Here is a 72,089-nt window from a genome sequence, read left to right on the forward strand (position 1 = left end):
TGCTCCGCGGTTTCTGCAAATGTCTGATTCTTGTCTCTATTCTGTCAGTGCGCTCACACCCATCCTCTGAACGGGGTCTGCGTCGGGGGCTTTTGATCTTTGACCACTGTGCCCAGGTGTGGGGGGGGTGCAGAGGGCAACAAGGGGCGAGGGTGCGGGCAGGTCTGCTGTGAAGATTAATGTGGCAGAGGCTTGACATGTATGATGTGTGACATGTTTTAATAGTGAACATTTCACTGTGACTGCTTTCCATTTACTCTAGCGACAGATAGTGACCCCCCCCCCCCCCCCCCACCCCCGTACCCACTCAGTATTCCTCACTCTTCTTGATCTTCCATGGTTTACTGCTACGTCTAGGTGTGTTCCCTGGATGCACATTAGAGATGGAGGCAGCCATGCCCTGTGGTTTTTGATGCCCTTAGCGGGCATCCTCTCGAGGGCCTGGAGCCAGGGGCCCTGGCCGACCTACCGGTGTCACTGGCGTCGCCGTGCAACCCTGTTTTGCCCACTGGCCTTGAGATGCACCAGTGTCAGGAGGGGGGGATTCTGAAGAAATGGAGACCGCTGTAGTTTCTTTGGTGGCAGGACCCGGGTTGACCCCCAGCACTTCCCACTCCATGGCGGCGTCCGTAGAGCCCTGGGGGAATCCATGGGTCGGAGAAGCAGCCACAGTGAGATCCAGAGGCCTCTGAGTCACCTGGCAAGCGCGGTCTATAGCAGGTGGCAAGTCCTGGAGACTCCCTATTGTCTGCACCATGATGTTTATGCTCTCAGCAATGCTCCTCAGTGACTGGGCCATGTCTGGAGTGCCTTGGCAATGTCCACCTGCAACTGGGACACATCCTTCAGCAACTGGGCCCTCAGTCATGGTAGTCACCGACTGAGCAATACCTTTGACACCAGCACTCAGGATATTGTGCTTCAGGTTTTCCACTGCGGTCGCCACCCTCGCAGTGTCGGCCTCGGTGCCAAGCATTGTTGGCATCATCTCCTGTGCCAGCAGCCTTTGGGACTCCTTCAATCGGCCTTGCAGTCACTGGAATATCACTGATACCCCCTCCTGAATCTTTCGGCTATGTCCTCTGGATCAGCTCTGGGAGACCCTTGTCCAGAGGCTTGGCATCTGGCTGGGACCCAGCTGTGTCCTGGGATTCAGCGGACCTCTGACTGCCGTCTCCCTTGGATGTTCTTTCTTCCACCTGATGGGCATTAATTACTGTATGGTGCTCACCAGATTCTGTCCACTAATGTCGCTCAGTGATGTGTGTCTCTCTGCTCTGGTGGAAGGTGGAAGCTGTGAGGCCTCTCCAGTGGTCTCCACGGAGCTCTCCACTGAGATGTTTCCTTGGGTGAGGGGGGGATGTGTACCGACTCCGTCATCAGATGGCAATCCTGCGAGACAATGTTCATGTGGTCAGTGAGAGGGAAGGATATTTTTGTCTGACATGAATAATTCACTTGAGATAGCTCATCTGGGTGAAGGGGCAGTGGATCCTCATCTCTCTGGCGTAGGCCAACCTCGCTGTTGGTGACTGCTTTCTCCCTGGTTGACTCCGGGATCTCCAGGGCCTGGGGGTGAGGACTCGAATCTCCAGGATTCCTCCCTCCATCTTGGCCCTTTCACATGTATTATGGGCTATCTTTTCCGGAAGGAACAAAGAGGGCATTGCGAGGCCCACGCTTGATGGGGCAGTGAGGTCTATAGCAGGTGGCATATGTGGGCATTGCACCTGTACATGAAGAGGTTGTACTGGTGGGTGCCAGGGGGTTCTGGGGAACAAGCATGAAGTTTGGATATGGGGTGGATGCGAGGTGTCAGACAGCCGATTATGGGAGGGGGGGCAGGAGGGAGGGTTTGGGAATTTGAGGGGTGCCAGGTGGAAGTTATGCCAGGTGAGTGGTCGTAATTTACCCTTACAGCCTGTTGGATGTCATTGGTCTTCTTCCGGCATTAGACGGCGGTCCTCTTCCTGCCCGTACTGACAGCCGCTGTCACTGCTTCCCAGGTGGCATTGCTAAACCTGCTGCTGGCCCTCCAACCCCCTCGAGGGAACAGGGTGCCCCGTCTCTCATCCACAGTGTCGAGGAGCAGGTCTGCTCCCTGCAATGCTTGTGTGCTGACTGGGAGTGAGTGGTGAGGGACCGCTAAAAAGCAGATTTCCCTCGTTAATGGTGAGCTGCTCAGGCACGTGTCAGGTGAATCAGCCGGCGAGGGAGCCAGTAATGCCAGGCATCACATGGGGGCTCATTTCTGGCACCAAATACCATTGAATCTGGGCCACGACCTCGCCATGAGATTTAACCTTTTGCAACTACCATGTGGTACCTTGTCAAAGGCCTTGCTAAAGTCCTTGTGGACAACGTCGACCGCATTGCCCTCATCTACCTTCTTGGTTACCCCTTCAAAAATACAATCCAATTCATGAGACATGACTTTCCCCTTACAAAGCCATGCTGACTTTCCCTAATTAGCCTTTGCCTGTCTAAATGCCTGTAGATCCTGTCCTTCAGAATACCTTCTAACAACTTACCCACTACAGACGTAAGGCTAACCGGTCTGTAGTTCCCTGGCTTATCCCTACAGCCCTTCTGAAACAAGAGCACAACATTTGCTGTTCTCCAATCTTCAGGCACCTCTCCTGTCGCTGTCGATGATTCAGATATCTCAGCTAGGGGGCCCGGCAATTTTCTCCCTAGCCTCCCACAACGTCCTGGGATTCATTTCATCAGATCCCGGGGCTGGTTTAGCTCACAAGGCTAAATCGCTGGCTTTTAAAGCAGACCAAGCAGGCCAGCAGCACGGTTCGATTCCTGTACCAGCCTCCCCGGACAGGCGCCGGAATGTGGCGACTAGGGGCTTTTCACAATAACTTCATTGAAGCCTACTCGTGACAATAAGCATTTTTCATTTCATTTATCTATCTTGATCCACTTTAATACCTTGGGCACCCCCCACTCTGTAATATGTACACTTCTCAAAATATCACTTTTTATTTCCCCAATTTCCCTAACATTTATGCCTTTCTCAACAGTAAATACCGACGAGGAATGTTTATTTCAGACCTCTCCCATCTCTTGTGGACCGTACATAGATGACATAAGAGGCCCTACCCTCTCCCTAGTCATGTTTTTCCCATTATGCATCTGTAAAAGCTCTTTGGATTTTCCTTTGCCTTATCTGCCAGGTTCAATCTCATGTCCCCTTTTTGCCTTCCTGATTTCTTTCTTAATCTACACCAACAAACCTGATATTCTTCAAGGGATCCACTTGATCCCAGTTGTCTATTAATGTCATATGCCTCGTTCTTCCTCTTGACCATGGCCTCAATATCCCCAGTCAACCAGGAGGTGTGTGAGTGGGTGAGGGCTGCCATGCAGGGCTACATGGAGTTAAATGGCACGGGGGAGGTCACAGCCACCATGCTGCAGGAGGTGCTCAAGTCGGTGGTTAGGGGGAAGTTTATTTCAATTTGGGTGCACAGGGAAAAGGCAGAGCATGTCGAGATGGCATGGCTGTTGGGAGAGATTTTGGGGGTGGATAGGCAGTATTAGGAGGTCCTGAAGGCAGGGCTGTTGAAGGAGAGGCAGAGGCTCTGGATGGAGTTTGGGTTAGTGTCTACGGGGAAGGCAGTGGGGCAGTTATGGAGGGCCAGGGAGGCAGCATATAAGTACGGGGAGAAGGCGAGCAGGATGTTGGCCCATCAGTTGAGGAAGCAAGAGGTGGCAAGGGAGATTGGCAGAGTGAGGGATGATAAGGGCAAGGTGGTGATGGACCTGGCGGGGCTGAATGGCTTGTTTGCGCCGTTTTATAGAAGGCTATATGGGTCTGAGCCGTTGGCTGGGAAGGACAGAATGCAGCACTTTTTGGATGGGCTGTAGTTTCCCACAGCAAATAAGGAGTTGGTTCAGGGACTGGGGGTCCCAATTGGGTTGAGGGAGGTGTTGAACAGTATGGGGGTGATGCACGCAGGGAAGATCCTGTGGCCGGACGGGTTCCATATGGATTTTTACCAAATGTTTGGGGCGGACCTGGGGACACTGCTCGTGTGGGCGTATAATGAGGTAACTCCCCCCTACATTGGCGCAGGCTTCCATCATCTTGATATTAAAGAAGGATAATGACCCGGAGCAGTGTGGGTCGTACTGCCCAACATTATTACTGAATGTAGATGCCAAGCTGTGCCAAAGGTTGTTGGCCTCGCGAATCGAGGACTGCATCCCGGGGATGATAGGCGAGGATCAAACGGGTTTTGTGAAGGGGAGGCAGTTGACGGCGAACGTGAGGAGGCTGCTTAATGTAACCATGATGCCTTCGGAGGGGCAGGAGGTGAAGGTAATGGAGGTGGCGTTGGACACAGAGAAGGCATTCGACTGGGTGGAGTGGGATTACCTGCTGGAGGTGCTGGAACGGTTCGGGTTCGGGCAGGGGTTTGTAAATTGGGCCCTGTTGATATATAAGGCAAGAGAGTTAGGGGTACTTTGGGCTGCTTTGGGAGATGATACAGGGGTTCCCCCCCCCATTGCTTTTCACCTTGGTGATAGAGCCACTGGCAATGGCATTTAGAGCGTCGATACTGGAGAGGGTCTGAGCGGGTTGGTGGTGGGGGGGGGGGGGGGGGGGGGGGGGGCGCATCTTGCACAGGGTCTCATTGTACGCTGGTGGCCTGTTGCTGTATATTTCAGATCCGTTGGGCAGTATCCAAGGCATCATGGAGATTTTTAAGGAATTGGTCTGGTTTTCAGGGTACAACTTCAATATGGGAAAGAGTGAGGTGTTCCAAATTGAGGCTAGGAGGCAGGAGAGGAGGTTAGGAGAATTGCCATTTAGAGTGGTGGGGGCGAGCTTTAGATGTTTGGGTATCCAGGTGACCTAGTGCTGGGCGCAGCTGCACAAGTTGAACCTGGCCCGGCTAGTGGAACAGATGAAAGTGGATTTCAAGAGGTGGGATGTGCTGTTGCTGTCGCTGACAGGGCGTGTGCAGACAGTAAAAATGACAGTGCTGCTAAGGTTTCTGTTTGTGTTTCAGAAACTCCCAATCTTCTTTCCAAAATCATTTTTTAAGATCAATGCACTGATTCTGGCTTTCTTGGGTGTGGAAGACCCAGTGGGTTAGGAGGGCTTTCTTGGAGTGGGGGCAAGGGGATGCGGGGGGGAGGGGGGTTTGCTGGTGCTTCCGAACATGACGACTTACTACTGGGCGGCGAATATTGCCATGGTTCGCAATTGGGTTCTGGGAGAGGTGTCGGCATGGGGTCAGAAGGAGGCGGCATCGTGTAGGGAAACATGCTTGAGGACTCTGTTGGCAGCACCTCTGCCATTCTCACAGCCAGGTACTCCGTGAGCCCAGTGGTGGTGCCGGCCAAAAAGGTGTGGGGGCAGGGGAGGCAGCATTTGGGACTGAAGGGTGTCTCTGTGTCGGAACCGGCCTGGGATAATGATAGGTTTGCGCCAACTGGGATGGATAAGTGGTTTTGACGGTGGCGGCAGGCAGCGATTGAGCAATTTTCCAATCTCTTCATAGGGGCAAAAGTTTGAGGTTGGAGGACCTGGAGAAAGAGTACAAGTTGCCCAGGTGGAGTGGTTTTAGGTACCTGCAGGTCCGAGACTTCGTAAGGAGAGTGCTGCCGTCCTTTCCTGGGCTGCCGCCCCGGGGGATGCAAGACAAGGTGCTGTCGAGGGATGAGATAGGCGAGGTGTCCGATGGTCGATGTCTGTAAGGAGCTGATGGATTGGGAGGGGGCCATGGTGGGGGACATAAAGCGTGAGTGGTAAGAGGAGCTGGGAGGGAGGAGGGAGTAAGACATGGCAGAGGCCTTGCGGAGGGTGAATGCATCCTCATCATGTGTGAGGCTAAGCCTCATCCAGTCTACAGTGATGCATAGGGCACATATGACGGTAGCAAGTTGAGTTGGTTCTTTGAGTGGGTAGAGGATAGTTGTGGGTGATGTGCGGGAAGGCCTGTGAATCACATCCACATGTTCTGGGCATGTCCAAGGTTGATGGGGATCTGGCAGGATTCGTCGACCTGGGGGGGCGATTCTCCAATATGGAGCCCAAGTTTTCGGGCCGTCGCGTTCCACGATGGCGTGAACCAGGCCCGGGTACAACCGATTCTGGCCCCCATAGGGGACCAGCATGGCGCTGGAGCGGTTCTTGCCGCTCCAGCCTCCTTTTGCCGCGCCAAATGGGCGCCGCGCCGCATGCGCAGGGGACTTCTTTAGCACACTGGTCCTGCTCAACATGGCGTGGTGCTCAGGGACCGGCCGCGCCAGAAAGTAGGCCCGGGGGGGGGGGAGGCCCGCCTGCCAATTAGTGGGCCCCAATCGTGGGCCAGACCTCATCGGAGGCCCCACCGATCAAGGTGCCCTCCTTCCCCACCCACAGGCCGCCCCCCCAAACGTTTGCGCAGAGTTCCCGCCGGCAGCGACCAGGGGTGAACGGCGCCGACGGGACTCTGTCGTATCAGCATGGCCGCTTGGCCCATCCCGGCCGGAGAATCAGTAACCCCGCCGATTCCAGCGGCTCGCGGCCCGTGCCGCGCCAAACGTGCTGGCGTAAATGGCGCCGATTTTCCGCACCTCGTAGAATCGCGCGCAAGCGACGGGGCGTCGTGGCGCGGTTACGCCGATTCTCCGGCCCGGCACGGGGCTCAGAGAATCGCCTCCCTAATATCCAAGGTTTTGGGGGTGGAGGTGGTTCCGAGTCCAGAGGTGGCGATATTCGGGTTGTAGGAAGACCCAGGCGTCCAGGGGGTGAGAGAATCCGATGTCTTGACCTTTGCCTCCCTGATAGCCTGGAGACGGATTCTGCTCGGGTGGTGGGATTCAGAACCGCCAAAAGCAGGGATATGGGCAAGCGACCTGGCAGAATTCCTGAGGCTGGAGAAGGTCAAGTTTGTCTAGAGGGGGGGTCAGTGGATGGGTTCAACCGGAGGTGGAAGCCGTTTATTGATGTCTGGAAGGGGGTTTGAGGGGTCAGCGGGGGGGAATGAGGGAGTAAGGGGGTTAAAATGAGATGGTGGGAGATGAGGAGGGGTGGTATCAGGGGAGCAGAGAGGGGAGTGGGGGTGGATTATTTAGAATATTGTTTGGTTGTTCTTCTGCTTTTGTTTGTTTACATGAAAATACCTCGAATAAAATATTTTAAAAAAAGAATCACGTTTGTACAAAGCTCTTAAATTTTAAAAGTCCCACTGTTTAATTTATCCATATTTTCTTCATTAAAATAATAAAGCACAGTTATTTGCATCCTACTTTCAATTGATCTCAGTGCCTGAGGTTTAGTTTAACAGCAGCAACAACGACATGTTTTTGTACAACACCTTTAACATACAGAATGTCCAAAGGTTTTCACAGAAGTATAAGCCAAGCCAAAGAAGAAGATATTATGTGGGTAACTAAAAGCTTGGTCAGAGAGATAGCTTTTAAGGACCTCTAGGTTTTGAGGTTGGATTCTCCTGTTAGAGGTGCGCGACCCATCAGACCACGTTTTGAGTTCAACTCAGGCCTCAGCAAAACAACGTAACATTTCGGAAAGAAAATACAAGCAAGAAGGCCAAAGCTTGAGGACAGGATAGCAAATATTTCTATTGCAACTAAATATTTTCCTTTAGTACTGAAGTAAGCTGGTAGGAAGGAGATCCACACTGCAAAAAAGATCAGCAGGCTAAAAGTGATAAATTTAGCTTCGTTGAAATTGTTGGGCAATTTTCGGGCCAGGAATGCCAAAACAAAGCAGAGAAGAGCTAAGAGCCCAACATATCCCAAATTACCGAATAAAGCATGTTCAGATCCGTTGCTGCATTCTAGAATAATTTTTCCAACCACAGCCATTGTGTTTTTTTCCACAGAAAGTGATGATGACAGCAAAAGTCCAACACAGATGCTTATTTGAATGAGGGTTATGGCTGCAACAATCAAACGGTGATGCATGGGCCGAAAGCGTTTTAACACATTCTGGTGGGGTGTTGTCATTGTAAAAGCCAATACTACCACTATTGTTTTTACAAGGATGCATGAGAGGGACAAGGAAAAGCTGGTGCCAAATCCTATTTGACGGAGGACACAAAATTTGACTGAAGGCTTACCAATAAATATAAGAGCCGTCAAAAAACACAACGTTAAAGAAAATAGCAGGAGAAAACTCAGCTCATAGTTATTAGCTCTGACAATGGGTGTATTCATGAACTTGATAAATATCACAATAATAGCTACAGAGATAATAATCCCTAATATTGAAAAAAATAGTAAAACACCCCCCAATGGTTCATGAAAAGATAGGAATTCCACCTCCTTCGGTACACACTTATCCTTCTTTTTATTCGACCAGTAATCTTCAGGACACTGAAAACATTCTGCAAAACAAAGATAAGAATTTGAATTTTTAAAGATAAATTGAAAGTTATCAGTCATTCTGGCAGTAGCTTTTAAAAGGAACAACTTAATTGACATCATATGGCATTAAAATACTTTCGATAGGATTAGGAAATGGGTAAACTCCATTGAATGGGAAGAGGCGCACTGGCCTGGAATCTCCTTGTTATATTTTGCATTTATTCTGTTTATAATGTCGCTATGCCAAAATAACAAAAATTTCTGTTTAATACCACTTTAACATTTGGACAGCACAGACATTTTGATTAGGATTTAATGGCCATTCCTGAGCAGATTTGGATGTCGTGGGCCTTTAATCAGGCAGGGGAATGTCAGGTGGGGGTCTTCCTGCCTTCCGACCTCTGCCGCAATGAGGCCTCTCGCAAGTTGAATGCAGCGGCCTCCCAGTTTTCTCCCACCCCCTCATCAGGAAGTCACCTGGGCGCAAATCACTATTAGTCCTTAAAAATGGTGACCAGGCGCTATGGCTTCCGAGAGGGTGAAAGGAGGTGAGTATCCCTCTCCACTTACTTCCAAGGAGCACAAGGACACCGCAGTCACTCGCCAGATGCTGTGGGTGGAATCCTTCAAGGGAGTTGAGATGTGGGAAGCTTGGCCTGGCTTGGAGGGGGCCAGGTCCCATGGAATAAGGGTTGCATTGTGTCTGTGAAGCCTTTAAACCGGCTTTCTTTCATGGTTAGCACCTCACAACAGGGCAAAGCTACAGCCTCTCTGCCCTAAAATCCTCTCACAGGACAGAGCCATTCTGCAGCTTGTTTCTTGGGGAAGCGTTTCACTCCCCCTGAAGTTTCAATAGGCTCTGTGGTTTCAATATTTAAGATGCCTTCTTTTACCCCTCTGTACTGGGTTGTTTATATGCCATTCTATTCCCTTTGAACTTTCTTTTTTTTTAAACACATTTTATTCAAACTTGTATCAAAGTAGGTTACAGCTAATAAACACCCCGGGAAACATTCTTCCCAACAATCAACTATACAGTTTGTACAAATTTGTGGTAGTATGACTAGGACTATTACGGTACCTGGGAGTGTGAGCTGCCATTGGTGCAGAGGACTGGCTGCCCATTGGCCCAGGTATCATGTGCCTCTTAGCCCGATTGGCTAATAGGAAGGTAGCTCCGCCTACAAGGCGGGCTATAAGAACCCGTGTTCCCCGGCAGCCAGCCATTCTCCTGTACGTCTGCTGCCAGATTCACTTCTTGCTAATTAAAGCCTTTCATTCGGATTTCATATACGTTTCGTGTCCATTGATTGTGCATCAACATTTTTCTCCAAGACATCGGCCTTCCTCCTCTCCATGAGCTCCGGCTTTTCTGAAACAGCAAATATGGCCACCAAAGGGTCCGGGTCCACTCCGTCCTACACTATCCTGGCTAAGACAGCGAACTCTCCCGCCCAGAATCTTCCCAATTTTTCACAACCCCAAAACATGTGTACATGATTCGCTGGCCCCGCCCACACCTCTCACACACATCTGCTACCCCCTGAAAGAACCCACTCATTCTCGCCCGAGTCATATGCACCCTGTGCATCACCTTAAACTATATCAGGCTCATCCTTGTACACGAGGAGGTCCTGTTTACCCTTCGCAGTGCCTCACTCCATACTCCCCAATTGATCTCCATTCCCAACTCCACTTCCCATTTCTCCTTGATCTTCACCACCCGCTCGCCTCCCTGCTCCCCCAGCCACTTATATATATCCCCAATTCTTCCCTCCCCTTCCACATCCAGAGCAGCAGTTGCTCCAACAGAGTGTATCCCGGCAATCTAGGGAACCCCTTCCAGACCTTTCGTGCAAAGTCCCTAACCTGTAGATACCTGAACTCACTGCCCTTCGGCAGTTTTACCCTCTCCCTTAGCTCCTCCAGACTGGCGAACCCTTCCTCCAAATACAAATCTCTCAGCTTAACCAGTTCCACTTCCCTCCACCTCCTGTATACACTATCCATCCCCCCCGGCTCAAACCCATGATTCTCGCACAGCGGCGTTAGCACCGACATCCCTTCCACCCTAAAATATCTTCTCAGCTGATTCCATATCTTCACCGTGGACTGCACCACTGGGCTCCTTGAATACCTACTCGGAGCCATTCACCATAGCCCTCAAACTAGACCCCTTACAAGATTTCTCCTCCATCCTAACCCACTCTACTCCTTCTCCTTCACACCATTCACCGCCCAATAATAATGAAGCAAGTTTGGCAACTGTGGTAGTCACCACTGTTGTATATATATCACACGCGAGGTGTAATACGGTAAGGCTCCTGTACTACAGGTACCGGGGTAGATCCCTGCCTACTGGCTCCGCCCAGTAGGCGGAGTATAAATGTGTGGCCTATCCGAGCTGCAGCCATTTCGCAGCAACTGTGGGAGGCTACACATCTCTGCGTAATAAAGCCTCGATTGCACTCTACTCTCATCTCATCGTAATTGATAGTGCATCAATTTATTGCGCAAAGATTTTACAACGATGGATCTCCGCATCAAGCCTGATTGTCTGCAGCTGCACCCTCAAGTAGACAACGCTAAGTCGGCCTTCGCACATTGGCTAGCTTGCTTTGAAGCACACATCAGATCTGCAACAGAACCACCCTCAGGAGGTACAGAAGCTCCAGATCCTGTATACGCGGCTGAGCTCCGATATCTTTCCCCTCTTCCTGGACGCGCCTACCTACGCTGAGGCCATGGCGCTACTGAAAGAGAACTACACTCAGCAGTCCAACAAAATCTACGGCAGGCACCTCCTGTCCACGCGGCATCAACTCCCCGGTGAGTCTGTGGAAGATTTATGGCGTGCCCTGCACGCCCTGGCGAGGGACTGCGCGATTGCCAGGCCATTTCGGCCATTGAACATTCTGAACTCCTAATTATGGATGCTTTCGTTACGGGCATAGTGTCGGCGTACATCCGCCAGCGCCTCTTTGAAGGGGCTACCCTCGACCTTGCGGCGACCAAGAAAGTCGCAATCTCACTCACAGTCGCCTCCCGCAATGTACAGGCGTGCGCCCCTGACCGCACAGCGCCCCCCTCCTGGACATCATTGACACCGCCAGCGAACACCCCCATCGTGGACCCCACCAGCGACCGCCCCCAGCCAACCCCAAGCCTACGCCACGCGGCAGCAACCCAACCCCGTGGGACCCAAGTGCTACTTCTGCAGACAGACAAAGCACCCCCGGCAGCGCTGCCCGGCGCGGAGCGCGCTCTGAAAGGCCTGCTAGAAGAAAGGACATTTCGCTGCTGTGTGCCAGGCTCGCTCGATCGCCGCTGTAACCAGACCCATTGTCCCGGCACCCCCCCACGTGTGATCCGTGGGCGCCGCCATCTTCCTCGCCTCAAACCCCGTGCGGCCCGTGGGCGTCACCATCTTCCTCACCTCAGACCTCGTGCGGCCCGTGGGCGTCACCATTTTCCTCGCCTCAGACCACATGCGGCCCGTGGGCGCCACCATCTTCCTCGGCTCAGAACACGTGCGGACCGTGGACACCGCCATCTTGCTCGCCTCAGAACACGTGCGGCCCATGGACGCCGCCATCTTTAATGCCGCCCGCCAAGTGCGCCCCATTGGCGCCGCCATCTTCCCCGCCTCAGGACCCCTGCTCATCGGGCCGCTCATCGCCTGCAACCGCCACCGACCTGCCAGGGGCCTTCCAACCCCAGCCGCGTCTCGCCTCCATCACGATCGACCAGTCCCGACCGCACAGCCTTGCGACCGCGTCGACGACAGTGAAAGTCGATGGGCACAGACGTCATGCCTTCTGGACTCCGGGAGCACTGTATCCACCCCGATACAGTAAGGTGCTGCTCCCTCACGGTACATCCCATTAACCAGAAAATCTCCCTGGCCTCCGGATCCCACTCCGTGGCGTGCCGGGGTACTGCACCACCACCCTCACCATCCAGGGCGTAGAGTTCAGTGGCTTCCGGCTCTACATCCTCCCCAACCTCTGCGCTGCCTTGCTACTCGGCCTGGACTTCCAGTGCAACATCCAGAGTCTAACCCTGAAATTTGGTGGGCCCCTACCACCCCTTATTGTATGCGGTCTCACGACCCTTAAGGTCGACTCGCCTTCTCTGTTTGCAAACCTCACCCCGGATTGCAAACCCGTCGCCACCAGGAGCAGATGGTACAGCGCCCAGGATAGGACCTTCATCAGGTCTGAGGTCCAGCGGCTGATACGGGAAGGTATTATCTAGGCCAGCAACAGCCCCTGGAGAGCCCAAGTGGTAGTTGTGAAAACTGGGGAGAAAAACAGGATGGTCGTTGGCTACAGTCAGACCATCAATCGGTACACGCAGCTCGATGTGTACCCCCTCCCACGCATATTTGATATGGTCCATCAGATTGTACAGTACCCGGTCTTCTCGACAGTGGACCTGAAATCTGCCTACCACCAGCTCCCCATTCGCAAGGCGGACCGCCCGTACACCATGTTTGAAGCGGACGGCCACCTTTACCACTTCCTTAGGGTTCCCTTCGGAGTCACTAACTTAGTCTTCCAACGGGAGATGGACCAAATGGTTGACCGGTACGGACTGAGGGTCACCTTCCCGTACCTGGATAATGTAAACCATCTGCAGCCACGACCAGCTCGTTTCCACCGCGACTAATGAAACCCCCATGAACGTCTCTTTGCCTTCCCCAGGAAGTCCACTCCCGGAGTTTCACTCCCAACATGGCTGGCAGCTCCAGGTCCCGTTCTCCTCAGAAAGCACGTGCGGCTCCACAAGGCGGAAGCGATCGTTGAGAGGGTACAGCTACTCCATGCAAACCCGCAATATGCCTACGTGGCGTACACCGACGGCCGCCAAGACACAGTCTCCCTCATGGACCTGGAGCCAGCTGGGTCCCCACATACCCCCACTTACCTCTGCCCTGGCGCCAGGTCCCTGAGCGACTGAATGGAGTGAACGGCGTCGGGGATGACCTCTTGCCAACGGGAGGCCGGGAGAGTCCTGGACCGTAGGGCCAGCTGGATGGCCGTCCAGACCGTCCTATTCTCCCGCTCCACCTGCCCATTTCCCCGGGGGTTGTAAGTGGTCGTCCTGCTCGAGGCAATGCCCTTGCTGAGCAGGTACTGGCACAGCTCATCGCTCATAAATGAGGATCCCCGGTCGCTGTGGATGTAGGCGGGGAAACTGAACAGAGCGAAGATGGTGTTGAGGGCTTTGATGACGGTGGCAGATGTCATATCGGGGCATGGGACGACGAAGGGGAATCTGGAGTATTCGTCGACCACGTTAAGAAAGTACATGTTTCGGTTGGTGGAGGGGACGGGCCCTTTGAAATCCACACTGAGGCGTTCAAAGGGGCAGGAGGTCTTCACTAGGTGCGCTCGGTCTGGCCGGTAGAAGCGCGGTTTGCACTCCGCGCAGACCTGGCAGTCTCTGGTGAGAGCCCAGACCTCCTCGATGGAGTAGGGCAGATTGCGGGCCTTTATGAAGTGAAAAAAATGGGTGACCCTGCGTCACAGAGATCCCAAGCATTGTCCACTCAGTTCTCCCCCAGTTTATGCTCCTTCATGAAGTCTTCGGCCACTTCTGGGGTCTCGAAATAATACTCCCGGCCTCTGAACGTCACCCACAATTTCTCCGGGTAGAGCACCCCAAACCTGATCTGCCGCCAGCACAGCACCACCTTGGTTTTGTTGAAACCTGCCCATCGTTTTGCCAACTCGGCTCCAATGTCCTTATAAATCCCTCCCATTCGCAGCTACGCTTCTCCCTGGCCCACCGTAGAATTTTCTCTTTCTCCACGAATTTATGGAGTCTCGTGATCACCACCTGCAGCAGCTCCCCAGCTCTAGGCTTTTGCCTGAGACCTATGCGCTCGGTCCACTTCAGGTGCCTTATCTAGCATCCCTTCTGCCACCAGTCCCGCCAGCATCCTCGAGACGTACCTCGTGGCACTCACACCTTCCACTCCTTCAGGCAGGCCCACTATTCGCAGGTTCTGCCTTCTCGAGGCATTCGCCTGCTCCTCCACCTTTGCCCTCAGCGTTTTACAGACGTCTCCTTGGAGCCCCACCTCCGCCTCCAGAGCCACCATGCGATCGCTGTGGTCAGAGATCACCCCTTCAATCTCCCGAATATGTGACCCCTGCACCTCCAAACACCTCTCCATCCGCTCCAAAGTACTCTTCAGGGATGCCGCAGCTTCTGAAACGGCCTTTGCATGATCCTCATGCATTTCTTTCCTCTGTTTATCGAATTCTTCCTTGATAAAAGTCATCAGTTCCTGTATCTGGGGCCTTACAGCTTGCCCCTCCCCAGCCTGCATGCTGGAAGAAACTGTCTGTGAAGCACAAGACTGTTCCAACTTTCCAGCCTAACCTCTCACTGTTTTCTGCCGGATCCGGTGATCAGAGGACACACCATTCCAGGGGTAAACCACTCCTCTGACATTCACCTATGCCATTTCATCAAAATTCCACCCGGATCTGGATAAAAAGAGCCCTTTTCTGTGACTTTGAACAGGAACAGCCCTTTATGTGACCAACCACGCCATGGTCACAAGCGGAAGTAATTCCCTTTGAACTTTCAATAGGCTCTACGGTTTCACTGTTGCAGTATGCCTGCTTTCATCCCTTTGTAATTAGTTGTTTACATTTCACATCCCATCGACTATTAGAACATAGAACATAGAACAGTACAGCACAGAACAGGCCCTTCGGCCCTCGATGTTGTGCCGAACAATGATCACCCTACCCAAACCCACAAGCCAACAACCCCCCCCCCCCCCCTAACCTTACTTTTTAGGACACTACGGGCAATTTAGCATGGCCAATCCACCTAACCCGCACATCTTTGGACTGGGAGGAAACCGGAGCACCCGGAGGAAACCCACGCAGACACGGGGAGGACGTGCAGACTCCGCACAGACAGTGACCCAGCCGGGAATCGAACCTGGGACCCTGGAGCTGTAAAGCATTTATGCTAACCACCATGCTACCATGCTGCCCTGGGGAGAATGTATTATAAGTCTCTTGATTGACAGCTGAAGGCTATCTCAAAGGAGGGATTGGTTTGTTTGTTTTAATAGCACTTCATGGTCCATTAACTCTGAAATACTTCCTCTTTTGAGCAGACGTCCTGCCTGACTGCATTTTTCTATAGTAGATTCTACTCTGAAATGCTTCCTAGAAAGAGCAAGTGCTCTGTCTGACAGCAATTGTTTTTTAGACTGCGTCTTTTTAAACCTCTGATGCCCTAATAGCATGCCTGCAATGGAGGCATTTTTGCACTATAGAAGTAGCCAGAACCACTCAAATATTAAGTGCAAGGATTCCTCAATGAGGACCTTCTCACAGTCATGGTTGAATTTTCTGGATAGATGTGATGACCATGCTACAGGATTCAAAGGCCTTTGTAGCCCCGGAGTGGCCAGCAATTCTAACCACTGCACTACCGTGCCACCCATATGTAATAATAATCTTTATTATCACAAGTCGGCTTAAATTAACTCTACAATGAAGTTACTGTGAAAAGGCCCGAGTCGCCACAATCCGGCACCTGTTCGGGTACACATAGGGAGAATTCAGAATGCCCAACTTACCCAACAGCACATCTTTCGGGATTTGTGGTAGGAAACCGGAGCGCCCAGAGGAAACCCATGCAGACACAGGAAGAACGTACAGATTCCACACAGACAGTGGCCCAAGCGGGAATCGAGCCTGGGACCCTGGAGCTGTGAAGCAACAATGCTACCCACTGTGCTACCGTGCTGCCCTTGTGGTTACTGTTGTGGGATGTTGGTTTCATCCCAGTAGGTTTGATGACGTCTTTGTAATCTTTAAAAGGTTAACAAATGCTTTTTTTTCTAGAGTACCCAATTATTTTTTCCAATTAAGGGGAAATTTAGTGTGGCCAATCCATCTACCCTACATATCTTTTGGGTTGTGGGGTGGGGGGTGAGACCCACACAGGCCCGGGGAGAATGTGCAAACTCCAGGGGCTGTTTAGCACACTGGGCTAAATCACTGGCTTTGAAAGCAGACCAAGGCAGGCCAGCAGCACGGTTCGATTCCTGTAACAGCCTCCCCGAACAGGCGCCGGAATGTGGTGACTAGGGACTTTTCACAGTAACTTGATTGAAGCCTACTCCTGACAATAAGCGATTTTCATTTCATTTAGGGGCTGGTTTAGCTCACACAGCTAAATCGCTGGCTTTTAAAGCAGGCCAGCAGCACGGTTCAATTCCCGTACCAGTCTCCCCGGACAGGCGCCGGAATGTGGCGACTAGGGGATTTTCACAGTAACTTCATTGAAGCCTACTCGTGACAATAAGCGATTTTCATTTTTTCATTTCACACGGACAGTGACCTGGCATCAAACCCAGATCTTTGGCACCATGAGGTAGCAGTATTAACCATTGCACCACCGAATCGCACAAACAAAGTCTTTATTAACTACTGGAACTATTTACAAATATACAATAAAGGGTACAAGCTAGGTTCTGTCTCCAAACGGCTCTGCACACGGCTCTATCCAACAGATTATCTGCTCCCTTACATCACTTTGTGGATGGTACTGTACCCAGTCCTGCATAAAGCTTATATGTGCTAGATCCTTATACTACACTACCCCAGAATCTTTATGCAATGTATCTGGAGTTGTACTGGTTTACTTCATGTCTTATGTTGTTATTACTACATTTTCACTATTACTACATTATCACTACACAATCACCCTCTCCCCCTTTGGGTCCTTGTTGCTAAAATGATGTGGATATGTCAGCGTTGGACCGGGGTGGGCACAGTAAGAAGTCTTACAATACCGGGTTAAAGTCCAACAGGTTTCTTTCGAATCACTAGCTTTCGGAGTGCATGGGTAGCACAGTAGCATTGTGGATAGCACAATGGCTTCACCGCTCCAGGGTCCCAGGTTCGATTCCTGCTTGGGTCACTGTCTGTGCGGAGTCTGCACATCCTCCCCGTGTGTGCGTGGGTTTCCTCCGGGTGCTCCGGTTTCCTCCCACAGTCCAAAGATGTGCAGGTTAGGTGGATTGGCCATGCTAAATTGCCCTTAGTGTCCAAAATTGCCCTTAGTATTGGGTGGGGTTACTGGGTTCTTGGGATAGGGGGAGGTGCTGATCTTGGGTAGGGAGCTCTTTCCAAGAGCCGGTGCAGACTCGATGGGCTGAATGGCCTCCTTCTGCACTGTAAATTCTATGAAATTCTATGAAATCTCCTCCCTCAGGTGAATGAAGAGGTGGGTTCCACAAACATGTATATAGACAAATTCAATAATGCAAGATGATACTTTGAATAAGAGTCTTTACGGGTAATTAAGTCTTTACAGGTCCCGACGGTGCAACTGAATAGAGGGATAAGAAAGGATAATCACAGGTTATCACCTCTGATGTTCATCCTGGGGGCACACTTAGGCGCAGTGGTAGAGCATGGAAGGCTACACAGGTTGAGGATCACTGAGAGGACACTGGGGGATGGGGAGAGGATAAGGGGAGGTGCTTTGAGTGTGGGGAGGGGTTGGGAGAGTGGGATGGTTTGGGGATTGGAGCAGTGGGGGACACATGTGTATAGCATTAAAATAAGTTGACTGCGACCAATATCACGCGTCTGGCACCAATACTCTGCCCAACTCCCTGGACTTGGATGTCCTCGATGCCTCTGCTCCCCCCCCCATCCCTTACCCCGGCACACCATGTGCAGGTGATGAGTCTGAGTTAGCACTCAGCTGACAGGCAGGGGTCAGACTGTGGTGTAGATTGAGGAGCACCAGCTAGGCAATAACTCCCACAAGCTGCATGACCCACTGACCCACGGGAATCCATTTGGGAGGTGGGAAGTGCTCATTTAACTACGATTGCCGATTCTCAATTAGCCTCCAGCCGCGCGGTCAGTGGCCCCCGTGGTCAGTCGGAGTTTTGGGTGGTCGGCCAGGCAGGCGGGTTGGGGCTGGAGTTGCCCCGGAACGGAATCACATGGTCCGGGGGGGGCATGTCGGACGCATGGGTGCTGAGACACCCATCTCACCCCCAGCTGAGGCCATGGGTGACACCTCCCCCAATGGCAGCCCACCCCAACCGTAGCTGACCCTCCTCTGAGCACCGGGGCAGCAACCCCGGGCTCATTGCCCGGGAGGGAAGGTGGCTACTCACCTCCCCGGGTCCCCAGCAACAGCCCTCCCGCCAGCCTCACAGTTTTAAAAAGGAGTATTCATTCACGCCCCGCATGACCACTTGCTCGGGAGGCCGTTAGATCATGGGAGGCCGTTAGACAAGGGGTTGCTCCTGTTAATTGTATGGCGATTGGGCTTAAAAGGTAATTCATGGTTTCTCGGCACACTATGGTGGGATCCAGATTTCGTCAAAGTGAACGGGTCCAGCGAGTTTCTCGTTTTTGGTTTCTCACGCGATTTAACGGCTCATCGTGCTAACACTTAGGTGCAGCACGGCCATTAAATCACGCCCCAAATTTCTTTAATGATTTTGCAGGACCCTGCAGTTTGGAATTTTTAAAGATTTACCTCACTCTTGTAAGCTCTGCCAACTCCGCACTCTGAAGTTAAACTTCCAAAGGAGATTCAATGGAATCCGCTATGGTATTGAATTTTGAATATTTGCCTTCAGCTTCCAAGCCTTTCTTTGCAGCTTTTCCTCATGGTTTTTCCTCTGCGCATCTGCTTCTGGAACTTCTTCTCGTGTCAAGATGCTTTGTTGAATTTTTCTTAGTCTTCCAGCATTTTGGTTTGTCTCTGCAATTTAGTGAGGTTGTAAGGATTTTATTCCACTGTTTTCAGCATGTTGTGGGGTATTTGTCAAACCTTGGTAAGTTTGATGAACTCTTTGTAGTCTTTAGCAGATTACTGTTCCCTTTACAATTGGTATTCCTGCGAGTATCATGCTGGGTGCAAGATGAAAACCTTTGACAATATGCTTCTTTTTCCGAAATAAAGATAGAAAGAGGCCACAGCTGCAAGACCATCTATGCCAAGGTGACCCTTTCCATCTACGGCTGCATCTGTGACCATTGTGGTATGATGGCTTTCGGGAGGACGGGGTGCAGGATGTGGCATTTAAAAAACCCACCATGTTTTTTAAAATGTGGCATTTAAAGAACATCTACCTGCCCAGTTGGTCCTTCTCTTAGATCAGCATTTGAAGATCAGAGACCTGTGGAAATAGTTTTAGTCTACGCCTCACTTCCATTCCATTGTCTGTGTTCTTTAGGGACATGCAAAGTCTATCTGCTCACCAAACCCTCTTTAAAGTGGATATCATCAAAGTGCATTTTCATTATATATAGGTTACCTGTGCCATTTGAGATCTCTCCATCAGCACAAGGAATGCAATCAAAGCAGCAGATTGGTTGTCCTTGTTGAACTCTTTTCCGAGTTCCTGGGAGGCAGTCTTCACTGCACACAGAACGAGGAACCTTGGTAAGCAAATCAAAAAACAAGGTCAAACAAAGAAATTATGCTGAATAATGAGTTGGGCAAGATGAATCTTGTTTTCTACATTATTGGCGTACATAGTTTTATCGAGGACCTTATTTTATTTAATCTGTGTAGAATCCGGCAAAAGAGATGGAGGAACGCACAGTAGGAAAAAATGAATACTGGTTTATTTAGGTTTACACAATCTACACTACTAACAACTCCTCTCCCCAAGGATCCCCCTCTCTGACCTGTACCCAGGTTGGGGTTTTAAGACATAGAGGTTCCCCTTCTTAAGAGGACCCCCCGCCCCTAATTACCGGGGGCATTCATACTGGGAATTACCGGGAACTGGATGGAGCATAGTCCATGGTCACCCAGTGGGTCGTAACAGCGCTTTCCACCCCCCTTCCCCCGTATGTTCGGAGAGATGTTCATTTCCATAGGATGAGGTGGAGGCCCTCTTCTCCATTTGGAGAGTGGACAACGTTCCGGAGTTGACGGATCAGAAGCACAGCGTGTATATCTCACCGGCGATTGGCGGGTCAGCGATGCGGGAGTGCTGTGCCCAGCCTTAGACGACAATGGTGGGCGGGCAAATGTCCATGTTGGAGCCCGTGTCCGAGTCTCCCGAGGTGGCGTAAGGAATCTCAGCCTCCTGGACCTCGGCCGGCGGAGGTGGCGACGATCTAGGTGGCAGTCTATGCGGCAACGGAGACCGTGGGGATCCAGGACCGGTGGGTCCTGACTGCGGCTATGTATGTGGTCCAACTGGTGGCTGTCTTCCTTCCCCTGCACCCAGACTGAATATGAGGTCGGCCTGAGCACCACGCCTGGGATCCATGTGGCCCTGGCACTGAAATTTCAGATGAAGACAGCGTCCCTGGACTTGAACCAGCGCAGCGACATGCGTCAACCAGCATCTGTCACTGAGTGGTCCTGTCTGCTGCGATCCGTGCACCGATGTCTGACATAGCTAGGCTGAGACCAAAGAAAAAATTCTGGAAAATCTCAGCAGGTCTGGCAGCATCTGTAGGGAGAGAAAAAAGCTGATATCGTGAGTCCAGATTACCCTTTGTCAAAGCTTGGCTACGCTAAATTGCCCCTTAATGGGAAAAAAAGAATTGGAAACCCTAAATCTATTTTTAAAAAACAACTAGAGTCAAAGGGAATCAGGGGAAAACTCTCCACTGGTTGTGGTCATGCCTGGCACAAAGGAAGATGGTTGTGGCTGTTGAAGGTCAATCATCTCAGTTCCAGGACATCACTGTAGGAGTTCCTCAGGGTAGTGTCCTAGGCTCAACTATCTTCAGCTGCTTCATAAATGACTCTCTTCCATGTAATGTCAGAAATGGGATCTTCACTGATGATTGCAGCATGTTCAGCACCATTCGTGACTTCTCAGATACTAAAACAGTCTGTGTCCATATGCAACAAGACCAGGACAATATTCAGACTTGGGATGACAAGTGGCAAATAATATTTGTGTCACATAAATGCCAGGCAATGACGATCTCAAACAAGAGAAAACTTAACCATCATCCCTTGACATTCAATGTCATTACCTCGCTGATACCCCGCAATCAACATCCTGGGGGTTACCATGAACCAGAAACTGAACTGGGATAGCCATATAAATACTTCGGCTACAAGACCAGGTCAGAGGCAAGGAACCTTATGGTGTGTAACTCACCTGCTGATTCCCCGAAGCCTGTCACCACCTACAAGGCACAAGCCAGGAATGTGATGGAATATTCCCGACTTTCCTGGATGAGTGCAGCTCCATAGAACATAGAACATAGAACAGTACAGCACAGAACAGGCCCTTCGGCCCTCGATGTTGTGCCGAGCAATGATCACCCTACTTAAACCCACGTAACCCGTATACCCGCAACCCAACAATCCCCCCATTAACCTTACACTACGGGCAATTTAGCATGGCCAATCCACCTAACCCGCACATCTTTGGACACATCCAACAACACTCAAGAAGCTCAACACCCCTTCCACAAACATTCATTCCCTCCTCCACTGACGGACAGTGGCAGCCATGTTTGCACATGCAGGAACTCACCAAGGCTCCTTTGGCACCACCTCCCAAACCCACGACCACTCCCACCTAGAAGTACATGGGCATCAGATGTATGGGAGCGCCATAGCCTGGATATTCCACTCCAAGTATCTCACCATGCTGATTTGGAACTACGTATATCACTGTTCATAGAATTAACAGTGCAGAAGGAGGCCATTTGGCCCATTGAGTCTGCACCAGCTCCTGGAAAGAGCACCCTACCCAAGGTCAACACCTCCACCCTATCCCATAACCCAATAACCCCACCCAACAGTAAGAGCAATTTTGGACACTAAGGGCAATTTATCATGGCCATTCCACCTAACCTGCACATCTTTGGACTGTGGGAGGAAACCGGAGCACCCGGAGGAAACCCACGCACACACGGGGAGGATGTGCAGACTCCGCACAGACAGTGACCCAGCGGGGAATTGAACCTGGGACCCTGGCGCTGTGAAGCAATTGTGCTATCCACAATGCTACCCTGCTGTTCCTTCAATGTCACTGGCTCAAAATCCTGGAACTCCTTCCGTAATAGCACAGTGGGAGTCCCTGAACCATGTGGGTTGCAGTTGTTCACGAAGACAGCTTACCACCACCTTCTCAGGGGCAATTAGAAATGTGCAATAAATATTGGCCTAGCCAGCAATGCTTAAATCCCATGAGCGAATAAAAAAGGCCAAGTTCATATCATTTAAATCATTTTTATTTGATTGCAATCCAGGCATTCTTCAACTGTGAACCATGTGGAAAAGCATAAAATGAGTGACAGAAACTTCTGGATTTCTGTGATTAACTGCACATGTGTGGGTTCTAGAAGTTGCTGTCAGTTCTAGATGAGTAATGTTGGAAAATGCTAATAGTTTCATCATGATAACCCGATTCCAAAACCCGAGCCCTTGCAAATAAACATACCTCTGATTCACCAGCATTCCAGATGAGATCCTGTTCTCTAATGGTGAGTTCATGTCCTGGAGGTGCTCTAGCATCATAACGTCCTACTTTCACAAATTTAATTATGCCATCAGCAGTTACTTGCCAGTTTATTATGTCATATGTGGCTGAAACATCACCGTTTTCATCAAAATATCTTTCATTTCCTGATTGGTCGATGAACCGGACTTTTTTCATATAATGTAGAAGCTAAAGTGCAAACGTATATTGAATGGCATTTTTAAACCCAATCGCAGCACATAAAACTTGAATTTTAAGCAACATGACACAGAATTTTAAACAATGTGACACTATTTGCCAAATAAAGTAACAATTGGCTCTGCTCCAAGCGGATAATCTTTTCGAAAACAATCACTGATGTGATCTATTAAAAGGGTATAGTTTTGAGCTCAGCAATGTGGAGCTGATTTAGATTTTTTTTAAACCTTATATGTAGTTATTCTCCTCATAAGCTGTTCTGTGGAGCATCAGTGTTTCTTTTCAAATACATTTATTTAGAAGTCACAAAGGTATTTTTTTCCCTAACTGATTTCCCATAAAATCTTGGGGAGAAAACCAACTAAGAACGAGGCTTGAAAGCTGTTTGAAAGCTGAAGTTTCCCATTCATTTAGCATTCATGCAAATTTCTGTAGGTATTTTCTGTCATCAGTGATATCTGCCGTTTTGAGAGTTTGTACATATTCATTTGTCCCATAATGTTGTAGCATCCTGTCCATGATTACCCAGTGTTTCTGCCAGGATATTCCACAGGGAAACCCATGGGCGGGGATGCGCTGCCGGCGGCAAAAGTGAATCGTAACAGCCGGAGAATTCTGCCCACTATTTCACTAATCATCTGCCATGCTTTTGACAAAAGTATCCTGCCTAAAGACTGCAAGGATATCTTAGACCCAATTGGTTAACTTTCTTTCCCTTTTAGGTGTTGAGGTTTTGTGGTGAATGTGTAACCACTATTAATTCACACTGTACATTACTGTGTCCCTGTGGGCTCCATCTGTGAGCCTTTGCGCGGCTCTGCCCACAGGGGGATATGAGGAGCATGCACAGGGCTCCGCCCCCTGCAGGAATTATATGTGCTGCGGTCCTACGAGTCCGCCTTCAGTTCAGTATAGTCGCAGGCAGGCTCAGTTGTAAGCCGATTAAAGCCACAGTTTACTTCAACTCGTGTCTCTGAATGAATTGATGGTCGAGCACGTACAGGCGGTCGAGTATCGCGAGGGCCTCAGTATAAGAGGCCTGTGGATCGAGTTCCAGTCGGTCAGGTTTGAGGGCTGATTCCATAGTAGTTTTTAAGTTGATTAAATTGATGCGACCATCAATTCATTCAGAGACACGAGTTGAAGTAAACTGTGGCTTTAATCGGCTTACAACTGAGCCTGCCTGTGACTATACTGAACTGAGGGCTGACTCGTAGGACCGCAGCACTTATACTTCCTGCAGGGGGCAGAGCCAAGGGCGGAGCCCTGTACATGCCCCTCATCTCACCCTGTGGGCAGAGCCGCGCAACGGCTCACAGATGGAGCCCACAGGGGCACAGTAATGCACAGTGTGAATTTATAGTGGTTGCACATTCACCACAGGTTTATTGGTAAATAGTCATATTTCTGACTAAACCTTACTACTAGCACCACAATGGGTCCCCCCCCCCCCCCCCCAGGAAAATCCCTGAAAATTGTGCTTTCTCAAATCAACTAACGGACTACCAGGAAAGTGCGAAGCAGGTCAGGCCTCATCAGAGGAATTGTGGAGACATCTGCCACTGCCCTTGGATCAATGTTCATAGACTAATGATATATAGCTAAACTGGATAGAGGAACACTGCTTTCACAGATTGAAATTCTATAAATTGGCAAGCTGTAGACGGCAATCTCAGAATTGGTCAATTCTTTAGATCCTGGGATGGAGGTAATATGGGAAGGGCCTGAACTGGGTTGGCTTAGCCCACAGTACTGCTGAGGGCACTCCTGTTTCTCCTAGCTCCACATAAATGTACGTATCTAAAAAAATATAGCCTTTTGTTGGCAGGTTCCTACGATCCCTTTAAATACTATGATAAAGAATAAAAAACAAAATACGGAGATACTGGAAATCTGAAATAAAAATAGAAAACGCTGGAACAACTCAGCAGGTCTGGCACCATCTGTAGAGAGAGAAACAGAGTTAGCGTTTCAAGTCCGTCTGACTCTTCTTTGGAGTTAGAGAAATGTGATGGATGTTATACCAGAAGGGGCTGTTTAGCACACTGGGCTAAATCGCTGGCTTTGAAAACAGACCAAGCAGGCCAGCAGCACGGTTCGATTCCCGTAACAGCCTCCCCGAACAGGCGCCGGAATGTGGCGACTAGGGGCTTTTCACAGTAACTTCATTGAAGTCTACTCGTGACAATAAGCAATTTTCATTTCATTTCATTTCAGAGAGGGGGGAGGAAAGTAGAAGGTCAGGGATAGGTGGCAGCTCAGGGAGATTTAAGTAGAAATTTAAGTTAATACTTGGAAGACCAAAGACTTCAGTTCCCACCACAAAGTCTGCTCCTTCACCTATGACTCCGCTCCTCTCGCTGGCAGCTATCTGAACCAAACTGTTTACAATCACAGTGTCGTATTTGATCTCAAAATCAACTTTCAACCCCATATCTTGTGATTAATACCACATATCTCCACCTCTTCAATACCACCTGACTTCAGCCAGCACCTCAGCTCTTTTGCTGCTGGAACCTTCATCCATGTCTTTGTTATTCCAGGTTTGACTATTTCAAGCCAGCATTCCTGGCCAGCCTCCCATATTCCACTCTCCGTAAATTTGAGGATAGCCAAACTTTGCTGCCCGTTTCCTAACTTATATCAAATCCCATTCATCCATCACCTCTGTTCTCGCTTATCTCCATCGGTTCCCAGTTAAGCAACACCTTGATTTTAATATTCTCATTTCTGCGTTCAAATCCCTCTGTGGTGTCACCCCCTCCCTACCCCTCCAATCTCCTCCAGCCCTACAACCCTTTGAGATATCTGTGCTCCTCTAATTCTGGCCTTTTGATCATGGCAATAGACCCGGCAAAGTGAGCAGAGCAAACTCTGCTGAGTTTGGGAGTGGGGCCCGAAAACAAGCACTGGGCCCTGATTACCAAATCCAACAAGTGAAGCAGCCGTTCAGGTGGGAACCATGGACTCTCAGGAAATGAAGCTAAATCACACCTGGGAGGGGTCAGATAGAAGCTGCTCCCCCCCAACCCCATCCCAAAATTTATTTTTACAAATTCCCATTTCCGCTCACAGGATGGGCGTGATGCTGACCAATTTCTCAACTGCAAAGTTAAAGAATCTGGCAAGACTTTAAAACTGTAACTGAAGAAATTACACATCAAAGTGCCGTAAGAAACTAACACAGAGCCACACCTGAACTGACCTGCCAAGGTTCAAAATCATGGATATTTGCACAGGTTCCATTTTGAAAAGGTCCTTTCCCATTTTCACAGGCCTGCAAATCATGCAGGGCGTAAGCGACAGCATATACCGCATTGTTCACATTGCATGAGACTCGGAAGTTACTGTCATCCGTGTAGGAGTGATCAGCTGCCCTCATATCTTCCATCCCGGTGCAGATTTCCTTCAGAGCAGACTGACTCATGTTTGATGGCAGTTTATTTTCTTTCTGTATTGCAATTGACCAGGAGCAGCTAAACACTTCTTCCCAGAGTTCAGGCATAAAAATGTCATGAACAGCTTTAAGTGGATGCTTTTGATAGAGAAATTCCTGGAGTCCTTCAATGTCACATAATGGGAGTGTAAGCCCCATTGTTCCAGTCCAGAATTTAGTGTGTTCTTTCTTTATAATAAACAGTGGACCCGATGTGCTCCAACCTTCACTTGCTAACCACGTTCTGTTTGTTATATTTTGCCTGACAATCTCTTCCAGCAAAGGAACTATATTAGTGTCACAGGAAAAAGCAACTATAATCTTTGCAGATGACATTCTTATAATATCGACAACTTGAAGATACTTTTCTCTAGATTTGCCAATTGGAATTGTCTCAGAAAAGGCAACGCACACTCCAAGACTTTCTACTTCTTCTCTGAAAATCTGAGCTGCTTGTATTCCATAGTCAATATCATCTGCAAGTATTCCCACCCACTTCCAGCCAAAATGTTTCACCAGAAGGACAAAGACCTTGGACTGAAACATATCAGTTGGCATCGTGCGAAAGAAGGATGGGAATTCTCCTTTGTCACTGAGACGTGGGATAGATGAGAAGTAACTAATCTGTGAAAAAACAAAAAAAAAGATAATCAATGATGTACCATCAATTGTACGCGAGGCGAGTGATTTACCAAAGTCAGGCTTTAATTGACTAGAACACAGCTCTGCGATCGTCTACAGTGGAAAGGGATGATCGTCAGGCGTCTGAGCATTTATACCTCGTTAATAGAGGCGTGGTTAACTCAGCCTCTCGGCCAATCGGTCGAGAGGCACATGACCGACCAGGGCCAATGGTAAGCCAACGTTCTGGCCCAATGGCAGACGAGTATGCAGATCATATCACCACAATCAATAATTGAATTCTTAAAAGAATATAGGTCTTACTTTTAACATGACACAGCTCACAATTTTTGGAATTCGAATGTGGCATAAACCACATCGAGGGCATTAGGTAGCACAGTGGTTAGCACAGTTGCTTCACAGCTACCAGGTCCCCGGTTTGATTCCCGGCTTGGGTCACAGTTTGTGTGGAGTTTGCGCTTTCTCCCCATGTCTGCATGGGTTTCCTCTGGGTGCTCCGGCTTCCTCCCACAGTCCAAAGATGTGCAGGTCAGGTGGATTGGCCATGCTAAATTGCCATTAGTGTCCAAAAATGTTGGGTGGGGTTAGTGGGTTATGGGGATAGGGTGGAGGTGTGGGTATAGGTAGGGTGCTCTTTCCAAGGGCCGGTGCAGACTCGATGGGCCAAATGGCCTCCTTCTGCACTGTAAATTCTATGATTCTATAAACTGGCTTAATTTATTCAGTGACTCCAGACAATCTGCATTTCAACTTAAAACTCACACGAGTCCCCCAAAAATCTGTGTTGTGGAAAGATATATTGTCATTGCTGCTGAGAATACGAATTTGGCAGCGCGTCATATTTTTTTATTAGGCAACCAACAGTACAGTATTGGATACCCAAAAGTATTCCTTTTTAAATTAAAAAGTATATATATTTTCCAATTAAGGGGCAATTTAGCATGACCAATCCCCTACCCTGCACATCTTTGGGTTGTGGGGGTGAGACTCACGCAGACACGGGGAGCATGTGCAAACTCCACACGGGCAGTATCCTGAGCCCCAAAAGTATTCCGACTAACAGTTAATGCACTCACTATTTTATTGCCTTATTTTGGAGTGAAGGAATTTACTCTACTTGCTCTATTGAAAACTTACTAATCAACCTACTTTTTTGTGAAATAAATTATGAATCGCTCATAATGTTCGTCATTCAGCAACATAACTCATTCAGACAGGGTGGGAGATAAAGGATGGATGTCCGAGGTAGGTTCTTTACACAGAGAGTGGTTAGGGTGTGGAATGGACTGCCTGCTGTGATAGTGGAGTCAGACACTTTAGGAACTTTCAGCGGTTATTGAATAGGCACATGGAGCACACCAGAATGACAGGGATTGGGATAGCTTGATCTTGGTTTCGGACAATGCTCGGCACAACATCGAGGGCCGAAGGGCCTATTCTGTGCAGTACTGTTCGATGTTCTATCTTCTAGATCAGGGGTGGGCAAACTACGGCCCGCGGGCCGCATGTGGCCCGACAAAGGTTTTTATGTGGCCCGCCAATGAGGTGCCCGGAATCATAACCGGCATTTTTGAAAAGCCGCTGGGGAAAAGCCGCTGAAGTAAATGCGCTTATTCAATAAGCGCATTTACTTCAGCAGCTTTTCCCCGGCGGTTTTTCAAAAATGCAGGTTATGATTCCGGGCACCTCATTGGCGGGCCGCATAAAACGCGCGTAGTGGGGTGGATGAGTGGGACTGTCTCATTGGTCGGTTTAGTTGGGTGTGCGACCAATAGGAGTCCAGGTTACAAACAATAAGCCTTATTATTGTTTGTAACCTGGACTCCTATTGGTCGCACACCCAACTAAACCGACCAATAAGGCAGCCCCACTCATCCACCCCACTACGCGCGTTTTTATCGTTGACTCGGCCAGGCTCTGCTTCTGTCAGTGTTAAGGATCAGCACAAGCAACTTGACACCTGATTTCAACAAACTGGTAAATGACTGCAGTCAGATGCATCATTCTCATTGACATTGTTCTGTTACTTACTGAGTTACTTTGTTTTTCAAATAAATGTGCTTTTTTTTCTTTAAAGACCTTTTATTTTGGCTATTTAAAATATTAATTATTTTACTTAATATACTATGCGGCCCTTTAAAATTGTGAATTTCTGAATGTGGCCCTTGCACGGAAAAGTTTGCCCACCCCTGTTCTAAATGTATCATTCTAACAATAAACTATTAATGGTGATGGTTAATTGGGATTTTTGCTGACTAGACTTTTAGGATGAAATTTCAATGTTCAAGAACAAACTTGATAATACAAGTCAGTACAGTTCTATCCCTAAATTATAAAAGGCCATACTGTACTTATATAATTTAGTAAATGTTAACACAATAACAGTTTTATATTGGTTGAGAATGAACAACGCAGTGAGATAGTGGAGTTTCACATGCCCATTTTACTAGCTTAAATTGGACACAAATTCGGCACTCGCTCCCCCAATTCATTTGAAATTTCAGAGACCATGGAGGTACACTCACACAGACCACTAGGAAGTGAATGTCCCAGCTAAAACACAGGCATTAAAATAAATTAATTCTGAAAATAAAAAACATATTAAATATGTATTCTGCTATTAATCATAAGGAACATCTTTCTTCTAACACACCAGCTGTACAGTTAGAATAATACCAAAGGAGCTTTCCTTTGTTTCTATTTAATAGTTGACTTTTGAATCTGCAGTCTGAATTCAGATATTTTTATCTACTTCATTTACAGAAGCACTTGTTAAAGTCTCTGTGCTGCTCACATTTTCCAACTGGAATAAGAATAAAACATTAATCGACAGTTTGGAGGTTCAGAAGTGGAAGGAGTTTTGATTCCAGCTTTTTTAGTTATGTCTGAACAACAATACATCTGCTGCCTATGCATTGTGACATCATAAATGTGATCATGCAAAAACTGTTATATTTCCTGTGAATGTTTAAGCATGCTAGGAAGAATTTTAACCCATCCTGCCTGGGTAGGAGGCAGCCCAGAGTTCTAATTTATGCAAATTGTGATTCCCATGACATCAGTAGGGCTCCGATTGGATTTTAACTTGGATCTGAACGAAGAAACAATTGTGGCTTTCCTGTCAGAAGAAGGTAGGTTGACAGTGGGTTCCAGGCCCCACAAAGCTCCCTCTGTCTTAAACTTGCCCTAGTCTCTTTTTCCTTCTAAAAAAAACATTCCTATGCTGTTGGGTGGGAACATTTGAACCACACATTGCTACTTGGGTAGCTGCAGCTTTCCGCCCATTTTGGAAGAAAGCTGACTGGTGCAGACAGATGAGGCCCAGGAAATAAACCACCAGGGTCTGAAATGGTGAGCCTGTGAGAGGTTTTGCATTTTCATTGCCACCCCTACTTACATATGAATTAGGAGCAGGAGTAGGCCACTCTCTGCCCCTTGAGCATGCTCCATCATTCCATGGGATCTAATTGTAGCCCCCCCTCTCCCCATTATATTTCACTCCCTTGCTTATCAATAATCCATCTACTTCTGCCTTAAAAATATTCCACTTAAAATTCACTGGAAGGTAAAATTGACCCCGAAATTTTGGAATATGTTAACTATCAGACCTAGTGAACAGAGGAAAGCATTGTGACCACATTTACCATGACAATGACATCAATAACAACTTGCCGCTTTTAACATTATTACATTTCCTAATGCGCTTCACAGGAGCATTATAAAACTAAATATGAAAATAACCACACAAGGGGTTATTTGGTCAGCTGACCAAAAGCTTGGTCAAAGAGATACATTTTTAGGAGTGCCTTAAAGGAGGTAAGTGAGGTAAAGAATTGGAGGGATGTTGGGAGAGTGCAGAGCTTGGGGCCCAGGCAACTGAGGCAAGGTCACCGATAGTGGAATAACTAAATCGGGGTTGCTCAGGAAGCCAGATAAGGCTGGAAAAGATGACAGAGATAGGGAGGGGTGAAACGAGGATAAGTATGTTAAAGCCGAGGCATTGCTTGAGCAAGAACCAATGTCGGTAAGAAAGCACAGTGGCAAATAGTGAATAGGACCTGCTGCAAGTGTAGACATTTAGATGACCTCAAATTTTACAAGGTTGACCATCGTAATATGTTGACCATGGCAATCTTTATCACCCACACCCTCAGTTCTTAACTCTCTTTGTTTTTGAATAAATCAATCAGGTTTGATCAGAGTATCTATCTTAAGGTACTACATTATTGAAGCAGAGTCCCTTTACTTAAACATAATCCACATAAGAAAGTAGTCTCTCACCTGAGGAAGACGATAGATCCCAAGTATGGTTGCCATTGAGATTGACATTGTTGAAGTTGAGGCACCGATTACAGCAGACAAGGAAGAATTTAATTGGCATCGGTAATTTGGAGTGAATTTCTGCTGTCCAGATATAATAGCAAAGGCATCCTTTATAGCTGTAGGAATATTATAGCATGTATCGTAGATGGCATAACCCAAAGTTATGTTTGGCAAGAGCGCTGGATTATTATTTATTTCATCAACTGCGAAGATCATTCCTTGCATCCATCGATAAGTTCTAATATTGAAGCTTGAAAGCAGAAATGAGCAGTAATCATAATTAACAATGACCATTAAAAATAAAACTCGAGCATAAAAATATTGAAGTGAGTTGAGGAGAGATTTGGCCAGGGTGAATTGGAGTCAAAGACTGTCAGTTAGAAATAGAACGGAGCAATAGGCAACCTTTAAAGAGAAAATGGTTTGGGTAATGTAGTACATTCCCGCAAGGGAGAAAGAGAGCGAAACCATCTTTCGAAGTGACGAAGGGGCTGGAGAGTGGGAAGAAGAAATGACAGGAGGTGTATGATAGAAATCAGCCTGGAAATACATGGAAGAATAAGACTGAATGTAAAATGTGGAGGAGAAGTTAAAAGGAGTTAAAGGTTAAAGAGACAGAACAAGAATGGATTGGCAGCCAAGGAAATCCTTGGCAACTTCAAGAGAAAGGCCAGGATCAATATCAACCACTCTACATAGCCTTCATTGATCTGACCAAGGCTTTTGACTCAATCAACCAAGAAGTGCTATGGAAGTCCCTGGCAAAGGCTGGCTATCCAGAGAAATTCATCATTACATGATGTCGGCGACAGTCCTCACCGACAGAAATAAGATAAAAAACTTTGAGTTCAAGACTGGAGTCAAGCAGGGATGCATCATTGCCCCCATCCTTTTCTCCTACTTCATCGCCACCATCCTTCACCTTGTCAAGAACAAGCTTCCCGGTGACGTGGGTATTGTCTGCAGGATGGACAGAACATTTCAATCTCAACCGGTTGAAATCCAAGAAGAAAGCGACACTGACATCGCTCGTGGAACTTCAGTCTGTGGATGACATTGCCATGGCCGCTCTCTCAGAAGAGGAGTTAGCCCTCGGGGATTGTTTTTATGCATTCAGTGGTTAGGATTTAGGTTGTACTGTGTGATAGGGTTGTAGATACAGAATGAATAGCAGTCTGCGAAAGAACGAGTACACCCATGTGCCAAATGGTCTCCGTTTGTGCTATATTATTCAATGGGTTGGATTCCTCCTCCCTGCCTGCCACCAGAGACGCGGACATTGGGAGTCTCCGTCGCCGGACGCATGCGGCCGGAGAGTCCTGCCCTATGATTCTCTCATTTTGACTACTGCTTACAATGCTGGTAACTATTTATGGTTGACAGGAAAATTTTTATAGATCACATCAGAAGAGAATCCCCGGGAGACGGCGCGAATACCGTCCCGCCGCCCCGACGCCGGCTGCCGTATTAGAAGTTATAGAACAGTACAGCACAGAACAGGCCCTTCGGCCCTCGATGTTGTGCCGAGCAATGATCACCCTACTTAAACCCACGTAACCCGTATACCCGTAACCCAACAATCCCCCCATTAACCTTACACTACGGGCAATTTAGCATGGCCAATCCACCTAACCCGCACATCTTTGGACTGTGGGAGGAAACCGGAGCACCCGGAGGAAACCCACGCACACACGGGGAGGACGTGCAGACTCCACACAGACAGTGACCCAGCCGGGAATCGAACCTGGGACCCTGGAGCTGTGAAGCATTGATGCTAACCACCATGCTACCGTGAGGCCCCTCTCCGGTGCCGTTTTTCAGGTGGGGGTGAGATTCACGCCACGCCAGTCGGGGGCCATTGGCAGCGCCCCCCCGGCAATACTCTGGGCCCCGATGGGCTGAGCGGCCGTCCATTTTTGGCCAGCCCCACCGGTGTGAATCACTCACCTCTGACACCGGCGGGACCTCGCAGATATGTCGGTGGGGGCAGTCCTCGGGAGGGTGCGGGGGAATCCGACCCCGGTGGGGAGGGGGGGGGGGGGGGGGGGGGGGGGGGGCAATGGTGGCCTGGCCCGCGATCGGGGCCTACCGATCTGCGGATGGGCCTGTTCCATGGGGGCACTTCTTCCTTCCGTGCCGGCCCCTGTACGGCTCCGCTATGGCCGGCACGGAGAAGAGAACCCCCCACGCATGCGCCAAAATATGCCGGTTGGTCTGCGCTGCGCATGCGTGAGATCACGCCGGCCCTTCGGCGCATGCGCGAACTCGCGCCGTCCCTTTGGCGTCCACCTATCCCCCGAAAGTGCAGAGACTTTCGGGGGCTGTTGACGCCGGAGTGGTTGGCGCCGGTTCTCCCGTCGGCCTGGGGACTTAGTCCCCAGAAGGGAGAATCCCAGCCATGTCTTGTAACCTTTATCTTTTCCTCTAATCCTGAATAGCAATGGAAGATTAATGAGGATAAATCCAGGGAAAGCCACTGAAATGATGTTTTAAAGTAGGGTAAAGCATGTATCCTTGATCTTTTAGATGTAACATTGCAATTTCTTTGCAGCAGATTTGAGGCAGTGGCCTTTCAGGATCCTAACTTACACATTTCCAAATCTGCTTCAAAATGAGTTGCAAATCGAAGGAAAATCCAGGCCAGTATGTCTAATCAATGCTTGTTAAAAACTAACATCTTTATCTCTGCAGTGCAGAGGGAGCCCATTCGGCCCATCGGAAACAGCACTCTACTTAATCCCACACCTCCACCCTATCCCCTAACCCAATAACCCCACCTAACCTTTTTGACACTAAGGGGTAGTTTAGCATGGCCAATCGATCTAACCCGCACATCTTTGTACCGTGGGAGGGAATCGGAGCACCCAGAGGAAACCTTCGCAGACACGGGGAGAAAGTGTAACCTCCACACAGTCACTCGAGGCTGGAATTGAACCCGGGACCCTGGAGCTGTGAGGTAGCAGTGCTAACCATTGTGCCACCGTGCCACCCATAACACGACAGACCTTTCACATTGCTCAATGCACCATGCCCCATCACACATCCTGACACTCAGAAATAAACCCTCACATCATTAAGATGCACCTCCACCACATACAATCTCCAATTACACCAGCCCTACACACACACCTCTAACTACCTCTACGTATTCTGCTACGGCAGGCACATTACCCAAACACATAGACACATGGTCACTGGCATTCTGCCCTCTGTCTTGCAGGAGAAGGTGACTCACAACAGGTGGGACAGGAAGGTTGATGGATAGAAGACCACCAAGAATCCATCCTTTCAGTACCTTTGAACAGAAGTTCCTGAGGATCATGAACGAAGTGAATGAAATGAAAATCACTTATTGTCACGAGTAGGCTTCAATGAAGTTACTGTGAAAAGCCCCTAGTCGCCACATTCCGGCGCCTGTCCTGGGAGATCATGGGCACCAATGTAATGAAGCCCATGGCACCCCATGTTGCCAAGGCCAACCTGCATGATGATTAGTTACTGCTTCGCTAGCTCACTGCTCACCTTTATCCTGAAAGGTGCCATGAGCTTGAAAATGTAGATGCAGTGACTTGACCTGCTTCCTCCCCAACCCCATCCCTCACCCTTATACTTTTGTGTTTTAAGATAGCCAACAAACTGCTGAGTGCTCAGTCCCTGCAGCTTCAAGTGGAAGGGCAGGGGAGAGGACGGAAAGAACTCTGTGGAAGAAGCACCATCACTCAACTTGCTACTTGCAGCCATCAACCCAGATAAATGGCACTGAACAAATTGGAGGTAAGTATAGATTTAGGATCTGCACAGGATGAATCACGGGACATGAGTGGGCTACAACCACAGGGAGAATGTTACACATAAATTCTGCTGCATTGCTCTCAGATAAGGGTGGCATTCGGGGAAGGGTGGAGAATGCAGTGCTGATGGTGGGGTGGCAGACAGCTAAGGAAAATGATGATCAACATGCACTTTGAGATGCTTGGGACATTAGCATCCCTGCCAAATAGCCAGCCGTCACTGACTAGAAGCATTGAAGAGTCTAGATCCTCTGTGGGACAGGGCATCTCACAAAGCTTGGAAGCCATCCTTTCCACCATGGAAATGATGGGGATTCCATGGCAGCACAGTCAGACCAACCCCAAAAGGACTGGCTGGTGCCTCCCGGCTCAGTTTCCACCACAGCCCAGGGGGAGTCCTGCTGATGTGCCAACGCTGCAGTGTAAACTCAGACATAGGTCATGAGATCTCAGGTCTGCTGCCATTCAGTCTCACACTGCTCCCATCCAGGAACAGCTGCCATCATGGATGCGGATCTCAGTGCTCCAGCAGAGTCTGAATACTGCCGAGACACCGGGCCATGGGTGGCAGCGGAGCAGTAACCAGGTGTCCTCTCTTAAGAGAGCAGCTGTGCCCCCACCACTGCCACTCTACCAGTACACTTGCCGGTGCCTCTCTAGTAGCCAGCTGTTACCCACGCCAAGGAGGAAAAATCTGAAGGCAAACATATTCTGATTCAAGAATAACTTTTCTTAGCAAATAAGTTGTATCAGCCCTCTGTTGTTTAAGTATTAATAAATGGAAGAATCTGTGAATCATATTACAGCTTCAGCAAAACACCAGTTTATTATGCACCTACCGGTCGTTGCATATTCTGTAGCCTGGCTCAGACGTGAAGGGCAAATTGGATACCTCAATAGTGTCATGAAGGGGAAATACTCCTCCTATAATGATATCACCATCCTGAAGCACCCCACTGGCTGTATATTCCTGAAGTTCACAGCCTGACGGAGCAGTTTCAAATCTTGAAAACTCACAAGAAAACAATAGAAAACATAACTTGAAATAGAAACTCATTTTCGCAAGAAGTGATACCTGTAGCACCGTGACTTTCTCCATTTATATAGCTATTTAGCAATTACCTGTTATTACTTCTGCAGATGTAATTATCTGCAATATCCTTTCCGCTGAGAATTACCCCTATTACAACCATGAGATCATGTAGATTGATCCTGGGACCTCAAATTATGTTCAAATCAAAAGAAAATATATTTGGAATTTTAGGTAAACAACATTCAGCCATACCTTTTACAAGTTTTTATTTTCAATTAAACATAGATTTACTGGTGTAAAATAGAAAGTTAATTTGTTTCAACAGTATTCTAAAAAATTATCAAGGTAGTTAGCATGGTCTCATTCGACGGTAAGAACAAAATCTCTCTGCTAAAGGAAGAATGTACATTGTGAATACAACTGTTTGTGAGACAAACAGCGAAATACTAAAGTGAGAGTTGTGAAAAAGTGAGACCTTGCCTCCTTTAAAGAGGGAAAGTAGGATCATACTTTTAAATGATGCGTGGTACATATCGGGCTGTATTTAACTATCTGACTTGCTGGGAACAGAGGGAGGAGGGGAGTGGGGATCAGTAAAGAATGGAGAATCCACAAAACAGGGCTCCCTTTTGTACTGTGACATTATCAACAGGTTCCTCACCTAGAAACCAGCCTGATTGTCAGGCTTAGCTTCAATTCCCATTGAGAACAGCCCACAGGAGGCTGCAGGATCAGTTAAATCCATTTACCAGGGGTTTGGGGGAATCCAGGTTGGGGGTGGGGGGGTTGATGATTCAACCTTGTGTTAGGGGTGCCTTTCATTGTGGGCGGATGGTGGTGGTAAAGGGAGGGAGTTGGGGATGGTCTGACCGGGTTGATCACAGAGTCCAGGGCAAATGGTTCACACCCCAGACTTAATGCAGAAGTGTGGTATTGGAGTCTTGTTAGAGCAGATTAGAGGTTGGAGATATGTATGTGAAAAGGTGGGAACCAGAGGCTTTGGCAGGATCAAACAGAGGCCTCATTGGCAGGCCTCAGCTAAGAATGAAGGCCCAGGGGGTAATGTGTGAATGGAAAGGGGGAGGGAATGTCCGAGAGATGGGAAGCCATGGAGCCACAGGAACCCATTGGGCCAGGGGATAAAGGCAAAGGCATTGAGTTGGCCTTGTGGGGAAGGCCATGAGGGATCAGAATGCTCAGGGGAAGGTGACCAATCTTGGGAGGGGTTGTTCCGAGAGCCATGCTGGAACCTACAGCTATGATCAAGCAGATTTTGCATAACCTATTTAGGAAATGATGATGGTGCCATCAAGAGTTTTGTATCATTAGGGCCATACCATCTCCATCAGGGATTAGCCCTAACTATGAAAGGACAAAAACAAATAAATGTCTATTTTTCTGACTCTCTGTCTATGTGTTCCTTTAAAAGTTTTGTGAAATAAGAAAATAAGTGTATGATTGTACCATTGCTAATTAGTCCATACTTATGTAGCCCATAATTACCTGTCACATGGCCGGCAACAGCTGGATTTCAAAATCAAAAACAGGGGGCTGGAATCTCCGATTTTGAGACTAAGTGCTGATGCCGGCGTGGGAATAGTGGTGTTTTGCGCCTGAAAAAATGGTGCAAAATCTCCACCGATCCTCCATCTGGTGTGGGGGCTAGCAGGCATGCAGCGTAAAGCTCCCGGCTCCACTTGCTGATATGGCCGGAGAATTGCCATGTAACATGCTGCCAGCCGCGCACGAACCCAGCCTACCAAATAGTGCCCCCCTTTGGCCAGGCTCGCCACCCCCCCACCACCCCCCCCCCCCCCCCCCCCACCAGTGCCCCCAGCCCCCCCTGCCCACAGTCCAGCTTCCCCTTGAATGTGACGGCACTGGTCTCAGTCGCAGTCGCCACGGTGGGTTCCTGAAACAACATAGCATGAGTTAAACCATAGCATTAGAGCAGCACGGTAGTATTGTGGTTATCGCAATTGCTTCACAGCTCCAGGGTCCCAGGTTCGATTCCCGGCTTGGGTCACTGTCTGTGCGGTGTCTGCACGTTCTACCCTTGTGTGCGTGGGCTTCCTCCGGGTGCTCCGGTTTCCTCCCACAGTCCAAAGATGTGCAGGTTAGGTGGATTAGCCAGGCTAAATTGCCCTTCGTGTCCAAAATTGCCCTTAGTGTTGGGTGGGGTTATAGGGATAGGGTGGAAGTGTGTTGCTAATTTGTGGTGAGTGTGCTTTACACTCAATTGGCTCTGTTTTATATCCTTTGCTCTAGAGTCGCCAGGTATCTTTATGATACCACCACGAGGTTCAAGTTCAAGTGCTGATCAATAACTCAATACACCAGTTGGTAAGGTTCAAATCAAAACACATTTATTATATACACAGTCAATCGCTACTCATGCATAAAATACCACAGAACTAGACTATTTCTACCACTAAAGGCTAATACTTTGCTTTGGAAAAGGAACCCACTGGGTCAGGGAACAATGGCCTCTCATTCGATCCTGAGACTGCAGGCTTCCAGCTGGTATGGACTAAGGGTTAGGAGCGCCTATCTGGTAGCGTGCGTTGACTGGACATTTACTTGTTGGTGAAGCTGCTAGGCAGGTCTCTGTCAAGGGTTGTTTCGAGCTGCTGGGAGACCCTGCCAAGAACACCAAATTGAACTGGGGGACTCTAATTTATAGTCCCCAGGGGCTTCGCGCTCTTTTGGGCGGACCCCATACCTGGTTCCAATTGATTGGACCATGTTCCAATTGATTGGTTTGATTTCCCCAATACTGTGGCTGTTCCCTGATCGCTGGGTGGTTCCTAAGTGTCCGTTGGCTTCTTTTGTGTTGGCTCCTGCTGGCGCCGAGGAGTCTGGCTTTGCCTCGATTATCTTAACTGTTGCTATTGTTCCCGGGGATCGCTCATCAATATGTAGATGGTCATCAGTTTCAGTGCTGTCTGCTTTTCTGCGAGTCTAATATACAGGAAGCTTGGCATTCTGCTTGCTTCCCTGTACCTGTCCATTTTTCCCTGCGTTCTTAGCGAATCTCCATTTTAAGTCGGGAAGTGGCCAACCCAGGTGGCTACAAGTGTGGACTTGGGTAGGGTGCTCTTTCCAAGAGCCTGTGCCGACTTGATGGGCCGAATGGCCTCCTTCTGCACTGTAAATTCTATGAGTGATTTATGCCTTCGGGAACTCGGCCCATCGGGGGCGGAGAACCAGGGGAAGGTCTCAGGTAACGTCCTCGCAGAATACACCATTTTGGAGGGGGTGGAGCATCACAAAAGCCAGCAGCGGCTCTAGGGTTGCTGGCGCCCCGGGCAAGCTGAACTTCGGCGCACTTACAAGTGCCAATTTTAAAGGCCTCCAGCGCTGCGCTCCATCACCTTTCCCCGCTGCGGATAGCCTTTTCCTGCTCCCCTCGGCGGCCCTCCTCCCGCCGAGGACCCTCCGTGCAGCCACTGCCTCACACAGACACTGAGCAGCCGCCAGCGGCTGAACCAGACCGGCAGGCGGCCGAGGCCAATCAACATGGCGGCCGCACAGGGGGCGGAGCCGGGGCTGAAGGAGCACCCCACGTGACTCCGGGCTGCGCATGGGCAGCTACTGAGCATGCGTAGCTGCCATCAAGCGGAGGCAACATGTTGCAAATGCGCAGATCGTCCTTAGAATCTTACAACATCAGTACTGATGGCGCCCCCTAGCACATGGCGCCCCGGGCGACTGCCCTAGTTGCCGGTACCTTGAGCCGGCCCTGACAAAAGCAGCACCGCCCCTGAATTAGGCGCCAATGGGGATTCTCCGGCCGATCGCTGAACGCGATTGCGCCGTCAGAGACCGGAGAATCCTGCCCAGGAACCTACCCTGGCATATCTTCTATCTTCCTCTAAAGTGTCTAAAACTGGTACGTGAAATATATGAATAAGAGATGAGCAAATGAAACTGCTTGAGGAGGATTCGCCGGTCCGTGTTTTCCAGTGAGGCCCTCCCCAGCGGCAGCGGGATTCTCTGAACCCGCAGCCTGCCAATGGGGTTTCCCATTGTGACCACCCCACGCTGTAGAAACTCACGGGCGTCAGTGTGTTGCGGGCGAACGGGAGAATCCCGCCGACGAAGAATTCCGGTGCTTGTCTTTTTTTCTTTATCAAAAATCATTTCCAATTCAAGGGCAATTTAGCGTGGCCAATCCACCTACCCTGCACATATTTTTGAGTTGTGGGGGTGGGACCTACGCAGACATAGGGAAAATGTGCAAACTCCACATGGACAGTGACCCAGGGCCTGGATCGAATACACACCTTTAGTATAAATTCAATCACATACTCACCTTTAATATAAATTCAATATTCAGATCCACAGATAATAATTTAGTATGGGTGGCACAGTGGCACAGTGGTTAGCATTGCTGCCTCACAGTGCCAGGGACCTGGGTTCAATTCCGGCCTTGGGTGGCTGTCTGTGAGGAGTGTCTCCGTGGGTTTCCTCAGGGTGCTCCGGTTTCCTCCCACAGTCCAAAGATCTGCAGTTTAGGTGGATTGGCCATGTAAATTGCCGCTCAGTGTCCAAAAGATTAGGTGGGTTTAGGGGGATAGTTTGGGACGTGGGCCGAGGTGGGGTGCTCTTTCCAAGCGTTGGTGGAGAGTTAATGGGCTGAAAGGCCTCCTTTTGCACTGTAGGGATTATTTGAAATGTATTTAGTAATAAATGCATCAAGGGTCCTGTTAATCATGGAAATTGAAATTATTTAGTCATACCATTGTTCCTAATCCATTGCAACCATTAGAAAATGTTAATCTCAGTGTTCTCCATCTGTTTCTACTTCCATTGGAATAGAATTGATTAAGAATAGAAACAGAAAGAAGGAAGGTTGTCTCTTTTTTTCATGATGAAGAAACAGGTTTTATCTCAAATATTATTTACAACCTATCTTTACAGCTTCATGAATGGGCAACAAATACCTTTAACGCTAGACAGCGAAATGTTGTCCTCACGGCCAGATATTTTGGACCATATTCCATCAGAAGGACCTTTGTACAATTCATATTTAAAATGTTACCCTGAAGTTGAATCCACCTGGGACTTCTGGTGGTGGCCATGGAGTAAGTGGTCGCACAATTGGCAGCTCCAGCTCAAGGCAGTTTTTTCGCACCCTTTCCCTGCTTGAAGGGTGAATGTTTGCTGAAAAAAGGTGCAGTGGTGACTGAAGATAGTTAAACTCCGCTGGTGGGGCTGGTGGATGGATCCACGGACCAGAAGTGGGGCAAAAAGAAGGGAGCAACTGGAGCAAGAGAATATTTGTGCGCCACAGGTCAAGATGACGGAGGGTAAAAGGCCTGTCCTCCCGCCCAGTGGTCGACAGAGCAATTGGTGGACTTCTTAAATGAGAATCTTTAGCTGGCTGGGGAGGGAAGCCCAGGAGGACCTAGCCAAAGTGGTGGAACCACCAGAAGCGGGAATTGGCCATGTGGAACAGAGGCTGGAGTCCAGGGCCAAGCTATTGAGAAAGTGGAGGAGGCGGTGGGGGAGCACGAGGAACAGCTCGCCAAGTTGCCGACCAAAATAGATGTGGATGCGGGAGGTTCAGAAGCGGTTAAAGGAGAAGGTGGAGGACCTGGAGAATTGCTTCCGGAGACAAAATTTAGGAATCACGTGGATGCCTGGAGGCATCGAGGGAGCGAATGCCAACACTTATACAGCCAAGATGTGGAGACGTTGATGAGGGAGGGGGCTGTCGACCTTCCTCTGGAGGTTGACCAAGCGGACAGGACGATGATGAGGAAGCAGCAGGCGAATGAGCAGCTGAGGGTGATGGTGGTGCTGGATAAGAAAAAGATATTGAGATGGGTGAGGTAGACAAGGAGGTGCAACTGGGAAGGGAACTGTAAAGGGGAAGCAATTGTCGGCGAATGTTAGGAGATTATTAAATGTGATAATGATGTCCCCAGAGCGACAGGACATAGAGGTGGCAGTGGCAATGGATGCAGAGAAGGCTTTCAATCAAGTGGAGTGGGAGTATCTCTGGCAAGGGTTAGAACGTTTTGGATTCGGACAGGCGTTTGTGGATTGGGTCCAGTTGTTGTAGAAGGCGCCGGTAGCAAGTGTGCGGACGAATCGGGTGAGCTTGGATTACTTTGGGTTACACCGTGGGACAAGGCAGGGGTGCCCACACTCCCCGTTGCTCTTTGCCTTGGCAATAGAACCATTGGCAATGGCGCTTAGAGCGTCGAGATGTTGGAGAGGGATTGTGCAGGGGGTTGGGGGGTTTGGTGTGAGCACAGGATCTCTCTCTATGCGGACGGCCTGGTGCTGTATGTTTCGGACACATGGGGGTATTGGGGAGTCATGAGTTTGGCCAGTTTTCCGGATACAGGCTAAATATGGGGAAGAGTGAGGTGTTCCCGATCGAGGCCAGAGTGCGGGAGAAGAGGTTGGGAGAGTGCCGTTTACAGGTGGTGGGGACAAGCTTCAGGTACTTGAGAATCCAGGTGGTGCGGGGATGGGCGCAGCTGCATAAGCTGAATATGGCTCGGTTGGTGGAGCAGATGAAGGAAGATGTTAAGAGATGGGATGTGTTGTCATTGTCGCTGGCAGGGCAGGTGCAGACAGTGAAAATGACGGTGCTGCCAACGCTTTTATTTGTCTTTCAGAAACACCCGGACTTGGTCCCGAAATCATTTTTTAAGAAGGTTTCAAAATTGATTTCAAAATTTGTGTGGGCAGGGAAACACCACGGGTCAAGAAGCCACTGCTGGAGCGGGGGCAAGGAGGGGGTGGGCTTGCCAAATATAATGAATTATTATTGAGAAGCTAACATATCTATGGTTAGGAAGTGGGGAAGGGGTTGATATGGGGGGGGCAGATGGAGGCGGCCTCTTGTAGGGGGTTGTGTTTAGGAGCACTGTTAACAGCACCTTCTGCATTGTAGGGATTCTATGGTTCTATTATTCTACCTCGTGCCAAGAGCCGTGGACATGAGAAGCACACTTTCAGCATTCTTCATTTTAAAGATATCTTGAAAGAAAGTTCCGCTTTTCACAAAATATTCCTTACTGGACTTAAATGGTTTCAATGTTAATTAGTAAAAGCAGACAAATGTCATATTTAAATTGTATTGCTTTCTCAGAGTAACAAAGCCAATGTGCAGAATGATCCATCTCCCTGCTTGCTGCAAAAACCAATTCAATTCAAATTCAATCCAATTCATGGTCTCCATAAGAGAAATATACTGGGCGGGATTCTCCGAGCTACCGCACTGAAATCGTGATTGGCGTGGGGGCAGAGAATGGGCGTTGACGCCGAAAACCGGCGCAACGCCACTCCCGCCGGAGAATTACCACGAATCACGCGTGCGCCGTCTACGCTGCGCTGTTAGGGGGCCATTGACAGAGGCCCCCACCGCGATTCACCCAAGAAAACTGGCCGAGTTTCCGACGAGTTTCTAACCATGTTTTGCCTGTCGGGAACGGTTGACAGCGGCAGCGGACTCAGTCCACGGTCGCCCTGGTGGGGGGCGGGGAATCCTTCACTGGGTGGGCCCTCAGTGAAGGCCAGGCTAGCGATCGGGGGCCACTGATCTGCGGGCGCGCGCAATCTCAGGGGGGACCTATATTGTCGGGGCTGGCTGCTTCGTGGTGCGAGCCTGCCATGTCGCGCGGGCTGGCCGCCAAAGGCAGCCGCCGTGTGCGTGCAAGGACTCCCAACCGGATGTGCAGGGCCCTGTATTGGCAGGGAGAGCTGCGAGGAGTACTCCAGGGCCCTGCTAGCCCCCTTCAGGTAGGGGAATCACTCTGGACTTTCTTCAAGAAAGTCTAGAGTGAAACGCCCACGTTTTGACGCTGGTTTGGGGACACAGCCCCATTATTGAAGAATCCTGCCCACTATGTTCTAGCTGACAGGAACAGGCATTGTACCTGATCTCACGCTTGGAGCTGGATTCTCCGATCCTGTGGCTATGTCCGTAGGATCTGTCTGGTCTTATACCAGAAAGGCGACACCGCCCCGCACCGATCCTCCGTCCGGTGGGGGGCAAGCAGCCATGCAGCAAAAACTTTACCTGCAGATACGGCCAGAGAATGGCCGGGTCCGTGACCGCATATGCGCACACCGGCCTGCGGCAGCCGCACCGTGCAACACAGCACCAGCCGGGCAAGGACCCGGCCTGCCAAAAACTGCCCTCCTGTAACCAGCCTCGTCATCCCCGGACCACCCCCCACTAGTCCCCCCCAGCCCCCGCCGAAGCTCACCCTACCAGCAGAATGCCTCCCCCCAACTATGGTCCCCGAAAGGTGTGAGCACACACTCAAGACGCCTTCGGGGACTCAGCCCATCTGGCAGAGCATTGGGGGAGGGCCTCAGATGACATCCTGAGGCCGTCCCTACGGCATGCGGCATACTTCCCGAGTATGCCATTTGTGAGGGGGCAGAGCTTTGCAAAAACAGCGCCGCCCCCGATTCCACCGTAAATGGGGGTTCTCTGCTGATCGTGATTTCAGTGTTGCCTATCGGAGAAATACTTGATCTTAGCCAAAAGGCCAAGAAGCGATTAAACAAGTAAGCTCACCTTCAGGTATGCTCGCTAGTTAACATGGCATGTTCCCCTCTTCGACAAAATTGATTTCCCAAACTGGGAAATATCCTATTTAAAAGCACGTCGGCCTGTTAGATGACTATCCATTTAAATCTTTTTACAACTTTTTAAAACTTTGATTGAATATATCGTTAAGTAATTAAAATATTTAGTAATGAGATGTACTAAGAAATCAGTTGCACATGTTCATCAGGATCTTATAATGAAACAATAATTGGATAATTCAGCAATTGCTTCACTGCTTAATCATCATCCACACCTGCAACCATGGAACTTATTTGTCTAAAAACCAGATGGCAATATGAATAATTGCACCAGTGTGTATGATTTCATGGAGCAACAAATTAATTTTCTAAATTAATGAAAGCTGAATCAATGAAAGCCAGGAAACTCAGTCTTATGAACTTGAGATTGTTGTGTGGCTGAAGTATATAATAGAATACATTACAGTATGTGCTGATACCTCCTCAAGTAGCTAATTGTGCTGTGGGCTGCCTCGAAAATAATATGAAATACATCTATCATTTCTGTCGTTCCCTTTATGTGGTCTCTAACACCTATAGGATAAGGAATGGATATACAGTAAACTGAGGTCCTGCTGCAAAAGCCGATCCACGTCTTTTACTTGCAATGCCTCAAGATGCACTGATCAAAGATATCCATTCAGCTCAGAGCATTTGTTCCAGTTACGGCACACAAACCACAACGTTTGAATCATGAAAGCAGAATTTGAAGAACAAACAAAATAATACCTATCTGGCCTAGAGCTCCTTGTTACTCAGCTTTCCTGATATATTTCTAATCGTGCTGCCTTTGAAAATGATGAAATAATTGAATTTACATTTAAAATTAGTTTGAAATGGTAACAAAACTCCAGGAGAGCAACATTTTGTGTCTCCATTTGTGTTTGTTTAAAAAAAAAGGCAGCACGGTAGCATGGTGGTTAGCATAAATGCTTCACAGCTCTAGGGTCCCAGGTTCGATTCCGGCTTGGGTCACTGTCTGTGCGAAGTCTGCACGTCCTCCCCGTGTGTGCGTGGGTTTCCTCCGGGTGCTCCGGTTTCCTCCCACAGTCCAAAGATGTGCGGGTTAGGTGGATTGGCCATGCTAAATTGCCCGTAGTGTCCTGTAAGGTTAAGGGGGGGGAGGGATTGTTGGGTTACGGGTATAGGGTGGATACGTGGGTTTGAGTAGGGTGATCATTGCTCGGCACAACATCGAGGGCCGAAGGGCCTGTTCTGTGCTATGGTGCTCTATGTTCTATGTTCTATTGGGAATAAGCTGTTGACCATTTGAAGCAAGATCTTGATTGAGAATGTTGACATTGGCGGGATTTTCCTCCTAATGGATTCCAACTCCACGGCTTGATCACGCAAGTCATTGCTGATACCTCAGTGCAGTTCTGGAGGAACGTTGCACTGTGGGAGGTGATGTCTTTTGGATGAGGCATTAAAACCAAGGTCTCACTGCCTGCTCCATCATGAGCCGAATCTTAAAATCCACCATATCACCATCTGTCCTTAAACGCAGCTAATGTTGAATTAGCAAGGATAAATATATATTTTAAAATTTAGAGTACCCAATTCATTTTATCCAATTAAGGAGCAATTTATCGTGGCCAATCCACCTAGGCTGCACATCTTTGGGTTGTGGGGGCGAGACCCACGCAAACTGCACACAGATAGTGACCTAGAGCCGGAATCTAACCTGGGACCTCAGCGCCGTGAGGCAGCAGGGCTAATCCACTGCGCCAACGTGCTGCCCGCAAGGATAAATAATAATAATATTTCTTAGTGTCACAAGTAGGCTTACACTAACACTGCAATGAAGTTACTGTGAAAATCCCCTAGTCACCACACCCCTGTTCGGATACACTGAGGGAGAATTCAGAATGTCCAATTCGGGGCGGCTGGGGGGGGGGGCCGAGGGGGGGGGGGGTGGAGTGACCACCAGCGAGCCTGGATCCATCCGCCATGTTTGTGCGGGGCGGCCTGAGGTAGGGCGGCCACCGCGCATGCGCTGGTTGGCACCGGCCCAACTGCGCATGCGCGGGACCTGCACTCCTTGATGGCGCCCCCTAGCACATGGCGCCCCGGGCGACTGCCCGAGTTGCCGGTACCTTGAGCCGGCCCTGCATCCGAGTGACAGGGGTTTCTGCTTTTTCTCTCATGTCCACCATGTGTACTCTCGCATTGATTTTTTCATTTTAGATAGGGTTCTCCTCTCATTGGTAGTGACGACTGATTACTCAGCAATTGTAATCTCTGACCACGCCCACTTTGTTGATCTGTTGCTGGAGTCCGGCCCCACCCAACTTCCACACTGGAGGTTGGATACTACTTTGTTGGCTGATAAAAAAAAATTGTGAGCACCTCTCCACCTCCTGACTACATTAATTAAATAGGTCCAACTCCATCGCCCCTTCCATGTTGTGGGAGGCACTTAAGACCATCCTTCGGGGGCAAATTAATTCTTCTCGAGCACATGTGCAAGCGATGAAGAAAGTAGAGCAATAGTGTCTGGCAGACTCCATTTTAGATGTATATCACAGGACTCTTTCAATCCCACACCGGAATTATATGCAAGCAGACAAAATTTGCAGACCCAGTTTGAGCTACTGACCACCAATAAGGCTGCAAGTCTGCTACAGTGCTCCAGGGGTATTTTCTACCAATGTGGGGAGAAGGCCAGTCGTCTTTTAGTTCATCAACTTAAACTCCAATCGGCCTCCCGTGAGATCTCCCAGATACTCAACCCGGGTGGCAACCTCATTTCCGCCCCTCGCCACGTCAATGCAGCTTTTACATCCTACTACAGTGAACTGTATAACTCGGAACCTCCCACAGACAAATGGATCATGACTGGCTTTCTGGACAGTCTGCCCATGCCATCTGTTGAAACAGTCAGAATTTGTGAGTTGGACTCCCCATTATGCCCCAACGAGATTTTCAAATTCATTGGCCTCATATTCATACAGGCTGGTCAGGTCTCTGGCCCGAATGGCTTTCCAATCGGGTTTTATGAGAAATTCTCGGAACAACTTATGCCTTTGATGTTAGATATGTCCAACAACTCCTTATCCTGCTGTCCATTGCCTCCAACCCTTACTCAAGCCTCTATCTCTTTGCTCCTTAAGAAGGACAAGGACCCAACTAAGTGCACTTCATACTGACCCATGTCGCTCTTCAATGCAGTTGAGCTGCTCACTAAGGTTCTAGAAATACGGTTTGAAATATATGTCGCCTTTTAAAAGTCTACTTTCTCCCTCTCCTGCACCCAAGCCTGTGGTGATAGTGGGCGCGATTCTCCCAAAAGGGAACAAATTCCCGTAGGAAACACGTTCAGCCACATGTTTCCCAGTGTTCGCAGTGTCGATTCAACGTGACTCGCGTTGCATAAGGGGCCTGAACGTGGAACACGGGGCCGAGACCGTACATAGACCATACATCAGGGCTGGTTTAGCACAGTGGGGAGAACAAGGCCAGCTGCGCAGGTTCAATTCCCGTACCGGCCTCCCCGAATTGGCGTGGAATATGGCAACGAGGGGCTTTTCACAGTAACTTCATTGAAGCTTTCTTGTGACAGTAAGCGATTATTATTATTATAGACCCATTTCATACAGTAGGGAGCTCCATTTTTAAATGATACCTCGAAAGCCAAGTCCCCCAAAGCAATCCCTGACCTCCCCCCAGCCTGAATGCACTATGGGAGAGTCCCTGCACCCCCCCCCCCCCTCCCCCCAACCCACAAAGGGCATCCCCAGCTTGACTGCACACATGCAGAAAATGACAGCTTGGCACCCTGGCAGTGCCAACCTGGGAATGCCACCAGGCACCTTAGCAATGCCAGGCTGGCACCCATGTGAAACTGCCAGGGTGCCCAGGTCACACCAGCGGTGCCAGAGCACCACGGTGCCCAAAGGGCATGCAGCTGGGGGCCTCCAATCCCCTGACAATCCCCTGAGAGACCTCCACAAGTGTCATCCCATCTGGTCCCCGTTTGTGAGGACCAGTGCTGAACGGCGCTCACCTGGGGTCTCAGAAGCAAAGGGGATGAATCCCAAAGCCTCAGGTACTGTGGGAATCTGCACATTAGAGTGAAACTAACTATCTCTCGCTAACATGCAGATTTGTCAAAAAGTAACCCCGTCACAATGGGTGGGATTTATGTCACAATCTCTCGCGTGACCACTTTGGATCTCGCGAGGTGTTGCGAGGCAGGTAGATCCCGGGAGCAGTGTCTCCCAGCTTTCATTGACCACGCTACACCACGGCAAACTGCTTTTCTGGCACAGCGCGGACATTGGATCGTGCCCAGTATCTTTAGATACAGAGAAAGTATTTGACCGGGTAGAATCGGACTATTTTAGATTCCTGAAAGATTCAGATTTGGCCAAAGATTTGTCTCTTGAATCTGCTTAATATACAATGTGCCTACTGCCAGCATTTGCACTAATTTCCCTTGAATAGGGGCAACTAGCCAGGGCTGCCCACTCTCAGCATTTTTATTTGCCCATGCAATAGAGCCTTTCTCTGTAGTCTGATGAACTGCCAATCAATGGAGGGGTATTAATCTGGATGGGGTGGAACATCGGGTGGCATGGTGGCACAGTGGTTAGTACTGCTGCCTCACTGCTCCAGGGACTTGGTTCAATTCCGACCTTGGTGACTGTCTGTGTGGAGTTTGCACTTTCTCTCAGTGTCTAAGTGGGTTTACTCCAGTCCTCCAGTTTCTTCCCACAGCCCAGGTGGACTGGCCATGCTAAATTGCTTCTTAGTATCCAATAGGTTAGATGGGGTTACTGGGTTACGAGGATAGAGTGGAGGCGTGGGCCTAAGTAGGGTGCTCTTTCCAAGGTCCGGTGCAGACTCGATGGGCCAATTGGCCTCCTTCAGCACTGTAAATTCTATGATTCTATGATCACTTTATGCAGATGACCTACTTTTATATATTACAGATCTAATTTCCCCAACAGTGGCAGAATGAAGATACATAATATTCCGCTCCTTCTCTGGCTATCAATTATAGCTAGGTGAGAGTGAATATTTTCTGGCCCACCCTCCTGGGAGACAAGCCCATTTGAGCACTTTACCCTTTCGCCTCTCCAATACAATTTTTCATTACTTGGGGGTCAGGGTGGCCCACAATTGGGCCTCACTCCACAAATTGAATTATTCCAGCCTGATTAAAACTGTTGGAGCGGGCCTCCAGAGATGGAACAGTCCTCCTTTATGTTTTTGGTAGGATTCAGACAATAAAAATGAACATACTCCCTAGATTTTTCTTTCTGTTTCAATGCCTTCTCATATTCCTGCCAAAATCCCTTCTTATCAAGGTTAACAAATTGAAATCCACCTCTATCTGGGCGGGCAAGAATCCCAGAATCCGTCGAGTTCCACTCCAGAGGGAAAAACAGGCCGAGGTTTGGCCCTCCCAAACTTATTATTAGGCCACCAATATCCAAGAAATCTTTGTGGGTCAGCAATCCCGATTCAATCTGGGGCCAAATGGAGGCTCGCTCTTGCACTCCACCCTCTCTTCTATCCATAGTTACTACACCCTTGCCCTTTTCCCCCACTTGATTTTCTTGAGTCCAATGGTGGTCTCCTCTCATAGAATCTGGAAACAGTTCCCAATGCATTCTGTCCTTGTCTTCACTGACCCCTATCTGTAAAAAACACCTTTTCTTACCTTCAGGACTGAACTCAACATTTAACTTATGAAGATTGAAGGGACCTGAGCACTTTGTTAACCTAATCAAAGAAGGGAGGTTTGCCAGCTTGCGAGAATTCGCAGACAAATTTCAGCTACCTCACTCTAGTCTTTTTTGCTACTTTCAAGTTTGTGATTATACGCATTCGCCTCTCCGGCTCTCCCTTCCTTTCCTCTGGCTCCACCTTTTACCTTACCGGAGAGGTTCCTTTCCTCAGCTCAGCAGAGTAGGGGATTCTGTCTCAGACCGCTATGGACATATTCTCTCATCTGACCCCCTTCCCACTGAACGGGGCAAGGGTGAAATGGGAGAGTGAACGGAGTCCGACACTCACAAGCGCGGTTTGGAGAGAGGCCTCATACAGAATCAAGATGTGGAGATGCCGGCGTTGGACTGGGGTGAGCACAGTAAGAAGTCTTACAACACCAGGTTAAAGTCCAACAGGTTTGTTTCAAACACGAGCTTTCGGAGCACGGCTCCTTCTTCAGGTGAATGAAGGTTCTTCAGGTTGATTCACCTGAAGAAGGAGCCGTGCTCCGAAAGCTCGTGTTTGAAACAAACCTGTTGGACTTTAACCTGGTGTTGTAAGACTTCTTACTATACAGAATCAACACCGCGTTCCCGTGTACCCGGTTGAGCCTAATTCCATTCAAAGTGCTATATAGGACTCACGTTCTTGGAAAATATTTTATTCAAGGCATTTTCATATATACACAGAGAAAATCAGAAGAACAACAGAACTCAATAAACAACCACACCTATAGAGGCCTCACTTGATCAAGGCAAGGATGAGCAGGGTTTTCCTGAATATTGAGAACAGCTTTTCACTTGCCCCTGCAGATCACACGCATATGTTGTGGCCCTGCTCCAGACTCACCAGCTTCTGGGCTTCCTTCTTTAACACTACGTCTAATATTCTCTGATTAGGTTTACAGACATGTGCACTGGTGGGGTTTCAGACTCTTTGGCAGTTCACTCTGGGGTAGAGGCAGACATTATTGCCTTTGCCTCATTGATAACCCGGAGGCGGATACTGTTCTCCTCCTCCGTCTACATCTCTGGCTGGTTAGAGGACAAAACCTTTCTTGCAGTTGGAGAAAATTGGGTGGGATTCTCCAATAATGGGGCTATGTCCCCATGCCAGTGTTAAAACGTAAATGTTTCGCTCTGGACTTTCCTTAAGAAAGTCCAGAGCGATTCTCCAATTTGCAAGGGGCCAGCAGGCCCCCGGAGTGCTTCACGCAGCTCTGGCAGTGGATAGGGGGCCCTGCACTTCCGGTTTTTCTTTTTTATTTAGATTAGAGTGGGGCATTTTCCTTACTGGCATGTTTATTTGTTAAATGGGGGTTATTGTATTCTGTTGGAAATCCCATGTATAATTTTTGCTTGTTTTGTGCTTTATTCCTTTTTCTGTTTGGAGTGTTTTGTTGAAAATCATTGAAAATTTGAATAAATATATTTATTTTAAAAAAAACAATTCTCTGGGGACCGGAGAATCGCGGGAGCAGCTTTGCGCCGGATTTCAGCATCAACGGCCATTCTCCGTCCCAGCGCTGATCGTAAATTGTAAATTTAAATTTTTTAAATAACGTCACCCGCCATGTGTGCCCCGTGGGCGCCGCCATCTTCGGCGCCATTTTGGACGGCGCCTCAGAACCCCTGCTCATCGGGGACTTCATCGGGCCGTTCATCGCCTGCCACCGCCGCTGACCAGCCTGGGGCCTACCAACACCAGCCCCAACTCACCTCCATCACGCTGAACCAGTCCCGGCCACACAACCTCGCAACCGCGACGACGAAGGTGGAAGTCGATGGGCACAAGGCATCCTGCCTTCTTGACTACGGGAGCACGGAAAGCTTCATCCACCCCTCCACGGTAAGGTGCTGCTCCCTCGCGGTACACCCCATCACCCAGAGAATTTCCCTGGCCACCGTATCCCATTCCGTGGAAATCCGGGGGTACTGCATCGTCCCCCTCACCGTCCAGGGCATAGAGTTCAACAACTTGTAACTCTACGTCCTCCCCAACCTCTGTGCTGTCCTGTTACTCAGCCTGGACTGCCACTGCAACCTCCAAAGCCTAACTCTAAAAGTCGGCGGACCACTATCACCCCTCACAGTATGCGGCCTCATGACCCTTAAGGTCGACCCACCTTCCCTGTTTGCAGACCTCACCCCGGATTGCAAGCCCATCACCACTAGGAGCAGACGGTACAGTACCCAGGCCAGGACCTTCATCAGGTCGGAGGTCCAGCGGCTGCTGCGGAAGGCATTATTGAGGCCAGCAACAGCCCCTGGAGAGCCCAAGTGGTAGTGGTAAAGACTGGGGAGAAACAGAGGATGGTCATTGACTACAGTCAGACCATCAATCGGTATACGCAGCTAGACGCATACCCCTTCCCACGCATATCTGATATGGTCAATCAGATTGCACAGTACCGGGTTTTTCGACAGCGGACCTGAAATCTGCCTACCACCAGCTCCCCATCCGCAAGGCGGACCATCAATACACTGCGTTTGAAGCAGACGGCCGCCTTTACCACTTCCTTAGGGTCCCCTTCGGCGTTACTAACGGGGTCTCGGTCTTCCAACAGGAGATGGACCGAATGGTTGACCGGTATGGGCTGCAGGCCACCTTCCCATACCTAGATAACGTCACCATCTGTGGCCACGACCAGCAGGACCACGACACTAACCTTTTCAAATTTCTCCACACCGCCAAACTCCTAAGCCTCACGTACAACAAGGAGAAGTACGTGTTCCGTACCAACCGCTTAGCCATCCTTGGCTATGGTGCGGAAAATGGAGTTCTAGGGCCCGACCCCGACCGCATGCTCTCCCTCATGGAACTCCCCAACTGCCCCAAGGCCCTGAAACGATGCCTGGGGTTTTTCTCCTATTATGCCTAGTGGGTCCCGAACTATGTGGACAAGGCCCGCCCACTCATCCACTCCACAGTTTTTCCCTGACGGCTGAGGCCCGCCAGGCCTTCAACGGCATCAAGGCTGACATCGCCAAGACCACGATGCACTCGGTCGACGAGACCCTCCCTTTTCAGGTCGAGAGCGATGCATCGGACGTCAGGCAGGCAGACCCATGTCATTCTTTTCCCGCACCCTCCATGCCTCCAAAATTCAGCACTCCTCTGTCGAAAAGGAGGTCCAAGCCATCGCAGCATTGGAGGCATTACCTGGCCGGCAGGAGATTCACTCTCCTCACTGACCAACGCTCGGTTGCCTTCATGTTTAATAACTCACAGCGGGGCAAGATGAAAAATGATAAAATCTTGAGATGGAGGATCGAGCTCTCCATCTACAATTACGAGATTTTATATTGCCCCGGGAAGCTCAACAAGCCACCTGATGCCCTATCCCGAGGTACATGTGCCAGCGCACAAGAGAACCGACTCCGGGCCCTACACAATGGCCTCTGTCACCCAGTGGTAACCCAGTTCTTTCACTTCATAAAAGCCCGCTACCTGCCCTACTCCATTGTGGAGGTCAAGGCTGTCACCAGAGACTGCCAGGTCTGCGCGGAGTGCAAACCGCACTTCTACTGGCCAGACCGAGCACACGTGGTGAAGGCCTCCCGCCCCTTTGAACGCCTCAGCATGGACTTCAAAGGGCCCCTGCCCTCCACCGTCCGAAACACGTACTTCCTGAACATGGTCGATGAATACTCCAGATTCCCCTTCACCATTCCATGCCCCGATATGACATCTGCCACGGTCATTAAAGTACTCAACACCATCTCCGCCCTGTTCGGTTTCCCAGCTTATGTCCACAGCGACTGGGGATCCTCCTTTATGAATGATGAGCTGCGCCAGTTCCCGCTCAGCAAGGGCATTGCCTCGAGCAGTTCGACCAGCTACAACCCCCGGGAAAACGGGCAGGTGGAGAGGGAGAATGGGACGGTCTGGAAGGCCATCCTTCTGGCCCTGTGGTCCAAGAATCTCCCGGTCTCCCGCTGATAGGAGGTTCTCCCCAACACGCTACACTCCATTCGATCACTATTCTGCACTGCGACTAATGAAACCCCCCATGAACGTCTCCTTGCCTTCCCTAGGACGTCCACCACTGGGGTTTCGCTCCCAATGTGGCTGGCAGCTCCAGGACCCGTCCTCCTCCGCAAACACATGCGGATCCACAAGATGGACCTGTTGGTCGAGAGGGTACAACTGCTGCATGTGAACCCACAGTACGCCTACGTGGCATACCCCGACAGCTGCCAGGACACGGTCTCCCTCAAGGACCTGGCACCAGCTGGATCCCCACACCACACTTTTACCCCCCCTCCAATTGCCCTGGCGCCACCCATCCTCCCCCCAGCGCACCTTACTGTAGCCCCCGCCCCAGGACGATCCATCCTCCCACCGGCTCCACCCGGGGATGAAGATGAGGACAACACACTCCCGGAGTCACAGGTGACCAAGCCGGCGCCTGCATCACCACCGGGAGCGAGGGGCTCACAGCGGAGGATCAAGGCACCCAACCGACTAAATTTGTAAATTCTCACCAGGCTTTAAACCTTAAATTCTCACAAACCTGTAAATAGTTTTCCACCACCCCCGCTGGACTCTTTTCTAACAGGGGGTGAATGTGGTAGTCACCACTGTTTGTATAATACTTGTATTAGAGGTAATATGGTAAGGCTCCTGTACTACAGGTACAGGGGTAGATCCCTGCCTGCTGGCTCCGCCCAGTAGGAGGAGTATAAATGTGTGTGCACACCGAGCTGCTCCCATTTCTGGTAGCAGCTGCAGGAGGCAACACATCTTTGCTTAATAAAGCCTCGATTACTCTCTACTCTCGTCTCATCGGAATTGATAGTGCATCAATCCCCACACCCCATTACTTGCATAAACAACCGTCCAACCTCAAACTGACCGTTGTTTGCAGCAAACTACCCAGCCTTCAGGAGAACAGTGATCACAACACCACACAACCCTGCCAAGGCAGGCTCCTTGTGCCAGATCATCAACATGGATACCACCATTACACGTGAGAACACTACCTTCCAGGTACGTGGTACTTACTCATGCAACCCAGCCAACGGTCTCTACCTCATACGCTGAGGAAAGGATGTCCTGAGCTGTGGTACATTGGCGAGACCATGCAGAAGCTGCGACAACAGATGAACGAACATCGCGCGACCATCACCAGGCAGGAATGTTCCCTTCCATTCGGGGAATACTTCAACAGTCAAGAGGATTCAGCCTCTGATCTTCGGATAAGCGTTCTCCAAGGCGGCCTTCAGGACGCGCGACAATGCAGAATCTCCGAGCAGAAACTGATAGCTAAGTTCCACACACATGAGTACAGCCTCAACCGGGACCTTGGATTCATGTTGCACTACATTCACCCCCCACCATCTGGCCTGGGCTTGCGAAATCAGACCAACTGTCCTGGCTTGAGACAATTCACACCTCTTTAACCTGTGATTATCCTTCTCTCCAGTCGCACCATCTGGACCTGTAAAGACTTGATTACCTGCAAAGACTTGCATTCAAAGTATCATCTTGCATCATTGACTTTGTCTATATATGTATTTGTAGAACCCACCTCTTCACTCACCTGATGAAAGAGTTGTGCTCCGAATGCTAGCGATTCCAAACAAACCTGTTTGACTTTAACCTGGTGTAGTAAGAGTTAATATCAAGAGGAAGGATGAATTGTGCAATTGTTAATGTGTATACATTGCAATTAGGAAACCATTTGAGTATGAGTAGAATATAAAAAGGAAATGAGTCTAAATTGCACAAAGAAACCAGGTGTTGCTTTGGGCTACAGCAAGTGATGTTATAAATGGTCACATGTAGTAAACGAGTTAATGATCGTGATAATGGGAACTGGGAATCCGGAGGGAAACCACTAATTTTGCCTTTCCAATTGTTGCAGCTCAAGTTGCTTATCAAAGTTTGTTTGTAGCACCTTTAGTAGGGTTTCTTAACAATTTCATTTTCTTCTTTGTTGGCATCGCAAGAAAAATGCTCACTTTCCTGCATTGAAGTTTACCATATTCATTATATCTATCAATGTGAGTCAGATTTGAACTCTGTTCCCAGAAGTAAAAAAGATAATGTCCAAAGTATCACATGAACACTTATTAAAAGAGCCCTGGGTTATTTTGATATCCTGAATAACATTATTAATGAGCATGCCTGAACAATTCCAGACTATGCTCCCTCTTCATTCTCCAGCTGTAATGTGTTAGATGAGTTTGATTATATTCATTAATAATAGAACTGAAAGACTTTATTGTGCCACACTAATTATTTAAAGATTGAGCAATTAAAATTACTTCTATGGAACATGGAGGGAGATGTGTTTGACTACCTGCTTTCTCGGTGTTGCATCTGTAAAGATGACTTTCTTAATGACTAATGTAGAGACCTTACATTGTATGCTGAAGAAATAACTTGCATTTATATAATAGTTCCCATGTTTCAAAACGTGCCAATTAAGTAATATTGAAGAGTAGCCAGTGATTTCAGAGTTTCCAAATTCTGTACTTATTCTGTGTTGAGTTAGCTTACCTCTAGAAGCGTGTGAACGTGCATGGTTGAAAAAGAATTTTGGTAAATGGTAACACAAGACAAATCCTTGCTCTGCAAATCCAATCAGAAAAATAAACAACAGATTCCAAACTTATAATTTCACAACTACATTCAGAAATCTATTCCACGGGGTTCACATGATGTGAACTCCAGCTGTACTCATCCTTTAATCTGTCATTTAATCCTGGTTCGTCTGGGGGGTGGGGGTGGGGGTCTCTCAGGCCATTGGAGACCCCCTGGGTAGTCAGGGACCGGGCAAGGCAGCCTCTGGTGTCTCACCCTCTGGCACCTGGGCACCTTGGCATTGCTACCCTGCTAGGATGCCTAGGTGACACTGCCAGGCTGGCAGGGGCACTGTCATGTAGTGTGCCTTGATGGCAATGCCAAGGTGCCAAGCTGGCATTGCCAAGGTGCCCGTGTGTCAGCGAGAATGCCAGGGAACCAAAAAAGAAATCCGTTCCACATGATGCTCATTCTCTGGGTAAATAATTTTCTGACATCATCCTAAATTTACCTTTACTGCAGAAAATACTTTGATTGATGTATCTTATGCTGTATATTTTATATCATGTTCTTAGTGCATTCCAAAGTGCTTCACATCCAATTATTTTTTATAATCATGTGTAATCGCTGTTGATATTTAAGTAAACACAGCAACCAATTTACACACAGAAAGGTCCCACAAGTAACAATGAGACAAATGACCAGTTAACCAACTTTGATGGTATTGGTTATGAGATTAATATTAATCTGAACACTAAGATTTCACCACTTTTCTTCATATACTGCCACAGAATCTTTTACACCCAACTGAACAGGCACACAGGCTTTGGCTTAACCTGTTGACTCAAACAATTGGAGTTTTATGATTGCAGACAGCAATAATCAGGTTCAATTTAACACGTTGTTGAAGACTTTATCAGGAGCACTGCTAAAAACGGAAAAGGTATAGTTACCCAATTGCAGAGAACAGGGGCGATATGGCTTGGATTTTTCACTGATTCGTGGTGACTTGGGAGCCCTTTAAAAATGGAAGTGAGTCTTCATACCATGATTCCCAATCCTATTCCTGGGCTGTCTGATTTACAGGAGTGCCCTTAAATAGTGCAGGCTGGTTGCTGTCAAAAATCCACATCCAACATTCCTGATGTTTCTGCACATTCTCTCTGTGTCTGCAAGGGTTTCCTCCGGGTGCTCCGGTTTCCTCCCAAAAGTTCCAAAAGATGTGCTGTTAGGTGAATTGGACATTCTGAATTCTCCCTCAGTGTACCTGAACAGGCGCCGGAATGTGGCGAATAGGGGCTTTCCACAGTGACTTCATTGCAGTGTTAATGTAAGCCTACTTGTGACAATAACGATTATTATCATTATTATTATTATGCTCCCTATGCCAAGCTTTGTCCTTCCACCCATCCTTCATGGCCTCTCGTGCCCTCTAGGCCCTTCCATCCTTCCTAGGATGTAGAAAACAAAATATTTTTTAGAAGTAATTCATTCATAACTTTCTATTATGTAAAAAAAAGTAATTTAATTGGGAAGGCATTAAAAATGTCAATCGTCCAGACCATTTAAAGTATCAATTTTTAAAAATGACAAGTCCTGGAAACTACTGAACATTATGTAAACAAACATTGCTAAATTGAAAGCAGAGATCAGCCAGCCTGAGCTGGCAATAAAACAATGTTTTCTCTGTGATGCAGGCGTTTCAACAAGCATACTGTATGGCTGGATTCTCAGCAAAACCTCATTATGTGGATTTTGTTACTGATTTTTAAATTTTATTTAATATATGCTAACCCCTTTAACTTTTAAAGTGATCAAAAATCTCCCTCCACAAATATACTTCTGTCCCTTAAGTAGACATTTAATTCTCCAGGAACCAGTCCCAAAAGATTTGCAGTAAGAAGTCTTACAACACCAGGTTAAAGTCCAACAGGTTTGTTTCAAACACGAGCTTTCGGAGCACGGCTCCTTCTTCAGGTGAAGGGCATTTTAGAGATGGGCATTCAAAGATTTGCAGCTCCCTTGTTTTCTTCCCCCCTTCTCCAGCCAGAGAGAAACAAGTCAATACGAGACAGTCAACATGGCTTTGTCAAGGGCAGCTCATGTTTAACAAATTGAGTTCATTGACGAGGTGACACAGTCAGTGGATGGAGGTAGTGTCATGGATGTTGTATATTTGGACTTTCAAAGCATTCAGTGCCACATGGCAGGTTGCTTAGCAAATTAAAAATGTTTGGGATTGATGGGTCCTTGGTAGCATGGAGTTGAAAGTGGTGTTCCCCAGGGCTCAGTGTTCGCACCCTTGTTTTTATGATTTATGTAAATGATTTAGAGATGGGCATTCAGGACAAACTCTCTAAATTTGCTGATGATATGATACTGAGATAGGGAGAATATTGAATTGTGAGAGTGACGCTGAGCGACTTCAGAGGGACATTGACAAGTTGGCCAAATAGGCAGACATCTGGCAGATGAGCTTCAATGCAGCAAAATGTGAGGTAATGCATTTTGGAAGAAGAAATATGGGAAGACAATATAAACCCAAAGGTACAACTTTGAGGGGAATACAGGAGCAACAGGAGTTCAAGTGCATAATTCTCTGAAGGTGGCCAGGCAAGTTGAAACACTTGTTAAGAAGGCTTATAGCATCCTTGGGTCTATAAATAGAGGCATAAAGCCGGGGTGGATGGATAGTGTATACAGGAGAACTGGGGGTGTGGGGGTGGGGGGGGGGGGGGGGGTGGATAGTATACAGGAGGTGGAGGGAAGTGGGGCTGATCAAGGTGAGGGATTTGTATTTGGTGGAAGGGTTCGCCAGTCTGGAGGAGCTAAGGGAGAGGATAGAGCTGCCAAGAGATAGTGAGTCTTCAGGTGATGTTCCGGAGGACTGGAGAATAGCCAATGTTGTTCCTTTGTTTAAGAAGCGTAGCAAGGATAATCCAGGGACTTACTACAAGCTGGTGAGCCTTACGTCAGTGGTAGGGAAATTGCTGGAGAGAATTCTTCAAGACAGGATCTACTCCCATTTGGAAGAAAGTGGTTAGCGAGAGGCAGCATGGTTTTGTGAAGGGGAGGTCGGGTCTCACTAACTTAATAGCGATTTTCGAGGACATCACAAAGATGATTGATGCAGGTAGGGCAGTGGATGTTGTCTACATGGACTTCAGTAAGGCCTTTGACAAGGTCCCTCATGGCAGACTGGTACAAAAGGTGAAGTCACATGGGATCAGAGGTGAGCTGGCAAGAACTGGCTACATCATAGAAGGCAGAGAGTAGCAATGGAAGGGTGCTATTCTGATTGGAGGGCTGTGACTAGTGGTGTTCCGCAGAGATCAATGCTGGGACCTTTGCTGTTCATAGTATATATAAATGATTTGGAGGAAAATGTAACTGGTCTGATTAGTAAGTTTGCGGACGACACAAAGGTTGGTGGAATTGTGGATAGCCATGGGGACTGTCAAAGGATACAGCAGGATTTAGATCGTTTGGAGACTTGTGCGGCGAGATGGCAGATGGAGTTTAATCCGGACAAATGTGAGGTAATGCATTTTGAAAGGTCTAATGCAGGTAGGGAATATACAGTGAATGGTAAAACCCTCAAGAGCATTGACAGTCAGAGAGATCTCGGCGTACAGGTCCACAGGTCACTGAAAGGGCAACACAGGTGGAGAAGGTAGTCAAGAAGACGTACGGCATACTTGCTTTATTGACCGGGGCATTGAGTATAAAAATTGGCAAGTCATTTTGCAGTATAGAACCATAGTTAGGCCACACTTGGAATATAGTGTTCAATTCTGGTCGCCACACGACCAGAAGGATGTGGAAGCTTTAGAGAACGTGCAAAAGAGATTTACCAGGATGTTGCCTGGTATGGAGGGCATTAACTATGAGAGGTTGAATAAACTTGGATTGTTATCACTGGAACAAAGGAGGTTGAGGGGCGACCTGATAGAGGTCTACAAAATTATGAGGGGCATAGACAGAGCGGATGGTCAGAGACTTTCTCCCAGGGTAGAGGGGTCAATTACTAGAGGGCATAGGTTTAAGGTGCGAAGGACAAGGTTTAGAGGCGATGTGTGAGGTAAGTTTTTTACACAGAGGGTAGTGGGTGCCTGGAACTCGCTGCCGGAGGAGGTGGTGGAAGCAGGGACGATAGTGACGTTTAATGGGCATCGTGGTAAATCAATGAATAGGATGGGAATAGAGGGATACGGACCCCAGAGGTGAAGAAGATTTTAGTTTAGACAGGCAACATGGTCAGCACAGGCTTGGAGGGCCGAAGGGCCTGTTCCTGTGCTGTACTTTTCTTTGTTCTTTGAGTTCAGGTATCTACAGTTGGGGACATTGTGCAAAAGGTCTGGAGGTGGTTCCCAAGGTCAGTGTTCTTCAAACCTTTTTTCCAGGGACCATTTTTCCAACTGGCCAACTTCGGGACCCACCGGCCGACCTTCGCGACCCGTGCCAGTCGACTTGTGCTACCCACCATTTTCTCTTGCCTTGTTTGCTGCTGACAAAAATGGAGGCAATGGTTTAGGGTCCCTTTGGCCCTCGTACACGCTCCTCCAATGGAACCTGTTGGATGAATGTGAAGCCTTCCGGTGTCGGAAAGTATGGAGTCTCCATCTGTTCTGCATTTTTTTCCTGTAAAATGTTATCAAATAAAACCCTCCCCAAACTTGTAAAAAATAAATAAATAAAATGAATAACATAAATGAAAATAATTATATTTAAATGAATAAATTAAATGAATAAAATGAATAAACCCCCCCCCCCTCAAACTTGTAAAACAAAAAGCTGTGACCGTTTAAAAAAGAGCGGCCACACTGCGCATGCATGACCGACCATCGGTGTGCATAGTTTTGCACATGCGCGCCGATGATCTGGCACGCATGCGCAGAGCGGCTGTATGTTTTTTACATATTCGCTGCCATTTTGAAGGCCGCTTGCAGCCGGCGTTATTAACAGTCGGCTGCTGAGGCTATTGCGCGCGGATTTGCACGATCGGGAGCACCGCGACGGATGGCTCCGTGACCCACCCGTGGGTCCACCCCCAAAGTTTGACAATGCTTGCCCGAGGTTGCCGGGATACACCCTTTTGGAGCAACTGCTGCTTCCGAATGTGGAAGGGGAGGGAAGAATTGGGGATATATACAAGTGGCTGGGGGAGCAGGGAGGTGAGTGGCTGGTGAAGATCAAGGAGAAATGGGAAGCGGAGTTGGGAATCGAGATCAATTGGGGAGTATGGAGTGAGGCACTGTGAAGGGTAAATGGGACGTCCTCTTTTGCAAGGATGATACAGTTTAAGGTGGTGCACAGGGTGCATATGACTCGGGCGAGAATGAGTGGGTTCTTTCAGAGGGTAGCAATGAGTGTCAGAGGTGTGGGCGGGGGCCAGCGAGTCATGGGCACATGTTTTGGGGTTGCGAAAAATTGGGAAGATTCTGGACGGCAGTGTTTGCGGTCTTGCCAGGATAGTGGTGGAAAATTCTGTACAGACTGTATAGTTGGTTGTTGGGAAGTATGTTTCACGGGGTGTTTATTTGCTGTAACCTGCTTTGATACGTGTATGTAATAAAATGCATTTTTTAAAAATAAATAGAGGCATAGAGTATATATATTTTTAACAATTTAAAGTACCCAATTCATTTTTTTCCAATTATGTGTAAATTTAGCATGGCTAATCCACCTATCATACACATCTTTGGGTTGTGGGGGTGAGACCCACGCAGACACGGGGAGAATGGGCAAACTCCACATGGACAGTGACCGGGGCCAGGATCAAACCCAGGTCCTCGACACCTTGAGGCAGCAGTGCTAACCACTGCACCACCGTGTCGTCCTTGAGGCATAGCGTATAAAAGCAAGGAAGTGATGCTACATCTCTATAAATCATTGGTCAGACCACATTTGGAGTATTGTGTTCAGTTCTGGGCACCTGATTTAAGGAAGGATGTTAAAGCCCTGGGGCGGCATTCTCCCCTACCCGGCGTGACGGAGGGTCCCGGAGTAGGGGAGTGGCGCCAACCACTCAGGGGTCGCGCCTCCCCAAAGGTGGGGAATTCTCCCCACCTTTGGGGGCCAGCCCCGCGCCGGAGCGGTTGCCACCAGAAGACCGGCGCAAAAAACCGGCACCCCCGGCAGCGGGGCTGGCCGAAAGGCTTTCGCCGGTCCGCGCATGCGCCGGCAGAGACATCAGCGGCAGCTGGCCGCTGACGTCACTGTCGCCGCATGCACGATGTGGGGTTCTCTTCCGCCTCCGCCATGGCGGAGGCCATGGCGGCCGCGGAAGAACATAGTGCAGCCAGGGCACTGGTCCGGAGTCTGAGCGGGGGGCCCCGATCGCGGGCCAGGCCACCGTGGGGGCACCCCCTGGGGTTTGATCGCCCCCCGCCCCCCCCCCCCAGGACCCCGGGGGCCTGCTCGTGCCGCTGAGCCCGCCGTTCCAGAGGTGGTTCAAACCTCGGCGGCTGGAGAGGCCTCCCTGTGGCGGGACTTTGGCCCATCCGGGCCGGAGAATCACCGCAGGGGCCTCTCCGATCGGAGTGGCGAGATTCCTGCCGCCGCCACTTCCTGGGTGGCGGAGAATCTCTGCCACGGCGGGGGCGGGATTTTAGGCGCCTCCAGGCGATCCTCCGACCCTGCTGGGGGTCGGAGAATTTCGCCCCTCGAGAGAGAGTGCAGAGGAGATTTACTGGAATGATACCAGGAATGAGGAATCTTAGATACAAAGAAAGATTGGAGAAATTGGGCTTGTTCTCCTTGGAGCCGAGAAGATTAAGAGGCAACCTTATTGAGGTGTTCAAAATTCTGAACAATTTTGTCAGGGTAAAGAAGGTTATTCTGTATCCACTAATTGGTATGTCAGTGACTAGTGGTCAGACTTTCAAGACAGTCAGCAAGAGAGTTAGGAGTGAGAAACGTCTTTACTCAGAGAGAGGTTGGAGTTTGGAATGTCCTGTCTGGGAGAGTGTTGGAGGTGGATTCCATTGGAGCTTTCAAAAAGAGAGTTGGATATATATTTGGAAGGGAAGAATTTAGAGGGCCACAGAGATAGTGCTGGGAAATGGGCCTGGTTAGGTTGCTCTTTTGAGAGTCGGTGCAGACAAAATGGGCCAAATTGCCTCCTTCTGTGCTGTAAATAACAAAAAAACAAACAAATAACTTCTAATCCATAAATTGACTTTCATGGTGAGAGTTATCCTGGAAAATCATCTCTCTAGCCTAAGCTAGATGAATCTTCTAACCTTGTTTAAACTGTCACAAACTTAGATCTTTTCACTCTGAGCCTTCTGGATGGTGAATAACAAAGACAGCGGGCGCAATTCCGGCAATCCAACATTAATTGGTCCACTTACAAAGCCCCAGGGCTTCACACTGCAAATGAAGTATCGGCAGCTGATTGGCCAGGGCCACACTCGCCAGTCCCTCGCTAACAATGTCGAGCAGCACTTAAACAGCACTTGCACTGCCAACCCCACTCACCTCATGGACAAGGGCAGGATTCTCTGTCTGCCGACGCCAAAAATGCATTTGCCGCCGGGACGGAGAATCCAGTTTCACGCATGGAATCAGGACTGGCGCCCGTTTGGTGATTCTCCGCCCTCCGAAAAGCGGCATACTCGGAGTATACTCCACCTGCAGCCATTGCTTGCGGCCCGCCCCGCTATTCTCCATTCCCGACCGGCCAAAGTCCCGATGGCGTATTTCTAATATGGTCCCAGCCATTCAGGAAACTCGCCATGGTCGGGGGCGGACTGATTGGAGGGCAGGGGGAGACTCATATGGGACTGAGCCTTTATTGAGCGGGTGGTCTGGGTCGGGCGTGCAGCCAATCGGAGGTACTATTTCCTTGGTCCAGTTCTGCGGACTGAGTCCACCATGGAGCAAGGGGCGACCGCTGGAGGCCACCGGCGTGCGCATGTGCGGCCTCTGACCTGGAAGTGCAGGGGCCGTATCTGCAGCTGGAGCTGCACGCTTCACGACGGCTCCCTGCTAGACCCCTGCAGGGCTGTGAATATGTGGCCTTTTGACGCTAGTTGTTCTGCCGTAAAAGACCACGGGCTGGTTTCTATGTTTTTGGGACTATTTCCCCACACCATCGTAAAAGCTGTGGACTTTCATGCCAGAGAAACTGGCATGAAAGGGACACATATTCCTAGTCCTGCAGGGGGCTAGCAGTGAACCAGAGTGAAATTAGCAACTTTTGCTGCAGATATGGGCGCCCGCACATCCAGGTCAGAGGCCGTGCATGCGCACATAAAGGGTACACGTGGTTCACAGCATGGCCGCGCCACGCTCCATGACGGACTCAGACCGTGGAGATGGACCTTAAACATAGTGCTCCTAATCGGCTGCGTGCCCGACGAGGACCGCCTGCCCAAAAATTGCCCGGTCCAGTATAAGGCCCCCCCTGCCCTCCGATCAGCCCACCTCCGACCAAGGTGGCTGCGAACTGAGTCCACACCCGTCGTAGTATCCCGACCGGTAGGACGTTAGATTCACGCCGTCGGGACTTCGGCTGCTCAGGGCTCTGAGTACGCCGCGCCGGTCCCGATCCCATGCGAGGAAATGGATTCTCCTGCCGCCGGCAGTGATTTCGGCGTCGGGGTGTGGAGAATCCAGCCCCACAGTTTTCACGACGGCGTGGGGACATAGTTCCTGAAACGGAGAATACAGTCCAAGGCATCTGGGACTCCTCCAATAGGCTATGGACCTGCTGGTTTGTCACTGACATCTCCCACTGAATGTCCAGGCTGCTCCCTAATGTCTCCTGTCCCAAGGTTTGGAGAAACGGACCTGGGGAGGCTCCTAGATGCGGTCGAGGCCAGGGGGCATGTCCAGTTCCCCCGAGGGTCCCAGAGGGCAGCCCGTACCGCCTGGGATGAAGTGGCAGCGGCTGTCAGCTCAGGAAGCATGACCAAGGGGACTGGCCTCCACTGTAGCGAGACGGTCAATGGCCTACACTGGGCCGCACGTGTGAGTTGACACCATCCCCTCCCTGAGACCTTTTCGCCCTCACACAAGCATCCACCCCCCAACCCTCCATGTTCCCCCAACCCTCCCTCCCTTCAAGCCCCAGACCCTTCACCCCCCCTTTCTTCAACCGTCCCAAACTTCTTTTCATGCCGCCTCCCTTCAACACCCCCATGAACCATCCGTGCCCTTTATGTGTCTCCACAAGAGAAGCTCTCCCACAATTTCCGGGAGAGGGCCAGACAGGCGGAAGGTTGCTGGACATATGAATCCTCATGATCTTCACGGAGCAAGCCCTGACAGGGTGGCCTAGGACAGAGCGGTCACCATTGTGGAGGGTGGTGCACATTGCAGAGGTGAGGATCCACTGGGCCCCACCCAGAGGACCTGTCACAAGTGAGTTGTTATTGCCATATGGGCTGACCCATCCCTCCCACTGACCACATGTCTATTTTCCCAGAGGTCCTTCAGCCGACTGCGCCGGCCCATGGTCCGGGATGGTCCTATCCCCTGCCCCCCATGAGATTACCTCATAGGAGGGCTCCAAGGATGTCACAATCGAGGCATCATAGCTGTCAGCCCCACCCTCCAGCAGCGCAGAGACACACACCTCGGTCGGCAACGTTAGTGGTCAGGCTTCTGGGGCACAATCTGGTGAGAACCACACAGTTGCTGATGGACATCAGAAGGAGGCAGTAACGCCCAGGGGAGACAGCAGTCAGAGGTTTGCTGGGTCCCAGGACCCAGCTGAATCCCCGCTAGCTGCTGAGCCTCTGGAACAGGCTACCCTGGAGCTGATGGAAGCACCAGGGAGTGGCCGGGACGTTCAGAGGGAGATGTTAGTGCCGCTCCAGCAGATCATAGCCAGTTGGACTATCAGAGGCTACAGGTGAAGGAGATATCACCGGCAATGTGTAGCACCAAGGCCAACACCGCTAGAGTGGTGACCGCAGTGGAGAACCTGGTGCATGATGCCAGCAGCACAAGTGAAGGTGTCCAAGGCATCACACAGTCATTGGCGGCCATGGTTGAGGGTCTCGAAGGAATGTCTGCCTCTCTGGGGGATGTGACATGGTACGAGGCTGACCTTGATGAGGTTCTGCGGGACATGTCCCCCTCTCAGATAGGCATGGCCGAGGCGCGGCAAAGTTTGTCCCAGTCGCAGATGGGCATTGACAAGGCGCTGCAGAGCATGGCCCAATCGCTGAGGGCATCAACACAATGGTGCAGACATCGGGGTGCTACCAAGGCTGGCAAAGCCAGATGATGCAGGGGCAGCCATGGCTCAATCCAGCTGGCCCTTCATCCCGAGGTGAACCCCAGGCCCCTTTGGAGACCAGCCGGGAGGACGGGGTCCCCACCCAGACCCATCACATGGTGGCCGCCAGCTCTCCCGGGTTCCACCCGTCTGATCAGGCCGTGTCTCGCAGCCAGCACATAGGACAGGGTGGCACAGCTGTGCATGCGCCGTCGACAAGTGCGCCAGGGCCATCTGGCCTCAGAGTTCCCAGAGGGCACCCACCAGGGCCATCGAAGGGCAGACGGGTAAGGACAAGGGTTGCCCCCGGAACGGGTAAACATTATCCAAGGAGTTAGCATGGTGGTACTGTGAGCGATTGACCCCCAGCACCTCCGGCCCACCGTCCTATGGCGGCCCACTCCTGCAGAGGGTTCCCTACCCCCAGCAGAGGGTCCCCCAGCCCCTCCTGAGCACTCGGGGTGGCAAGCCCAGTACCCCTGAGCTCTTTCCCTGTGAGCAAAGATGGCTACTCACCTCTTCAGCTAACCACAGAAGCCCATCAGTCAGGTTCACGTTTTTAAAAAGGAGTACTAATCGTGATCACTTGCTGGGGATCCGCTGAATCATGGGAGGACGTTGAATGTGGGGTCGCTCACATTAATTGGATGGAAATTGGATTAGGTGATGATAATTGGTTTCTCGCCTCGTTCGGTGAGATCCCGATTTCGCCGACGGGAGCGGGCCGTTTGCATCGCCTATTATTTAGCGCCTGCCGCTGTTCTCGTTTTTGGCCACTCCCGCTATTCACCGGCTTTGTTTCATTTGAGCGAGAGGGTAACAAAGCCGGAGAATCACCCCCAGTATCATAGTTAGTTTCAAACTCACGGGTTTCCACATCACACTTGAATCCTTTCCCCTAGTTTGGTGACATCCACAAGGTTGATTAATTTTTTTAAATAAATTTATAGTAGCCATTCATTTTTTTTCCAATTGAGAGGCAAGTTAGCATGTTCAATCCACCTACCTTGCACATCTTTGTGACATGGGGGCGAAACCCACGCAAACACTAGGAGAATGTGCAAACTCCACACGGACAGTGACCCAGAGCCGGGATCGAACCTGGGACCTCAGAAGGTTGATTAATTTGCATTGAGTTTAGGTAAACAAAGTCACAGGTGCTAAATATGGCCGGACTTTAAAAAAGTTTTGCCATCCCTTTCGTAAACTTTGACCTACTTGCTGTTTAAAAAGTAAACATAATGCACTCTAATAATGGCTGCCAAGGAACCTCAAAGAAGTTCATTTTCTTAACAATACACACTACAGTACAAGAACAGCGATCCAAGCTGAAGGGCGTCTGGACAAGATAGGGTGGTCTTGCATAATCGCGTTCCCTATCATTGGCCACCACCAGCAAAATACTTTGATCCTGAATACTGCACCAATAGGTAAAACTGTGCCAACAGACCAATGCTAACATGTTCCCTCAAAGTCTTTGTAATCAAAATGTATAAAATACCAACAGGTAAATTGAGGTAAAATTCGAATAAATAAAAGGAAGAGCTATTTACAAAAGTGGTGCTGGAGGAACATTCAGTATTTTCTAGTTAATAAAATTGTCATTTACATTTTAATTGAAGTCACAACCAGTTTGTTCCAAAGTTGATCTTGTGACTTTCATGTCACGCTCACACAAAAAACCTATTCAAGTAAGACGAGATTAACAATGAATGTATTTGGTTAGAGTAACAAGGAGAACATTCTTAAGAAAATAAAGTCTCCTTATTGGGACTCTATGATCTACACAATAAAAAAATTCAATTCATAATCAACGTACCTTCAAATTTATAAATGAATTGAGCCATAGTCTTTGCAGAACAGCTATGGTAAGACATGATTCAGTAGTTAATTATTTTTCTAAAAATTACACCATAAGAGTGATGCCAATAGTGCTTAAATTAAGTGCTCGAACTTAAATGTGAATCATGCTGAAAATCCATAAACATTTCACTCCCCAATTTAAAAACATTTAATTTAAAAAAAACTTTTAATGGTGCCCGATGAAATGTAACCTTTGTATGCATTGATTTTAACTAATGAATTAGGATGGTTTAGGGCTTCCGGTGACGGCCATGGAGGGAGCAGTTGAACATTTGGAAGCTCCCACTCAAGGTGGCATTTTTCAGTCCTATCCCTGTTTGAGGGGTGAAGTTTGGATGGAAAGAGATGTAGGTGTAGCTGGAGAAGGTGTAACTCCTCTGGTGTGGCTGATGGATGATCCACGAACTAGGAGTGGGTTGAGAAGCTGTTGGAGCAGGAGAGTCTCCGTGGTGCGCCACAGACTAAGGTGGTGGAGGGCAAAGGGCCTGTTCTGCCTGCCCAGTGGTCAAGGAGCAATTAATGAAAGTTCTGAATGCTAAGTATAGCCAGCAGGGGAAGGAGGCCCTGGAAGACCTGGCCAAAGTGGCGGTTAAAGCAGGTATCCAGCAGAGGCTGGAATCCCAGGGCTGGGTGATCCAGAAAGTGGGGGAGCACGAGGTGCAGTTGGCTTCATTGGTGGAGGTGGGTGTAATGCGTAAAACCCAGAAGAGGCTGAGGCAGAAGCTGGAGAATCGCTCCAGAAGGCAAAATTTGAGGATCATGGGGATGCCCGAAGGCATCGAAGGAGTGGAGGCCAGCACCTATTGGCCAAAATAATGGAGCAGTTGATGGGGGAGGGGGCATTTGACTGGCCCCTGGAGGTCGACCGTGTGTACAGGGCACTGATGCGGAGGCCCCAAGCGGGCGAGCTGCCAAGGGCGATGGTGGTGGGGTTGCACCACTTCTTGGACAAAGATTCTTCGGTGGGCAAGGCAGATGAGGAGGTGCACCTGGGAATGGAATGAGCTGCGGGTGTATCAACACCTGGATGCAGAACTGGTGAAGCGGAGGGCCGGGTTTAATCGGGTTTAATTGGGTCAAGGTTGCCCTCTTCAAGAAGGGGGTGAAGTTCGGGGTGCTGTACTCGGCCCGCCTCTGGGTGACTTTCCAGAAGGGTGATTATTATTATGGTACGCCAGAGGAGACGGTGGAGTTTCTGAGAGACAATGGACTGGCAGGTGGAGGAAGACATTGAACTTTGGAGGAGATTGTGAGGAGGTTTCTTTGTTCTCGGGAAACCTTTCCCCTTGAAATGTTCTTTTGACTTTGATGGCGGGGCGTTTGGAGGGCAGATTCCTCTGTGGGGGGAATATCAAGGGGTAATGCATCTTTTCGGTTTTATGAGGGGGGGGAGGAGAATTGTGAGGGTAGGAGGTTTGGTGGCCTTGGACGGGGACCACCAAAGCTGGGTGGGATAGTTAATGGGAATGCAGTGGGGGTTTCCCACGAGGTAGGTGTAGGGGAGGGTGGTAGGTTGTTGTTTTGTTCGGGGTTGTTGAAAAGGCTGAGGTTGCCGTGGGGCAGCGGGAAAGGAAGTGTTAACGGGGCATATCACGGGTGGGCTGGGAGGGTCGTGTAACACGGACCGGGGGCTGGCTCAAAAAGGGATATGGTTGATCAGCAGCGGAGTGGGATGGGGAGCCCCACAAACAGGCTGGTCATGTGAAACGTGAGGGGTTGAATGGGCTGGTCAAACGGTCACTTGTGTCCGCGCACCTGAGGAGGCTGAAGGCGGATGTGGCCCTTTTATACGAGTCGCCTTAAAGATAGGGGATCAGACGAGGTTGAGGAAAGGATGGGTGGAGCAGGTCTTCCACTCAGGACAGGACATGAAGACGAGGTGGGGAACATTGGGCTGGATTCTCCGTTATTGGGACTATGACTCCACGCCGGCGTCAAAACTGTGGAGTTTCACTCCAGAAAAACTGGCTTGAAATGGCCACGAATTCCTAGCCCTGCAGGGGGCTAGCAGGGACCTGGCGTAGGTCTAGCAGCTTTTGCTGCAGATACAGGCCCCCGTACTTCCGGGTCGGAGGCCGTGCATGCGCACAGTGGCAACCTCCAGCGGCTGCGCCTTGCTCCATGGCGGACTCAGACCGCGGAGCTGGACCCGAAAAATAAACCCCCCGATCGGCCATGCGGCCGACCCTCAATGCCCTCCTGGCTGCCTGTAAGGCCCCCCTCTGCCCTCCGATTGGCCCGCCCCCAATCAGGGCGGCTGCGGACTGAGTCCGCAGCTGCCATGCGAGTATCCCGACCAGCTGGACCATATTAGATCCATGCCGTCGGGACTTCGGCCGCTCGGAGATGGAGAAAGCCTCTGTCAATGGCCAGGTTGTCCTAGGCGGGGAGTATGCCGCTTTTTGGGGCCCGCAGAATCAGGGAACCGGCGCCAGACGATTCCTTGCGGGAAAATGGATTCTCCACCTGAGCCCATTGTGGCCAATCCAGGGGGTTTTGTGACAGTTAGTGGGAAGCCGGAGGTGATGCCGGTGGTCCTGGTAAACATTTATGCCCCAAATTGGGATCATGTAGGTTTCATGAGGCAGGTGCTGGGAAAGGTTCCTGACCTTGACTCGCACAGTATGGTGGCGGATTTTAACACGGTCATTGAGCCAAGTTTGGACCTGAGGTCAGGGAAGGTGTCGGCGTTGGCGAAGGAGCTGAAGCGGTTTATGGAATGTATGGTGGGGGTGGGGGGTGGGCCCATGGGGGTTTGGGAGGCTGAGGGTAAAGGATTTGTGAATTGGCGGATGAGGAGGTGTGTGAATGGGTGAGGGCTGCCATCTGGGGGCATGTGGGGGACACAGGGGGAGGTCATGGTGATCACATTGTGGGAGGCACTCAAGATGGTGGTTAGGGGTGAGTTT

At 49.4% G+C, this 72,089-nt stretch overlaps 1 protein-coding gene across 1 annotated transcript; it reads right to left on the minus strand.

Annotated features, from left to right (window-relative positions):
• Positions 1 to 7,152: 7,152 nt before the first annotated feature.
• Positions 7,153 to 36,399, minus strand: LOC119975636 (vomeronasal type-2 receptor 1-like). Its single transcript, XM_038815421.1, has 7 exons — positions 36,329 to 36,399; positions 36,046 to 36,210; positions 31,374 to 31,665; positions 26,220 to 27,074; positions 22,778 to 23,005; positions 19,667 to 19,790; positions 7,153 to 8,354 (listed from the first exon to the last, which is right to left on the minus strand). Exons 1-7 carry the CDS (start codon positions 36,397 to 36,399, stop codon positions 7,435 to 7,437), a joined length of 2,655 nt encoding a protein of 884 aa, XP_038671349.1. The 3' UTR covers positions 7,153 to 7,434.
• Between the last annotated feature and the right edge of the window lie 35,690 nt (positions 36,400 to 72,089).

This window comes from Scyliorhinus canicula, chromosome 13, assembly GCF_902713615.1.
Source record: "Scyliorhinus canicula chromosome 13, sScyCan1.1, whole genome shotgun sequence".
Classification (NCBI taxonomy): Eukaryota; Metazoa; Chordata; class Chondrichthyes; order Carcharhiniformes; family Scyliorhinidae; genus Scyliorhinus; species Scyliorhinus canicula.

What these genes read in the sequence shown, in the direction of transcription:
- LOC119975636 (XM_038815421.1), bottom strand. Translation starts at nt 36,399, where the DNA reads ATGGTTGTAATAGGGGTAATTCTCAGCGGAAAGGATATTGCAGATAAT. An exon ending in GGATCTATCGTCTTCCTCAG is followed by an intron (nt 27,075 to 31,373) that starts GTGAGAGACTAC and finishes GTTTTTTCACAG; the next exon opens with ATTAGTTACTTCTCATCTAT. An exon ending in ATGATTTTGAACCTTGGCAG is followed by an intron (nt 23,006 to 26,219) that starts GTCAGTTCAGGT and finishes TTTGCACTTTAG; the next exon opens with CTTCTACATTATATGAAAAA.